At 37.4% G+C, this 72,089-nt stretch overlaps 2 protein-coding genes and 1 non-coding gene across 3 annotated transcripts; 2 read left to right on the forward strand and 1 right to left on the reverse strand.

Moving 5' to 3' along the window:
• Positions 1-13,344: 13,344 nt before the first annotated feature.
• On the reverse strand, positions 13,345-13,451 carry LOC141625155 (small nucleolar RNA R71). Its single transcript, XR_012534951.1, has one exon. It is a non-coding gene; the product is annotated as a small nucleolar RNA R71 (small nucleolar RNA).
• Positions 13,452-33,874: 20,423 nt separating this feature from the next.
• LOC141621292 (uncharacterized) lies at positions 33,875-34,480 on the forward strand. Its single transcript, XM_074437911.1, has one exon. It carries the CDS (start codon positions 34,078-34,080, stop codon positions 34,345-34,347), a length of 270 nt encoding a protein of 89 aa, XP_074294012.1. The 5' UTR covers positions 33,875-34,077; the 3' UTR covers positions 34,348-34,480.
• Positions 34,481-45,243: 10,763 nt separating this feature from the next.
• Positions 45,244-46,874, forward strand: LOC141623139 (uncharacterized). The gene has a single exon (XM_074439206.1). The coding sequence runs from the start codon at positions 45,482-45,484 to the stop codon at positions 46,589-46,591; it is 1,110 nt and encodes a 369-aa protein (XP_074295307.1). The 5' UTR covers positions 45,244-45,481; the 3' UTR covers positions 46,592-46,874.
• The last annotated feature ends 25,215 nt before the right edge of the window (positions 46,875-72,089 follow it).

The raw sequence follows: 72,089 nt of genomic DNA on the forward strand, positions 1-72,089 counted from the left end.
GGAATATTAAGGCGATTAGACTATTGATAAGAAGAGCTATGGTCGTCACCTTTCGGTCCTTAAACCGCCCTAGAGCGTAAACAGCTTAACTTTCGCCCTCACTGCAATACCCTATCGTAATTAAGCAAGTCTTCCCTTCCAATCTTTCGATCTAGGTCGGGGTTAACTAAATTTATGGTCTCCTGCATGCATTCATTCGACCGGATAACAATTAAATTGCCTAATACAATTCCTATCGCAAGGCTAATCTATTTAATACAATTAAAACATTGCTACCACGGCTTCCCTAATCCTAACATACTAGGGGGAATTTAGCTAGACATAGGATTAATAAGAACAATAAATAAAAAGGGAGAGGGAATAATAACCATTAAATAAAAAGAGAGAAAGGAAGAGAGAATTACTGAATTAAAGAGATCCGGAAATGAACAGGAATAAAAGTAACAGTGTATAGAGAAAAGGAGAAGTGCAACGTGATCCTTGGATGATTACAAATGACATCCTAACTCCTATTTATAAGAAAACAGGAGTATAATTAAACCTAATGACGGAAAATAACTAAAAAGCCCAGCCCGTCAGCAAAATCCACTCGATCGAGTAACTAAATCACTCGATCGAGCAAAGGCATAAAAGGAACTGGTCGATCGAAAGGAAAAATAGTCGATCGAGTACTTATTCATCCTAAAACCACTCGATCGAGAAGAAGTGGCTCTCGATCGAGCAAATGGGCTCTCGATCGAACAGAAATAGTTCTCGATCGAGCACTTCTCAGCGCGTAATTCCTCGCCGCGCACTGAACTTCAAACGGCTGCCATTTCTTCGTTACTTGGACAAATAGGGCGTGGTTGGTGGCGTTGGAAAGCTAAGAGGATAAGCTTTCACCTTCAACTGGAATCACCTTAATAGCTGTTGTAGAACTCGAGATATGGCTCTTACAAGCAGGAACTAGCAAATTGAAGCACTCTCTTGGCTCGCCTAACTTCCTTACTCCAATGCGCATCTCAAAATAGCTTCATTCCCGCTCCAAATTCACTCTTCCTCCAAATGCATGCTAAAAGGATGGTAAAAGGCTTGATTTCACTACTTTTGGGTTCATTCCTGCAAATAAGACAAAACAAACCAAAGTAGCATATTCGGGGCATTTCGTAGCATAAAACCACGATAAAAGCATAGAAATACGTGCATAAAGTAGGCTAATAAGACTATATAAAATGCACGTATCAAATCTCCCCAAACCAAACCTTTACTCGTCCCCGAGTAAACTAAAATGCAACTAAAGGAACGGAAAAAGATAACTCAGAGCTAGCTATAAATGCCCACTTAAGCCAATTTAATGCAAGCAAACTAACACCTATAGCAAATAGTCAAATGCAAACGAGTTGTAAGATGTCTATAATAAAGCTGAACCGTCGACCTTGCAAGACCTTTAAAATCGGACTCTCACGGGTCACTCTTCTCTCATGAAGCAAAGGGTAAGCATATATATGTAAGAGAGAAAGAAAAATAGTCGCTCACCTAAACTACGACTCACATAAACATGCATGCAACTAATATGATAAACAATTCTAGCTACCGTACATACATTCCAACCAAACAAGGTCCTGTCACAGCCGAGGGCTTACAAAAATATGGTAAAGTGAGGCAATGGGTAGGAAAAGGCAAAACATTTATGGGAATGTGGAGGTATAGGTGATCAAGCTAGTACCTAAACAGAACCATATGACAACATTCATTTCCAACTCAATTATAGAATAAAGCACATGCCCTTCAATTGGCACAAAATCTCACCAAACCAAACTGAACATACTCCTCAAATAATGTAAGATAGAACATAGGAGCAGAAACCGTCAACAACCAAACAAAATCTTTTTTTCTTTCTTTCTTTTGTTTTCATTCTTTTTTTCCGGTTTCTTCATTTTTTCACATCATTTTTTTTTTGATTTTTTTTCTTTTCTTCAACCTCCGTCTTTTCATAAATTACCAACTCCAATTCAACAGAATACAGGCCAAACTTGATACAATAGACAAAATACCGCAGAAACAATCTAAACTAGCTTGACAAGGCAGGCTAAATTTGGATGTAGCTAAGGGTCAACTGGCAAATTTGGCTAATGTGGAGTTTATGGGTAAAAATGAAAGAAAGGGAATTTGTAAGCACCTCCCTGCATGTGACACCAACCACTAACCCGAATGTATGACGGCAAAAAGCAATTGAATTTCATATATGTGCAAATTGATGATACATGTTATGCAAGGAGTAACTACTCACAATTCTACATGAAACTGGTCATAAATGACACCAGTTTATACGGCTCTAAATCTTAGAAATTATAAGTAGGTTGCCAAAATTTCAGGTCAAGTCTATTCGTTCAGCTAAATTTTAACATTAACTCGTAGATTATGCAAAAGACAAAGCTAAAAGATAACAGTTTAATGCAAGGCTTAAGCAAAAAGACAATCGCAGTGCAATTTCATCATGGAAATCCACCGTTCCGACTCAACCTATATGCAAAAATAAACGTGAAATTTTTTGAATTTTTAACAATTTTCTGATTTTTATTGAATTTTTAATAAGAATAAACAACAATGCAAACTGAAAATTAAACGTGAAACAGAAATGCAATAAACAATATGCAGACACAGATATGGATGCATAACCTCCCCAAACCAAACCGTACAATGCCCCCATTGTACCAAAACATGGAAAGGAAATGCAAACTGAAGGAGAAAGAGAGTAAAAGCGAAAAAACTCACAAAAATGCGCGAATAAGGGGACGTCCCCAAACCGACCATGAAATGGGAGGTTGCTAAGGGCCCGGGAAACCGTCTCAGGAAGCTAATCCAAGTCAATTACACTCGATATCCGTCCAACAGTGGTCGATCGAGTGAGTGGCCATCCAAGAACTTCTCGATCGAATGGTGATGTGGCCGATCGAGTGAGTTTCTTCCTGCAGGTGGTCGATCGAGTGGAGTATCCGCTCGATCGAGAGGATTTGGCAGCACAAGTACTCGATCGAGTACTTCTCATCGTATTTCCTGCAAAAACGCAATGTAAACAGCCCGTAAACTAACTAGACAAGTAAACTGAGATAGTCTATGGTATAAAACCATTTATTACAACTGAAAGTAAATAAAAATGTAAAATTAAAATCGCCGGGTTGCCTCCCGGGTAGCGCTAGCTTCATCAGTCCCAGCTCGACCTTCTTTTTTTCGAGCCTCTCTAATGATCACAATCAAAAACAGCTCAAAGCGCGCGAGCAACTTTGTCAAATAGCTGCGCATGTGCTACACAACAGCATAAGTAGCACCAAAGTGGAATGCAGAAATAGGAAAAGAAACTAAACAACCGTTTGAGTCTAACAAATTTCCTATGTGAGCTCCTAAATTTATCCACATAATAAAGGAGCGCGGGAGCAACTGTCAATATATAGGGGTCCCGATTCAGATTAGCAATTTTGAGATGACATGTACGGTGAGAATTTGCTAAATTATGCGTCCACATATGAGGGGGTACAGCTTTGAAAAAGGAAGCATGAATAAGACGAGGCAATTTACAAATAATAATGAAATTACCGTTTACTACCTCAGGTTGATCACTCTTAATGACGGAATCATAGATAAAAGAATTCATTACCTCTTCCGTGCTAGGAGTAATTGTTGGGGTTGGTGTCCTTAACAGTTAGTGCAAGGACTTATAAATCTCTAAAAGGATCAAAGGGTATACTTTGTATCATAATCAGTTGATCCACGTTTATCAATAACGGTTGGCTTGCTAGATAAGTTTGACGTTATTGTCATACAGATGGCGGTGATCAACTGGTCCCTAAAAGTCACACCTATAGGATACGTCTTGAGTGATGTGACGGTATGAAAATACAATCATATAGATGCCAAATCTGACTAACCAGTTAGTCTGAGTTATTTGACTAATAATTAGTCTAAATGTGATGTTGAGATATTATATTTAATACGGATTAAATATCATGAGCTAAAGGCGAATTAACCAGTTAATTCGTAAAATTAAATATAAGCGTTTTATATTTAAATTAAATGTATATTGAATATAATTATACAATATTGTTTTGTCGGACATGTATTAATAATTCAACTAACCCGTATTATTAGTTGATGCCTTAATTTCCGATAACCGATAACAGTTTATAATTAAACCGCGTCGTATACACTTAGCAAGTTTTGGACCGGACCACGAGTTTAAGTGAAGAGGAAATGGAAGCCCATTTCTCTCTTACTCACTCGGTTTGGCCGAATGATACAAAGAGGGAGTCCCTCCTCTTTGTAACCGAATATTCATTTGACAAAAAGAATTAGGGTTTTTGGGAATTGTGCCTCCTGAATTCCGGATCTCACATCCAACATAACTCACAAAAACCATCCTCTCAATATTGCAAAGGCAATTAGAGGAATTGATCTAGCACAAGGGCATTACTCGGACTATCTTGGGTGCATCGTTTAGGAGGAGATTTGCTTTAATCTCTCATTGCCTTTTGCACTAGGACCGAAGGTTATTTCTACATCTTTATCGTCTTCATCATGTTTTTGTTTTATGACTATAAACTACATATAAATTTTACGTTATAATCCTATAAAGAAAGGGTTTTATACGGATCTAACCCTACAGTAATTACCGTCTCAGCTGCTTCTTCATCAACCTCCTTAGTGGAATCCATCCCGTAGATCGCAGCTTCGAGTGTATCCGACTCGGCTGTGAATAAGGGAGGTTCACCGTAACCTTCATCATCGTCAAACTCGTCATCCAATATGAACCCAAGTGACGAAGTTAAGCTCCCAATGGCCAACTCAGTCGATCGAGCAAAATACTCACTCGATCGACCAACTTCCTCCCGCAACTCACTCGATCGAGTAGCAAAATCACTCGATCGAGAACTATCCTCCTGCATTCCACTCGATCGAGTAAGAATACTACTCGATCGAGGGCTTCCTTCTGAAATTTCACTCGATCGACTAGTTTTAGTCACTCGATCGAGTGATTCTTCCTGCATAGGGGTGAAATCTTCGCGTGGGGTAGTGAAATATGATAGGAACTCGTCGTCTGAGTCATAGAGATCATCCTCAACATTGGGTAACACGGTTTTCTCATGGGAGAAACCGCTCTCAGCAAGGTATACCTCTTCTTCTTGCATCTCAGCTGCTAACTGAGCAATTTGTGACTCAAGCTCAAGGATTCGAGCGTCCATATGTTTATCACTCTCTTGCATTTTGAATACAAGCGTTCCCATTAAATATGTCAGCTCCGCGATCTCTTCTTCTTCCATCTCAGCTGCTAGCTGAGCAACTACAGCCTCGAGCTTATCAACTCGCGAGACGTATTCTTGTGCTTGGAATGCAAGTGTCTCCATCAAGGATTTCAGCTCCGCAATGTCTTCTTCTCGTATATCAGGGGGATCTTGTTGCGGCGGCCATTGATAGGGTGGATGTGGCGGCACAACTACAGCTGCATTGTGCTCAGCAGAACCACATCTCCGTAGTGAGATCACCCTTTGTTCCATATAATGGGACATCGGTGATGGGTCAAAGGTACTCAAGCCTTCCCTTTGACTGTCTTTCACCTAGAACTGTCTAGGTAGTACCTGTAAGGCCTATCAAAACAGCACTCAAGGAAAAAGATTAAAACGGCCTCAAGGGAAAAATCCCTTGAGGCTAAAAACAGATAAAATTAAACAAATAAATAAATAGATTGCCTCCCCGGCAACGGCGCCAAAATTTGATGCGGTCGTTTCTACACCAAAAATAAAATACCTAAGTACAACTAACAGAAGTCAGCGGTAAGTAGGGTCGATCTCCACAGGGAGGCGGTGTACTATCTATTTGTCTATTTATCTGTCTAATGTCACGATGGGGGTTGAATTGATTGTGAACTAAACTAATAGGCGAGAGAGAGAAATAAGAGAAATTAACAGCAAGAGAGAAGGGAGTATGCTAGGAGTCGGTCCACCGTGGCAGCTATCAGATCTTATACTATCGGGAATATTAAGGCGATTAGACTATTGATAAGAAGAGCTATGGTCGTCACCTTTCGGTCCTTAAACCGCCCTAGAGCGTAAACAGCTTAACTTTCGCCCTCACTGCAATACCCTATCGTAATTAAGCAAGTCTTCCCTTCCAATCTTTCGATCTAGGTCGGGGTTAACTAAATTTATGGTCTCCTGCATGCATTCATTCGACCGGATAACAATTAAATTGCCTAATACAATTCCTATCGCAAGGCTAATCTATTTAATACAATTAAAACATTGCTACCACGGCTTCCCTAATCCTAACATACTAGGGGGAATTTAGCTAGACATAGGATTAATAAGAACAATAAATAAAAAGGGAGAGGGAATAATAACCATTAAATAAAAAGAGAGAAAGGAAGAGAGAATTACTGAATTAAAGAGATCCGGAAATGAACAGGAATAAAAGTAACAGTGTATAGAGAAAAGGAGAAGTGCAACGTGATCCTTGGATGATTACAAATGACATCCTAACTCCTATTTATAAGAAAACAGGAGTATAATTAAACCTAATGACGGAAAATAACTAAAAAGCCCAGCCCGTCAGCAAAATCCACTCGATCGAGTAACTAAATCACTCGATCGAGCAAAGGCATAAAAGGAACTGGTTGATCGAAAGGAAAAATAGTCGATCGAGTACTTATTCATCCTAAAACCACTCGATCGAGAAGAAGTGGCTCTCGATCGAGCAAATGGGCTCTCGATCGAACAGAAATAGTTCTCGATCGAGCACTTCTCAGCGCGTAATTCCTGCTTCGCGCACTGAACTTCAAACGGCTGCCATTTCTTCGTTACTTGGACAAATAGGGCGTGGTTGGTGGCGTTGGAAAGCTAAGAGGATAAGCTTTCACCTTCAACTGGAATCACCTTAATAGCTGTTGTAGAACTCGAGATATGGCTCTTACAAGCAGGAACTAGCAAATTGAAGCACTCTCTTGGCTCGCCTAACTTCCTTACTCCAATGCGCATCTCAAAATAGCTTCATTCCCGCTCCAAATTCACTCTTCCTCCAAATGCATGCTAAAAGGATGGTAAAAGGCTTGATTTCACTACTTTTGGGTTCATTCCTGCAAATAAGACAAAACAAACTAAAGTAGCATATTCGGGGCATTTCGTAGCATAAAACCACGATAAAAGCATAGAAATACGTGCATAAAGTAGGCTAATAAGACTATATAAAATGCACGTATCACAATCGAACCACGTGCTTCCTATAAGCCAAAGCTAATTGTATCTTGGTCCAATTATCTTTCATCAGCACAAAGTAAGCTGACTTGGTCAAACGATCAACTATAACCCATATCATGTTATTACCCTGTTGACGCTTCGGCAAACCCAAGATAAAATCCATAGAAATGGACTCCCACTTCCACTTAGGTACCTCAAGAGACTGAATCTTACCTTGTGGTCGTCGCTGCTCCCGTTTAACTCTCTGACATGTCAAACAACGAGCCACAAACTCTGCTGTTTCTTTCTTCATCCCAGGCCACCAGAAAGTCTTCTTCAAATCCTTATATAGCTTGTCACCACCTGGATGTACCGAATATGAAGTACAATGAGCCTCTGTCATGATTATCTTCTTCAACTCCTCATCACTAAGAACACACCATCTCCCATCAAATCTCACACTGCCATCTGTATGAATAGAGAATCTAGACACTGTCCCTTTCTTTACTCCAGCTCTCCACTTCTGAATCTTAGGATCCAACACCTGTTTCCTACGAATATCATCATAAAGATCTGGCTCCACTGTCAAATCTCCCCTAGCATCCCCTCTCTGTATCATATGTATCCCCATCTTCCCCACCTCATCTCTCAACCTCATCAAAGACATAGTTGTGCAAAGAGAATGCACACTCTTCCTGCTTAAGGCATCTGGAACCACATTAGCTTTCCCTTCATGGTATATAATATCCATGTCATAATCCCCAATCAGCTTCATCCACCTCCTCTGTCTCATGTTCAACTCCTTTTGAGTGAAGATGTACTTGAGACTCTTGTGATCTGTAAACACCTTAAAGGTCACCTCATATAGGTAGTGCCTCCAAATCTTGAGAGCAAACACAACCGCACCCAACTCTAGATCTTGCGTCGGGTAGTTCTCCTCATAAAGCTTCAGCTGCCTAGAAGCATAGGCAATCAATTTCCCATTCTACATCAACACACAACCCAACCCATTCTTTGAAGCATATGTGTACACCTCAAAGTTCTCACTCCCTTCAGGTAATGCCAATATTGGAGATGTGGTCAAACGCTCCGTTAATGTTTGGAACGCCGTCTCAAAATTTCATCCCAGCGAAACCTATTCTCTTTCCTGATCAAAGCTGTCATCGGTCTAGCTATCTTAGAAAAATCCTTGACGAACCGTCGATAGTACCCAGCTAAACCCAAGAAACTCCCGATCTCAGCCACATTCCTCGGTGCTTCCCACTTAGTAACTGCCTCAATCTTTGTGGGATCTACAGCAACACCCTTATTTGAAATCACATGCCCCAAAAAAGCAACTTCCTCTAACCAAAACTCACACTTGGACAACTTTCCATACAGCTGATTGTCTCGCAAAGTCTGCAACACTAGCCTCAAATGCTCCTCCTGCTCCTCCTTAGTCTTAGAAAAGACTAAGATATCATCTATAAAGACCACCACATACCAATCCAAGAACTGACTGAAGACCCGGTTCATCAAATCCATAAACACTGCTGGTGCATTAGACAGCCCAAACGGCATCACAACATACTCATAATGACCGTACCTCGATGTAAAAGTTGTATTTGGTATGTCCTCCTCCCGGATCTTCATCTGATGGTAGCCCGACCTCAAATCGATCTTAGAGAAAACCGTTGCACCGTTCAATTGATCAGACAAATCATCTATCCTCGACAAAGGATACTTATTCTTCACTGTAACTTTGTTCAGCTCTCTATAATCGACGCACAACCTCAAGCTCCCATCTTTCTTTTTCACAAACAACACTGGTGCTCCCCACGGTGATACACTAGGTCTAATGTATCCCTTCTCGATCAGATTATCCAGCTGTTTCTTCAGCTCCTCTAACTCCTTAGGACCCATACGGTATGGTGCCTTAGAGATTGGCCCCGTCCCCGGTTTCAACTCAACACTGAAATCTATCTCCCTCTTCGGCGGCAATCCCGGTATGTCCTCTAGAAAGACATCTGGAAACTCTCCCACCACTGGTATCTGCTCAACTGTCGGACTCTCCATACGATGATCCCTCACATGAAATAAGATCAACGGACACCCCTTCCTCAGATAAGACTGCAAGGTCACTCCTGCAATCAACTTAACTTTGGGTTTGACAACAAACTCACGATAAGACACACTAATCCCCTTAGGACCTCTCAGAGAAACACTCTTTTGATGACAATCTATCTTAGCCTTGTACTTTCCCAACCAATCCATCCCAACTATCATCTCAAAACCATCTAAAGGAAACTCTAACAAGTCTGCAGGTAGGTCAACTTGCCCAACTATCATAGAAACACCTCTATACAACAGACCACAAGATACAGACTCACCCGACGGTATAAAAACTTCTTCTTTTACAGACTCATACTCACTGAAACCCAACCGCTTAGCATGACTCGAAGATACAAACGACTGTGACGCCCCCGAATCAAACAAAACAAAGGTAAAGACTCCATTAACAAGAAAAGTACCGGTGATAACGTGAGCATCATCCTCAGCTGATTTCTTCTCCATCATAAACAGCTTACCACTGGTCTTCTGCCCACCTCCCTGGACAGTGCTAGCTGAAGTAGTCGGCTTAACTGCCGACCCCTGGTTGTTGTTCGTCATTGGCTTCTGATATGAATTACCGCCATTGCGGTTAGCCCCACCATTGTTGTTACTGTGACCACCCCGGTTATTCCACGATCCAGCCGGCCTGTTACTAGCGTAACTCTGCGAAGGACCCTGAGAAAAACTCCCCTGTGACGGTCTCTGGAAACTCCCACCCACAACACTGGTGCACTCATGCCTCTTGTGGCCCATACCGCCACAATTATAACAAGCTATCCCTCAACTACTGTTACTACCACCACGGCCACACCCGTAAGAAGCTCCATTACTAAACCCTGAACCTGAAGAGTACACTCTCACCTGGTTATGACCACCCCTCTTGTACTGGAGTGACAACCACCCTCACTCTCAGCCTTTCTCTTTTCAGAAACTCTCTCCTTGGTCATCTCTACCATCCTCTCAGCCGTCCCAGCTCGCTCATATACCTCATTAACATCTGTAAGGACCCCCACCGGTAACTTCTCCATAATCTTGGGTGTCAACCCCTTCTCAAACCTCAATGCCAAGTTCTCTTGGTTCAGCCCCATGTCCTCAGCATACCTCGATTTCTCATTAAACTTATGGTAATACTCAACAACGGTCATGTCAGACGTCATTTTAAAATCATCAAACTCCTCCCTCAGCTTGCTACGCACATGTTCAGGTACAAACTCTCTCCTCATAGCTTTCTTAAACTCATCCCACGGTATAGCAGGTAACCCCTGTTTCACATACAACTCCAAACCACTCCCCATAACCTTATCCCACCACTCACCGGCAGCTTCCCTCGGGTAGAACGCAGCTTGTTCCACCTTCAACTCCTCCGGGCAATGAACTAGATTGAGAATATTCTCCATCTCTCTATGCCAATTATCCAGCAGAATTGGCGCCCTTGTACCCAAGTACTCTTTAGGATTAAACCACGCAATATGCACACTGATCTTAGAGTGATCAGGTTTCTCTTCCTTATCCTTCCCAACCCTCTTCAAAGCCTGAGTGAGAGTATCTTGGTGCTCCAACATCTTCACTATCTCATAAATGCTCATGTTTTCAGCCCTAGCATACAAAGCGGTTCTTTTCGGCGGCATCTTGTAACTATATAACAAAAGATAAACATAAACACACAGCCCATATCACAAAATACTAATCTGGCCTGTACAGCACCTGCTCGATCGAGTGTCACCACCCACTCGATTGAATTGAGGTCACTCGATCGAGTTCCCTGCCTTACTCAATCGAGTGCCACAAAAATAGAATCTGACCAAAAAGCTCCCTAAGACGTACTCGATCGAGCCAATCACCCACTCGATCGAGTTGACCCCACTCGATCGAGTTGTCTATCCTGCTCGATCGAGTGCCCCAGAAACAGACTACTGTCCAAAGATCACAAAACCAACTACTCGATCGAGTTGGCCCCACTCGATCGAGTGCCCCCCCCCCCCTCCTTGATCGAGTCATGCAGACTCGTACACTACCCGCATGCTCTTACTCAAACTTTCAGCTATTATACTTTCATACAAATGACAACCAACAACACACACACACACACACACACATATATATATATATATATATATATATATATATATATATATATATATATATATATATATATATATATATATATATATATATATATATATATATATATATATATATATACATATATACATAGGTCATTTTATACTCAAACAAGGACAACTTCCTTTCGTATTTCTAATATGCCACATTATAAATCAATTATCATGCTTTCAACCAACAACATATAAAATCACATCATCATCATCTTTCTCTACACATTCCCCATTCTCCTGATACATACATCCACCCCGATTCATACCACACGTTTCTATGTAGTTACACAATTCACAAGATAAACACATAGCGATCCCGACTCATATCCCATGGTGACCGGTTCAAAATTGTAGGGCGAGTTCGCGACTTTAGGACGTCTCCCAAGTCTTTTCATTAGCTCCTACAACTCCTACCCCGGGTTCATTTTAGTTTGACTCCTTATATTCATTAGGTTCATTGGTTACAGGTTTCAAGATCGTCGCTCTGATACCACTTTGTAACACCCCCATACTCCAAGTGCCTTACTAGGACCACTTAAGGCATGAAAGTGCTACCATCTCGGTTTCCCGAGGCAATGATAATCAAAAGACAATAAGGAAACATACTTAAAAGTAAATAACGTTTAAAGTTATTACATGCCAACTCCAAAACTGTTAAAACGAAATACAAGGTTCTCAAAACTGTCTACTATCAAAACTATAACATGTTTGACAGAGCGGAAGACTTCTAAACTGCAACGTGGTGACTCATCCCAGCTATCCCATACGCATCATCTCATACCTACTCAATAACTGCTCACCACCCCCGAATGGATCACCACAGTTTTTAAAACATTTAAACGGGGTCAGTACTAATTACACTAAATTAATAGCTGCAATAAAACGATTATACAAACAACTCAATTCCAACATCTCAGTCACCACAACTCCACCCTATCTCCACATATTTGACTACACACTGAAGTGTGTAGTCCTACCAGAGTACCCGTCGCAACAAGTACTCCACACCGCCAGTGGGGGACCGCAGTCGTTCCCACCTAAGCCCCGCTCATCTTATCCGAGCGATAACCCAAGTCCATTAATTTGCACATCCCCTCCTGTGGCGAGTTCGACACAAGGCGAAACTAGGTCGTGAAGCCACTCCCGCAAGTGACTCCACTCAGCCAGGGATGCACCCCGAAGATCACAGACAGTTATACGATAATCACAATACTTATACCAACAATCACCAAATCAGAATCCAATACGATAATTACTCAATCAATAACAACATCAATACCAACAAAGCTATGTAACTAATACTGAGTAGGGAAACCCTACCTGAAATGCAACACCACAGACGGTCTTAGCAGCTAATCAGAATCTTTCCTCTACGAAACCTCCTCCTATAACAAATATACATACAATTACCACCACATGCATACTAATCACCCAAAACCCCCAAAATCACCCAATTAGGGTTTTAAACAAACTCAAAGAAACTCAACATAAATGGTACAAGGAACTTACCCTCGACACGACGATCGCAACGATATAAAGAATAAGGTGACCCGACGAACGTAGCCTTGGGGATTTGCTAATGATGTGATGAAAGCAACTTACATAACTCTTCTTCTTCTCAATTAGGTTTTTAGAATGTTAAAAAAGATTTAAGAAAAGTGACGGTCATCTTTATATATTAATCTCGCATCATTAACAAAACCCGTCAAAACTCAGCCCGTAAACTCACTTACTCGTACTCGATCGAGTAAGGCACTTACTCGATCGAGTGCCCCTTACTCGATCGAGTACCCAACTAATTACTCGATCGAGTACCCTACAGGCAGTCTACTGTTTTGCATCAAAAACTACTTACTCGATAGAGTAAGCCCCACTCGATAGAGTACCCAAAGACCCATAAAACCATAGTATTACACTTTCTTCCGCAGAGAACTAATAAATTGAGAGGAAAGATTACAGGTTTCAAGCAAACGCCAGATGAGAACTTTTATGAAGCATGGAACCGGTTCAAGAAACTGGTGCGGTCCCTTCCTCATCACGGTTTCGATCAATGGTTTTTATGCAACCAGTTCTATAATGGGTTGTATGACGATCACCGTGCTATTTTGGATGCTGCATCCAATGGTCGATTCCAAAAGAATAACGATGATGACAAAGTTTGGGGAATCATAGAGGATATGGCTACCTATTGTGCTGAATATGGGAACCCAAGAGGAGGAATTAGAACAGTTTCTTCTGTTGATAGTGCAGTTGTGGCTCAGCTGGAAGCCATGAATGCCAGGTTTGACAATTTGGAGTTACAGAATGCGGGAGATCAACAGACGGTTCACTTGTTGACTATACAAGAAACTGTCTCACGTGAGAGATGTGGAGGAGATGACGGTCACTCTGCTATAGCATGTCTAGCTGACAAGGAGCAGGTTTATGCTTTTCAACAATATAGGCAAGGGGGCTCCTATTATAACAATCAAGCTAGAGTTCATCCTAACTTGGGATGGACTAGTCAGAATGTCTTGAATCCTACACCTCCACCGCAGAAACAACAAGTCTATATACCACCTCACAAAGCTCAACAACAAGGCTTTCAAAAGCCTCCATCTTTTCCACCGCCGCAACAAGGTGCTTCTTCTAGTGGCGTAAGTGATATGGCCGAGTTGAAGTCGATGATTCAATCATTGACAATTCAACTGCAGAAAAGTGACCAACAGAAAGATGAATCTATCAAGTCACTTGAGTTACAAATAGCTCAACTCGCCACCAATCAAGCTTCAAGGCAACCGGGTCATTTACCGTCCCAACCTGACAAAAAACATCATGAGACGGTAAATTTAATTAATCTGACTTGTGGTCTTTCCTATGAGGGACCTAAAATGCCGTCTACAAGTGATAAATCAGAACCGGAAGTGGAAATTACTGCTCATGAACAGTCGTCCTTTGATGAAAACTTGCTGAATCCGAAGAAAGTCCTCGATCGACTGATATCAGGTGGTCGATCGAGAGGAAAAGCTGAGGAAATTACTCGATCGAATGGTTCTGATGTTCGATCGAGTACTGTTGAAATAAGAACTTTCGATCGAGTGGGTAATAGTACTCGATTGAGTGGAATTGATGAAGAAGTTACTCGATCGAAGGAAAAGCATGCTCGATCGAGTAGAAATGAAGCTGATCGTGTTGATTCTTTGGCAAAAAGAAATGAGGGTTTAGAAATTCCCATCACGGTCCCTTTCCCGAGGCGATTGCAGAACAGGAAGGCTGAACAACAGTTTGGTAAGTTCGCTGAAATTTTAAAAAGCCTTCACGTTAGCGTTCCTTTCGTCGAATTGCTAACCCAGGTACCCTCTTATATGAAATTCATGAAAGAAATATTAACGCGTAAGAGGCATATAAATGATCATGAAACGGTAGCTTTGACTGAAGTGGGCTCTGCCCTAATTCAAAATAAGACACCACCCAAACTGTCTGACCCGGGTAGTTTTTCTATTCCATGCCATATAGGGACCCATTTGATTGATAATGCGTTATGTGATCTGGGAGCTAGTGTGAGTGTCCTACCATTGTCTCTCGCAAAGAGACTGGGTTTGACCAAATTTCACTGTACCAACATGACTATGCAGATGGTCGACCGTACTTTATCACGGCCCCTAGGTGTCTTAGAGGACATACCTGTAAAGATTGGAAAATTCTTTATTCCCGTTGACTTTGTAGTCATAGACATCCCCGAAGATTCTTACACTCCTATCATATTAGGACGACCATTCTTATATACTGCTCGCGCAGTGATAGATGTCGGGGGGAAGACTCTTACTTTTCAGGTAGGTGATGAGGAGCTGATTTTTTATCAGTCTAATGTTCATAAGGCCCCTATGCAGGTTCAACCTTGCAATGCTCTACCCTCTATAGACCCTGACACAGACCTTCCAATGGATAATATTGAGTCGTGTGCTGCGATTTTAATACCTCCGCCTCGGACTGAGAGAGATATGGAGGACCATTCTGTCATTTCTGTTATTGCAAGTTTATACGGAATGGATATTGGAGATTCCGGTGATGAAGGTACAAGGACATTACAGCTCGCCGCCAAGGAAGATGCCAAGGAAAAAGATCATGAACGAGAAAAGAAAGACAAAGGAAAGAAGAAAGTGAAGGCGTATGTGGACGCGAACTATTCTTCTTCAACCAGTTCAAGTTCATGGAGATCTAAGAGGACGGTCCGCGATGCTGAAGAGACCTCCTCCAGTCAGAAGCCCTCTTTTGGGCTGCTGAAGTGTTTCAAAAGATAAACGGGAAATGTCCAGTTGTAAAAACAATATGTAATTTCAAGTTTTGTTAGACATTTTTAATTGCTTTTTAGACATTAGCGTAGTTAGTTTTAAATAGCGTAAGACCGAATATAGACTGCGTATTGTGAATTTGGTATTTTCGGGAAGTATTTTTCTATGTTGTTATGCAGGTTTGGGGAAGATATATTACATTGGGATGTGTGCCAAAGGAAAAGACCTCGATCGAGTACTTTTTGTACTCGATCGAGCAAAATGCCCAGGTAAAGCCTTCGATCGAGTAAACAAGAGTACTCAATCGAAATGTCCTTTTTTATGGTTCCTCGATCGAGTTGTCATGTACTCGATGGAGAAGAAAAGAGGAGCTAAAGTCCTCGATCAAACAATCTGCTGTTTTCGATCGAGTAGAATTCAAGGAGGAGAAGGAAGCCTTCGATCGAATAACTTCAAAGGCCTCGATCGAACACTATGGTGAGAAATGTTCTCGGTCGAGTGGTTGATAATCACTCGATCGAGTGACAGTGTTGATAATACGCAAGGGAGTAATCTTTTCCCTTACTTTATTTCATTTCTTCAACCTTTCCTTCATCCTTATTTTTGCGATAAAACCCTTATTTCACCCCAAATCTCCATTTTTCTTCCCTTTTTACCAAATTAATTACCCACAAATTGTTTCTTGCAATAATTTTGACCATTGCCCCTTATTTCCCTCCTTAATTTTCGTGTTTTTAGTGGGATTTTCAGCGAATTAGGGTTTGCGAAAATCGGGTTTTCATCCGATTATTTTGTGCTTATTTGTCGATTTTAATTGCAATTTCTCTTGGGTATTTCATCAAGTACGTTCCTTCTCTTAATCCTTAGTGTTTCATTGCGTTCTTATGCTTGATTATTGACATTAGGGTTTCGAATTTTCGATTTTGGGGGAAAATTCGTGTTTGATTTCTTGTTTTTAATTGAGGAACTTACTTTGATTAATAGGATGGATAGTAGCTCTATTTCCGCCTCTAGTTCTACTACTGCTCTATCTGTTACTGAGACGGTGGTCCCTGCTGCCACCACCGTCACTACCCCCGCTGTTACTCCTGCTGTCACTGTTACAGCCGCTGCTAGTGCCTCTGTACCGTCCTTGGTGCCGACCGCTACTGTGTCGACACTCTCCGTCACAGTTATGTCCTTTGCCCTTGTCCAGAGATCGGTTTCTGGTCGCGCTCCTGGACTAGCTGCTTCCGCCCTTGTTACTGCTGCTGCATCAGCTTCACAAGGGGGAAAGGGTGAGGGTTCTAAAGCTACTTCCCGTTCCGCCGCTAGGTTCGTGGCCGATGACTCTTTAGATTCTCTTACTGAGTATCCACAGGTACAATTTATTAACTCGCTTCATCGTACTCGTTTCATGCATCTTATGGACTGTGACATTACCTTTACACATTTTTTGTGTCGTTCTTCATTGGACAAATTGGGGATTTTAGAACCCGTGGCTGAATTATTAAACGGGACTGGGATGACGGGTTTGACCACGATGAGAGCGCTCACATATGAGCAAGTGACCCTAGAATTCTTTAGCTCTTTTACTTTCTCATCCGCTGCTTATGACACTGGCCCGGGGAGCTCTTGTATTTCATTTCGACTATTTAACCAAACCTTCACTTGGACCTTAGCTGCGTTTGGGAGGAGGTTAGGTTTGACTTGTCATGACCCTTAGGAAGATCCTGTCTTTACTTTGGCCCACTCTTGCACAGACTCCCTTTGACCAGAGGAAGGTGGCTCACGTCCATCTTCCCCCAGCCCGTTACTTTCTTCGTCTCCTCGAGGAGACGATCTTTGGTCGCCACGAGCCTAACAACGTTGAGTTGTCTATTTTAGCGAGCTATTTAAACATTGATAGTGCTGGCCTCTTCGTTCTTAACATTGCTTATCTGACAGCTTAACATTTTAACGTTGTTGGGCAGAAGAGGAAGGGCACGATTTCCTGTGGTGGGTTGGCATCCCACATTGCCCGTAGCCTCTTCACTGACTTCCTCCATGGCCTGACACATGTAGATAAGAATGTGTACATTGACATTAACGCCATGTTGGCGATGTTTTGGTTAGCAAAGGACCAACGGACTTGGAATATCTGTGGTTCCGAGTCAGTGACCTTACCTTTTCCCGACCTATCCCGTCTTTCACCTTTGACCACTGTGTCGGGTAGGTTGCCTCCACCTCCACCTTCTTACCTCCTTACACTTGCTCCTACCGCTTCTAAGAAGTGGAAGAGACCTGAGACCGGAGAGGGGTCCATACTGACTCAGGCTAGGCAGACGTCCACGTCCACGCCTACGCCTACCCCGACCCCTATTCCTACCCCTTCAGTCCCTCAGCCGGTCCTACCGGTTAACTTTATTTCTCCTCCACCCTTTGAGGCGCCCGAGGTCATGGACCAAGGGCGTCGTGATGGTTTGTTTCTTGATATGTGCAGGAGAGTGGCTCGTATAGAGCGGGATCAGGCACTTGCCTTGTTTCCTTTATATAATATCATATGATGAGGAGACGTCCTATTCCTGAGGGCTGGCCACACCCTTCTTTCTACCGGTACCCGGCGGAGAGGTACCCGCAAACTGAGAGTGAGGAGGACACTGTTGAGAGGGAGGAGAGGGTCAGAGCTGACCTTACTGCTGGAGGTCGACAGAGGAGAAGAAAGGACGAGAGAGACCCCGACTTTTATTTATTTTTCTCCTCCTTTTATTTATTTATTTCATTCATTTATTGGTTGTACTTATCCCGTTCCCTATATATTCTGCTGGTGTATGCTGGTCCGTCTTGGTTTGGGGGAGGGTATTGCATCCTTTGAGTCTGCATTTGCATTTGTTTTTGTATTCACGTTTATTTTCTGCTTGCATTGGTTTTTTAATTTCATAAATAATAAAAAATCACAAAAAAAAATAGAAAAATTAAAAAATATTTCACATTTATTTTTGCATATAGGTCAAGTCGGAATGGTAGATTTCTGTGATGATTTTGCACTATAATTTGTCATTTCGCTTAAGCCTTGCAATAGACTGTCATTTTATTAGCTTTGTCATGCGTATAGTCTACGAGTTAATGTTAAAAATACAGCTGAACATATAAACTTGACCTGAAAAAAATTGGCAACCTACTTAAAATATCTAAGTTTTTAGAGCCGTATAACTGGTGTCATTTATGACCAGTTCATGTAGGAATTAAGAGTAGTATACTCCTTGCATAACATGTTCACTAATTTGCACTTTTATGAAATTCGATTGCTTTTTGTTTGCATACATTCAGGTTTGTGGTCGGTGTCACATGCAGGGAGGCGCTTGTAAATTTTCTCTTTCTTTCATTTTCACCCATTTAGCTCCACATTAGCCAAACTTAGCCTTTTTGACCCATTAACTGCACCCAAATTAAGCCTGCCTGTCAAGCTAGTTTAGTGTGTTTATGTGGTATATTTTTCGTCGATGCGAGTTGGTTTGTTTTATATTGTTTGGATTTGGTGGAAAAGAAAAGGAAGAAGGATGTGAAATTAAAAAAAAATTGAAAAATGGAAAGAAAAAAGAAAGAAAAACGTGAGCAGCAAAGAAAAGAAAAAAAAAAAAGAAAAAGAAAAAACAACAGACCGTGTGAAAAAATTAGAAAAGTTTGTGTTTGTGACGGTCTTACTCCTATGCTTTACTTATATCTTTTGAGGAGTTGTGTTTGGTTGAGTGAGTTTATGTGCCAAATGAAGGGTACATGTGCTTAATTCTATAATTGGTTAAGAATCGGATATGGTTTTATAAGGTATCGTTAGGTAGCTAGCTTGACTATTGCCTCACAATCCCATAATTGTTCTGCCTTTTCTTATCCATCGCCTCACTAAATCATAACTTTTGTAAGCCCTCGGCTGTGACAGACATTGTTTGGTTGGAATGTATGTATGGTGATTAGAACTGTCTATCATTTTAGCTGCAAGCGTGTTATTGTTGGAGTAGTGTCCCCACAATGAGTGCGTTTACATATTAAATCTCGTAAAAGGAATATCAGGGATTTATCTTTTTATTTGTCAGCTGGTCATCGTTAATCGGTAATGATTGGCTGACTAGAGTTTGACATTACTGTCGTGTGACGGCGGTGATCAACTAATCCCTTTAGGTCACACCTATAAGATGATACCCAAATAGAATAAATTAATTGTTTGTATGAGATACGAGATAATTAATTCCTTGTATTATTTGACTTTTAATTAGTCACATAAATGTATTATTTGATGACGGGTTACGAACTCGGGACAAGGAGATTTATTATTCAATTATGTGATATTTAAATAATAAATGATTAGAATTTATTAATTAATTGTTAATTAATTAATTTTATACGATATGTGTATATGTTCTGAGGTGGAATTAATTAGCTATTAAATTTTACAAGAGGTTGTAAAATTAGCTAAATGGGTTAATATTGACACATTGTATGTTGTTAAAATGGTCTTATGATTACTTAATAGTTAAGTAGTCATTGGTAGTTAATTTATATTATTTAAGTGTTAAATAAATTAAATTAATATTTAATTATGTAAGATAATTAAATATAAGACTTATAAGTATTTGTGGGGCAAATATCGAAAACCAAAATGGACCAAAAGTAGTCCACATATACTGGTTTTTTGAGAACATCACAAGTGTCCTTTAGGTGGATTTTTCCATTTATAATTGTCCCCTCAAATTGCCTATAAATACCATTGAAACTCCACCATTTCTCTAGTTGGAAAAATTTGAAGAAAAATTTGTCTAGGTTCATATACACTACCTAAAGACCAAATTTTTCTTCATATTTTGTTCATCTTTTATATCAAAAACATATATAAATATTAACTAATAATATTATCAAAGTAATAATATTTATTAGTACATCAAATATACAAATAAACAAGGTTTACTACTACATATATCTAGTTAGTTTTTTTTTTTTTTTTTTTTGTTCAAACATATATCTAGTTAGTATTATAGTAGTATTTTGGGTTGATTCTTGGGTGCATCCTTAGGAGACCATCTTTTTGGTGGTTTGTTGTCTTGGAGGATCATCCATTTTCATAGCTCAAGAACAACATAAAGGAAGGAGTCCTTGAGTTGTGCCCAAAACTTACCTTATACAATGTAAGGATTTTCTTGTCTTAAGATGGTTTAATACCATCTTTTATACTTTTATTTGCATGCATATAGATTTAGACCATCTTAGATTAATTTATAATTTTAATATCATAAGATGAGTATTAATATGGTCTAAATAACTAACAAGTGGTATCAGAGCATTGTTAAATACATGCATGTTGTCTTAAGACGATTTTAGTAATTTATGAGATAAATTAATAAAACTGATATTATGTTACTAAAATTAGTTTTATCACATAATATGGTATTGCATGTAAATAATCTGGTCTTAGGATGATATGGGACGAAAATTTGATTTTTGTTAATTTTTTTCACTTTTTATAACTTAAAATGGCATAAAATTGAATAAAAATGCATTAAAATTAATTAAGAGTTAATTAAATTTGGTTGCATGTTAATTTTATGCATATTTATTTAGAAATAATCACATGCATGTTCTATTTATTAGATAAGTAGATACTTTAGATTAATGTGATTAATTTAGGTAGTTTATTGATTTTTATTTGATAAAAATTGGTAAATAATGGTTATTTTGTAAGTAAATATTGATTTAATTTTTGGGCTCGAAATTTTTGAATTTTTAGCTCCTGGAAATTGTTCCAAAATGTACAAAATTTTATTTTAAGTCATTTTAATTTTTATGGTTTGATTTAGAATTAAATCGTAAAAATTGTCGCTTTACCGATTAAATTGTGAAATCGTTTTAAATAAATTTTAAAAACAAAAATTTTCACTTTCATGGCATTTTTGGTGTAATACCAGAATGTTCATGGCTTTGAAATTTATTTTTCCATAAATTTTTAAATTAAATGGAATTTTTGTATGATAGTTGTGAATTATTATATCATTTTTGTCATAATTGTGTTTTAATTCCCATATAAATTCAAGATAATTGTTGAGAATAATTATTTTGATATTAGACCAGATTAGTATGATAAGTAAGCCATAAAATTGTTTTAAGAATTGGTTATGAATTTTTATTGGTAAAAATTCCGTCAAAGCAAGCTCAAATGATCGTTGTTGGTAAGTTAGACGATTTGGCATGTCATTTTCCATAATGCATTTTATTATTCATTTGGATGAATGTTTTTTTTTTTTTGCATTATAATTATGTAATTTTTCCTAATATGGCCATAGGTAGAAGTTGGTATTTCACGTAATGTAAGGGAATATCGACTTGTTTTGTAATTAATTGCGATTTCGTATCGCCTAATTTGTAATTAATTAATAGTTTTTATTTTAATTTTATTACAAATTGTATAATAGGATATTATTATGTAATTTAATTATTAGTAATTAGATGAAGCATCTAAAGAGGGAGTTTTCATGAAGACGGTGTTTTCGGAAAGGCGTTCCGAAATCCTAAAGAAGGAGGCCAATTTATGAAGACTCAAGGGACCAAGGAGTTGGTTTCCGAAGTTTAATAATTTTAGTTAATTAGATTAACTAGGTGACCATATTAGGACTTGTTTGTTTTAATTCTTATATGCATTCATGCCAAACCGTCACTACATGTTTTATTTTTATTGTTATCGATTTAATTGTCTAGCATTCACCAATTTAGTTCACTTAAAAGTGATAGACAATTAAATTGATAAGATCTCTCACATTTGTTTAAAATTGAGATTAAGCCTTACCAAATAATAGCACCTATGAATCCCTTCTTCATTAGAGGTAGGTTCGGATCACCGAGGTACACTCTTTTTACGTTGAGTAAGTAGGGTAATAAAAGTTATTACGCGTGAAAATTGGTTGGACTCAACGGGATAAATATGGGTTGAATCGGTCCACCGTGCCCATATTTATTCTGGGCTAAAAGATAGATTTTAAGAAAATCCGTCGACCAAGAGTTCTAGTAGTATAATCAGTCAAAGTTGTTGACTCACCAAATTTATATAAATGTGGGTTGAATCGGTCCACCGTGCCCGTGTTTATAAAAAATTGGATCTTGGAATCATTTATATAATTCAGCGGGAGATCATTATATAAATGGGAACTTGTTAAAATAGTTTCACAAGTTAAAAAAAAATTTTGACGATAAATGTTAATCTTTCCTTTATTTCCTTTGTAGTAATCACGATGACTTCTACTAGTGAAACCATCACCATAGCTAGAGATTCATGGCAACGTTCTTTTATGGACAAATATGTATTAAAAGCCGACGGTAGTAATTTTAAAGATTGGGAGGAACAACTTCGATTAGCTGTCGCAGGTGATGGCAAATTACGCTACCTTGTCGATCCCTCTCCCCCTTCGCCTAGTACTAGGGCCACTGCCGATGTAAGGGAGGCTTTTTCAAATTATCAAAATAAATCCACTGCAATTAAAAATGTTTTGATTCTTTTAATGGATCCTGCTTTACAAAGGCAATGTGTCAAGTTTCGCGATGCACATGAAGTATTCTCGAGGCTTTCAACTATGTTTTCTCAAGCCCCGAGAATAATTCAGTATGACACGGCAGTTCGTTTCTTTGAGGCTAATCTCAAAGATGGTCAACCTGTAAGTTCACACGTACTTAAAATGATTGAGTACATGGAAACTTTAGAGGGGTTGGTATGTAAGATCCCTGACGAACTAGTGGTGGACCGAGTGCTCCACACTCTCTCTCTCTCTCTCTCTCTCTCTCTCTCTCACGTCAAAGGTTTTACCCAATTTAGGGTAAATTATAATATGACAAACATGAGAAAGAGTTTACATGAGCTCTATTCTCTGCTTGTGCATGCAGAGAAGGACATGGGATTGAGTGGGAGCACGAGGAAAGATGTTCTTGCGATAAACGTGAAGGGGAAGAAGCAGTTTAAGAGGAATGCAGGTAAGAAGCCCGTTCAGGTAGAGGGCAAAGGTAAAGCAATTGCGAATTGCTCTACCAAGCCTAAACCTATAAAGGGTAATCCTCTTAAAGATACTTGTAATTACTGTAATAACAAGGGACATTGGAGGCGTAATTGTACTAAGTACCTGGATGACATAAAAGCTGGCATTGTGAAGCCAACATGTAATTTCTCAACCGAATCTTTTATGATAGACATAAATTATGCTTCAAATACAACTTGGGTATTAGATACTGGTTGTGGTTCTCACTTGTGTAATCATTTGCAAGGCCTAAAAAGCATAAGAAAGCTAAACAAGGGTGATGTCGATCTCCGAATGGGAAACGGGTCTAAAGTAGCTGCCGTCTCAGTAGGAACTTATGTACTTAGTTTAGCTCCGGGATTGGAGTTTCATCTTAATAATTGTTATTTTGTACCAACGCTATCTAGAAATATAATATCCGTATCTGTGTTAGACACAGAAGGGTTTTCCTTTGTAATTAAAGACAAGTGTTGTACTTTTTCCCTTAATGGTATTGTATATAGTCAAGCTATTTCAATCAATGGTATTTATATTCTAGATACTTGCAACGATGTTTATCATTTAGATAATAAAAACTCAAAACAGGTGATCCCGATCAATCTTATTAATGGCATTGTCGATTAGGACACATCAACGAGAAGCGCATTAAAAGACTAGTGTCGACTGGTGTAATTAAACCTTTTGATTTCGAATCATTTTGTACATGCGAATCTTGTCTTTTTGGCAAGATGACTCGTTCACCTTTTCTAGGAAAAGGATCTCAAGCTAGTGAGTTATTGGGTTTAATACATACCGATGTATGTGGTCCAATGACAGTCATTGCTAGAGGTAATTATGACTATTTCGTTACTTTTACTGATGACATGAGTAGATATGGGTATATCTACTTAATGAGGTATAAAAAAGAAGCTTTTTATATGTTCAAAGAGTTTTAAAATGAAGTAGAAAACCAATTAAATAAGAAGATTAAAGCATTATGATCAGATCGTGGTGGGGAATATTTAAGCAATGACTTTAAAGATCACCTTAAAAACTGCGGTATTGTATCTCAGTTAACTCCTCCTGGCACACCACAATTAAATGGTGTGGCTGAAAGGAGGAATCGAACTTTATTAGATATGGTTCGATCGATGATGAGTCAAACAAAGTTACCTAAGTCATTCTGGGGTTTTGCCATTTATCTGCTGTACAATCACTTAATAAAAGTCCCACTAAAGCAACTGACAAAACTCCATATGAGATATGGAAAGGGAAAGTCCCGAATCTGCGATACATGAAAGTATGGGGTTGTGATGCTTATGTCAAGAGCAAGTGTGACGATAAGCTTGCACCTCGTTCTGAAAAATTTATTTTTGTAGGCTACCCTAAGGGAACTTGTGGATATTACTTCTACAATAGTAACGAGAATAAAGTGTTTGTTTCTCGTGAAGCTGTCTTTCTAGAAAAGGAGTTTATTTCTAGAAGACAGAGTGGGAGAAAATTTGAAATTGATGAAGTTCAAGAGCCACAAGCTGATGTGACAGTGTAGGAAGATGTTCCTTCTACGTCAGAATCGGTTATTGTTCCTATTGAACCTAGGAGGTCAGAAAGGGTTAGTCGCCAGCCTGATAGATACCTTGGTATTATCGAGGAAGATGGTGACTATGATGTTTTACTTTTAGAAAGTGATGAACCCAAGACCTATAAAGCAGCTATTACGAGTTCTGACTCTAAGCTATGGCTCGAGGCCATGCAATCCGAAATGGATTCCATGTACGATAATCAGGTATGGCACCTGGTTGACTTACCTAAAGATGTTCGACCTCTTCAGTGTAAGTGGATATTCAAGATTAAAATCGGCATGGATGGACATAAAGATGTATACAAAGCTAGATTGGTTGCAAAAGGTTTCACTCAGGTTCATGGTTTACACTATGATGAAAATTTTGCACCAGTTGCTATGCTTAGATCTGTTCGGATAATGTTAGCGATTGCTGCATTTCATGATTATGAGATATGGCAAATGGATGTCAAAACTGCTTTCCTGAACGGGTTTCTGGAAGAGGAAGTGTTCATGACACAACCTGAGGGTTTTGTGGATCCTAAAAATCCTAACAAAGTATGCAAACTTAAGAGATCCATTTATGGTCTTAAGCAAGCGTCAAGGAGTTAGAATCATCGTTTTAATCATGTTATTAAACAGAATGGTTTTTCTCGAAGTGTTGAGGAACCATGTTTATACATGAAGTTTAATGGGAGTAGAGTTGTTTTCTTACTTCTTTATGTGGACGACATATTACTCATTGGGAATGATGTTGATATGCTTGCTTCTGTTAAGAAGTGGTTGGGAAATCACTTCCAAATGAAAGATTTGGGAGAAGCTCAGCGCATCATGGGTATCCGGATCTATAGGGATAGATCCAAAAGGATATTAGCATTGAGTCAAGAAGCCTATATCGATAAGATTCTTGACCGATTCAATATGAAATACTCCAATAGAGGTTTTCTACCTATGGGCAGTGGCATCACTTTGAGTAAGTCACAGTGTCCGATTGAGCCTAAAGATATTGAACGCATGAAATCGATTCCCTATGCTTCCGCTGTTGGATCGATCATGTATGCTATGATGTGTTCTCGGCCTGACGTCTCATATTCTTTGAGTATGCCGAGTCGTTTTTTAGAAAACTCCAGGTGAGAGTCACTGGATAGCCATCAAGAATATTCTAAAGTACTTGAGAAGGACTAAAGATTCATTCTTAGTGTTCGGAGGAGAATCTGAATTACGTATAAGAGGTTATAAGGATGCCAGTTTCCAAACCGATAGGGATGATTTGAAATCCCAGGCTGGTTTTGTCTTTTTGTTGAACGAAGGGGCGGTTTGCTAGAGAAGTTTCAAGGAGTATGTGACTGCTGATTCTACAATGGAAGTCGAGTACATTGCAGCCTCTGAAGCTGCAAAGGAAGCTGTTTGGATTTGGCAATTTTTAGAGGGACTAAAGGTAGTTCCTACCGCCGAGGATCCTATCACTTTGTATTGTGATAACAGTGGGGCAATTTTTCAAGCAAAAGAGCCCAAGTCTAGTAAAAAATCTAGACATATACTTAGGAAATTTCATGTAATTAGAGATTTAATCGAAAGGAAAGAAATTACAGTTTGTAAGGTTGAGACAGCTGATAACATCGCTGATCCTTTAACCAAACCTTTGTCTCAAGCTAAACATGATAGTCATGTAGTTTCGATGGGGTTGAGACGAATGCCAGAGCTGTTGTAAATTATATGATATGTAATAATCAAAATATTGTATTTATTATTTCATACATGATAAGTTGCATTTGTCGTTATATTCAGTTTTATGTCTGAATTTATATACTTTGTTTTCTCCAAATAGGTTGTAAAGACAATGTCGCCCTATTAAGTGAACTGAATTAACATTGTATTTTGTCCCTAGTTATTTAATGAGGTGACGTCTCGTAGTGACTAGATTGTAAGGCGATAGATGACAGGTTCGACTGTCATATGGTCATAGTGATGACTGGTCGATTACATAGGCATATTGTGAGATAATTTGTCGGACAGTGACCGTTTATAGAGTCCTTTTGTTGCTAGGTCGTGGCAAGGATTTCTATTTATTCCTTTGAGTCAATTCTTTAGACTGGTGACTATTTGTCTGAGTTGGTACGGTTTTCCGGCGGCTTTGGTTTTTGTTCTAGGTCGCACCGTAAAAGGAGGTCGATGAGCATTTTCTTGGGTCTTGTGATCAGATCGAATGAAGAAAATAGGTCAACGAGATTGTCCTTTTAAGTCATATTTTATCTCAAGGCCACTCGAGGAGAGATGACTGTGAATGCGTGGCCGCGCTCGGATGCGATCTATAGTAGATTATCCGGTCAAACAGTCATTCTCCTGATCGAGGAAACCACTTTATGATATGATCACGTGCAAAAACGACCTGAAAGACATCTTGCATTGAGTGGGAGATATTATTGGACAAGAGAATTGGTAACACACACTTGTGTCAGACAAGTGGGAGATTGTTGGAGTAGTGTCCTCCACAATGACTGCGTTTACATATTAAATCTCGTAAAAGGAATATCAAGGATTTATCTTTTTATTTGCCAGTTGGTCATCGTTAATCGGTAATGATTAGCTGACTAGAGTTTGACATTACTGTCGTGTGACGGCGGTGATCAGCTGATCCCTTTAGGTCACACCTATAGGATGATACCCAAGTAGAATAAATTAATTGTTTGTATGAGATACGAGATAATTAATTCCTTGTATTATTTGACTTTTAATTAGTCACGTAAATGTATTATTTGATGACGGGTTACGAACTCGGGACAAGGAGATTTATTATTTAATTATGTGATATTTAAATAATAAATGATTAGAATTTATTAATTAATTGTTAATTAATTAATTTTATACGATATGTGTATATGTTTTGAGGTGGAATTAATTAGCTATTAAATTTTACAAGAGATTGTAAAATTAGCTAAATGGGTTAATATTGACACATTGTATGTTGATAAAATGGTCTTATGATTACTTAATAGTTAAGTAGTCATTGGTAGTTAATTTATATTATTTAAGTGTTAAATAAATTAAATTAATATTTAATTATGTAAGATAATTAAATATAAGACTTATAAGTATTTGTAGGGCAAATATCGAAAACCAAAATGGACCAAAAGTAGTCCACATATACTGGTTTTTTGAGGACATCACAAGTGTTCTTTAGGTGGATTTTTCCACTTATAATTGTCCCCTCAAATTGCCTATAAATACCATTGACACTCCACCATTTCTCTAGTTGGAAAAATTTGAAGAAAAATTGGTCTAGGTTCATATACACTACCTAAAGACCAAATTTTTCTTCATATTTTGTTCATCTTTTATATCAAAAACATATATAAATATTAACTAATAATATTATCAAAGTAATAATATTTATTAGTACATCAAATATACAAATAAACAAGGTTTACTACTACATATATCTAGTTAGTATTATAGTAGTATTTTGGGTTGATTCTTGGGTGCATCCTTAGGAGACCATCTTTTTGGTGGTTTGTTGTCTTGGAGAATAATCCATTTTCATAGCTCAAGAACAACATCAAGGAAGGAGTCCTTGAGTTGTGCCCAAAACTTACCTTATACAATGTAAGGATTTTCTTGTCTTAAGATGGTTTAATACCATCTTTTATACTTTTATTTGCATGCATGTAGATTTAGACCATTTTAGATTAATTTATAATTTTAATATCATAAGATGAGTATTAATATGGTCTAAATAACTAACAGTTATGTGGGTCGTAGTCTAGGTGAGCGTCTACTTTTCTTCTCTCTTACACTCAAATTCTTACCCTTTGCTTCATGAGAGAAGAGTGACCCGTGAGAGTCTGATTTTTAAAGGTCTTGCAAGGTCGACAGTTCAGGTTATTTATAGACATCATACAACTCGTTTGTGCTTGACTATTGTAGCTATAAAGGTCATTTTTGTTTGCATTAAACGATTTAAGTGGACAAGTTATAGCTAGCTCCGAGTTTTCTTATCCGTTCCATTAGTTTGCATTTAGTTTACTCGAGGACGAGTAAAGGTTCGGTTTGGGGAGATTTGATACGTGTAATTTATATAGTCCTTTTGGCCTCTTATTTCACGTATTTCTATATCATTGTCATAGTTTTGTATTGAAAAATGCCCCGAATAGGCTACTTTGGTTTGTTTCGTCTCATTTGCAAGAACGGACCTGAAAGTAGTGAAACCGTGCCTTATTCAGTCTCCTTAGCATGCATTTATGGAGATGGAAGGTTTTGAGCAGAAATGTCGTGCCTCGGGAAGCGTGAAGGAAGTATTGGGAAGCTAACCAAACAAAGTATCAAGCTGGTACAATGGCTATTCCTCGATCGAACCCTTTTCTGTTCGATCGAGAGGTTCTGGTGATCAAGGAAGCTCGATCGAGTCCCTGCTGAGCTTGATCGAAATGAAGCTTTTTGGGTTTACTCGATCGAAAGCCATACTTGTTTGATCGAGAGGAATTGCTGGGAAAGTACTCGATCGAGGAGTCTCAAATCCCTCGATCGAGTGAACTGCTACTTCATACGGGATTTTATTCCGTGATTATCTTTATTAGTATTTTAGTTTAGTTAATAAATATCTTCCCTATATAAGGGAGGACGTAATTAGGTTAGGGTTATCTCTTAATTACTCTTTGAATCTCAGAAACTTTAAGCAGACACTTTGCTCTTCCCTTTCTCCTTTGCTACGTTGAACTTGTTCTTATTTCCGGACTCACTTCTTTGTAATCTCTCTCTACTCTATATACTTAATCTAATCTCCTTTGCTCTTAATTGTTTGTTTCTTAATTTCTGTTTAATTATTATTATTAATTTATGCAGTATCGTTCCTTTAATCATTCTATTATGTCTCTTGCTAGTTTATTCATTGTTATTATTGTTTGTTTCATTAATAGCATGAGTAGCTAAACTCTTTTATGTTGGGATTAGGGGAGCCATGGTAGTGAGTTGACGGTGTTGTGAATAGGTTAGATGACTGAATTATGAGAACTGTTTTATTACAATATAATTGTAATCGTTTAGTTGAGTGCACGCTTCTAAACTAGTTAAATTGGTTAAATTCAGACCTAGATCGGAAGATTGGAATGAACATACCTGTTATGAACAGTAGACTACACTAATGATGATGAAAGTTAAGTTAGTTGTATTCTAGGGCGGATAGCGGACCGGAATGACATTTCTCTTACCCTTCTCACATTAGATCGTCTGAGCTATTTATGACTGAGTTAATTAATTTCCATGGTGAACCGACTTCTTAGCATACTTCTCTTTATTTGATCACATCTATAATTCTCTCTATTTTCATTGCTCTTTTCTTTTGCCTTTATCTCTGTTAGTTTATTAGAAATCAATTTAAAACCCCCAGATTGTTACCCGACAGACTTAGATTAGCAGATAGATATAATAGTCTCCCTGTGGAGGTCAACCCTACTTCCACTAGCTTCTGTTAGTTGGTTTAGGTATTTATTTTTGGTACTAAACGACAGGTATCACTCAATCTCTAGGGTTTTCTTATGCTTGTATAAATGTAATGCTCTTATGAATAATGAAATCATCCAATTCATAACCTAAATCTCAAATCATCCTCTTAAACGCAAGTCTGACACTGCTCATACACTTACACGATTTCAAGCGTTGGTTGAACGAATTTTTAATAAACCTATTCTCCGCCTTTACTCTGACAATGATAGTGAATATATCAAACTAACTCCTACCCTACTAAATCAAGGTATTATTCACTTAACTTCTCCTCACCATACACCTGAATATAATGGTTTCGCGGAACGCCGATACCGTCATATTGTAGAAAAAGTTCTTGCCCTCCTTCATCATGCTAAGCTTCCCACGTCCTTATGGTCTTTTGCCTTTACTACTGCTACCTATCTCATTAATCGGTTACCGACACCCACCTTAAAGAATGCTTCTCCCTTTCTTGCCCTCTTTAATCAAAATCCGAATTACAATAAGTTACCCAGCTTTGGTTGTCGTTGTTACCCTTGGTTGCGTCCTTACTCGTCTCACAAACTCGACACTCGCTCTTCCCCGTATATCTTCATTGGCTACTCTTCTACACAGATGTGCCTATCACTTCCATGATCCTACATCAAAGAAAATTGACACATCTCGACATGTCAAATTTTTTGAAACTACTTTCCCGTCCTATAAAGACTCGTCCTTTGCCCTCCCCTCACCCTCTCTCTGGTGTACCTTTTCTCTTCCCATCCTTCCAGACCCGCCATCACCACCCACTGCCACCCCCTGATAACACTGACCGTGCCTCACCCACCACTTCCCCACCCCTGTTTCATCAACTACCACCTCCCCTGCCTTGACACCTAATGCTCTTGCCTCGTCCCCTCCTCCTCCTCCCCCTCCTCCTCCTCCTCCTCCTCCTCCTCGCCCAGCTAGACAACCCCGTCCCCATACACCTCGCACTGTAATTACCCGTCTCACTAATGACATTGTGAAACCTAATCCTAAATATGCTCTATCACTCACCCTAAATACATCATCCTTTTCCCTGCCTACTACTACTAAACAAGCGCTCTTTGACACCCGATGGCGCGCCGCTATATAAGATGACACATGGTCATTGGTTCCTCGATCAGATTCTTAGAATATTGTTGGTTTCAAATGGGTCTATCGCATCAAATACTTACCCGATAACATCATTGACAAATTTAAAGCTAGACTCGTCGCCAAAGGATTTCGTCAACGTGCAGGTATTGATTTCTCTGAAACCTTTAGTCCCGTTGTTAAATCTACTACTATTGTTGTCTTGCTCTCTCTTGCGGTAACTAATGGCTGGCATCTTCGTCAGCTCAACGTGAACAACGCCTTTCTTCAAGGTCGTCTTCACGAGTCTGTCTACATGGAACAACCACCTGGTTTTATTGATCCTTCTCGCCCTTCCCATGTTTGTCACCTTTCTAAAGCTATTTACGGTCTCAAACAAGCGACAAGAGCGTGGTATAGTGAACTTAAAAATTACTTAATTTCTTACGGTTTTCATGGGTCCCTTAATGATCCTTCTTTATTCATTCTCAAACAATATAGTCCTATTTATTTGTTAGTGTATGTTTATGACATTATTGTCTTGGGTCCGTGTTTAAAGTCAGTAAATCATTTTATCTCCCATATTGCTGCTCGTTTTTCGCTAAAGGACTTGGGTCCCCTCTCCTACTTTCTCGGTGTCGAAGTCCGTCCCACCCCCTCTGGTCTGTTTTTATCACAAATGAAATACATTTATGATCTCCTTGATCGCCATAAAATTCTTGACTCTAAGCCCTCTTCAACTCCCCTTGCGTCTGATTCCTCCCTTCAAAAGGATGAAGGTGTGCCAATCGACAATCCTACGGATAACGTGTTGTGGTTGGTGGCTTGAAATATTTGTCGCTAACCCGTCCTGATATTTCCTTTGCTGTCAATAAATTGGCGCAATATATGCAACTTCCTCGTCTTCCTCATTGGCTTGCTTTAAAGCGTGTTCTTCGTTACTTAAAAGGCACTCTCTCTTATGGTCTGATGTTGTTTAGTTCGAGTCCATCGCCTCTTCATGTTTTCTCTGACGCTGATTTAGCAGGTGATAAAGATGATTATGTTTCTACGACTGGTTATCTTGTCTACCTTGGTAAAAATCTCGTCTCTTGGTCCTCCAAAAAGCAACGAGCTCTTGCCTGTTCTTCTACGGAAGTTGAGTTTCGGGTTGTGGCTGACACCATTGTTGAAATTTCGTGGGTTCGGTCTTTGCTGATTGAACTTGGAATGGCTCCGTCCTCTACTCCGGTTATCTTCTGTGACAATCTTTCCGCAACACATTACTCGGCTAATCCGGTTTTTCATTCACGGATGAAACACCTTGCTTTGGCTTTCACTTCGTGCGAGAACGAGTTCAACAGGGTACTCTTCGCGTCCAACACATCTCTGGAGATGATCAATTTGCTGCTGCTCTCACTAAGCCTCTCTCGAGTGCTCGGTTTTATTCGTTGATTTCCAAGATTGGCCTGGCACAAGGACAGTCCATCTTGCGGGAGCATGTTAAAGATATTTCTTGACATATTATTTTTGATATCTTTTGTACATATTTCCTTGTATCTTTTTATTTATTATCTTTGTATATCTTTGATATTTTGTATATTGTATTTCCATAGTTTTTACGATAGTTTGCTTGCTACTCAAGCACTAGGGTTTTCTTATACTTGTATAAATGTAATGCTCTTGTGAATAATGAAATCATCCAATTCATAACCTAAATCTCACATAAACAATGTTTAGTTTTATTAATTGTAGTGTTAAGTGAAAACAATTAAGATGAATGTCAATTTGATCTTATTTACATCATTATTAAACTAGTTCATTATCGGGTTGAGTCAATATGGGTCGCGGGTCGGGCCGGGCTGGTTTAGGTCAGGTTCGGATTGGAAAAAATAATGCTACTATCGGTTATCAGTGCAGGTCGGGTTGGTTTCTGTTCATCTCAATTTCGGGTTCTTTCAGGCCAAGTTTTGGATGGATCGGATTGGGTTGGGTCAGCTTTAGCCAGCTCTAGTACTCACAATTTATTACAGGTTAAAACTAAAGAAAAAAAAAATTAAGCGAAGACAGCGAATCAGCAACAGAACAGATCAATCTACACGGCAGCAAAACAGCAGAGAGGCATAGCAGAAAACTAGACACGTAAAACAAGTGGTGGCAGCAAAAGCGCAAAAAAATGTAGAAACCTTCATATAACAACAATAACACAATATAATATATAATTCTTCTAATAATAATTGTAACAAAAACGCTATATAAAACTAACAGGAATAATAGTAGGAGGAGCAATAACAGAAGTGAAGTATGGAGAAAAACGAGCAGCAAAGTGGTAAGCAACAAAGCGAGGAATCAAAGAAACTCGAGGAGTTACCAACCGAGACGAGTCCGTATGTTCAATACAAAGACTTGGAAGATTACAAGCGTCAAGGTTATGGGACCGAGGGTCATTTGGAGCCTAAACCCGGGCGTGGGGCTGGTGGCACGGACGCCCCAACCGAGTCAGGTGGGGAACCTGTTCCCCCAACGACTCATGGGTCCGCTACTGATGTTATCAATCGTCAAGGAGTTCCATAAGTTGGTTAAAATAAAGCAATTAGTTCGAGTAATAGTTTGTCACGATTTACTTGAATTAGAGTTTGTTGATCCTTGAATCTTAAGCTTATTAATCCGTTTTTGTTTCTCTTTAATTAAAATAACTTACCAATTTATGACCTATTGTTTGCAAAATCTAGCTTAATATAGGCCGAGATTTTTTTTTTTTTTTGACAAACGTGTACTATCATATTATAGACAATAAAAGTATTACACGAAACCACTAACATACCAGTTAATATTACAACTAAGATAAAATAAAATGCGACTAAGACTATTAGAAACCGAAATAGGAACTTTATGCACACTATCTTTGCCGAGCAACCTGAGAAGTTGATTGTTCTCAACTTTGAAAAGAACATTTTGTAGACCACCAGTAGAGGCTATAACCATAGCCTTAAGTAGAGCAGTAATAGAACTTTGAAGACGAGAGCAAATGAGAAGGTCTTGCTAACCTCATGATCAATACGGTTGTTGTATCGGATATGAAAAGTACCTGTCAAAATCTTCTTGTTGAAAGCTACATTAATCTTAAAGCAGTGATGAAAGATCTCTGGTGAAGAAATTGAAGGCCTGGTAATATTAGACTTGGCTGAGGCGAACACATCACTCTTATTGTTGGACGCGAAATCATGCTGTTGCGAGTATAGGAAATCAGCCTCTTGTAAAATAGCCATAGGGTTAACAGGGCAGCCACGAAAGATAACATTATTCCTATACTTCCAGATAGCAAAAAGAGTGAGAGAAAAGCGCATTGCTTGCCAAATACCTTGATTATCAGATTTGAACAAGTAGATAAAAAACTTTTGGACCCAAGTAAGAAAGGGAATGTTATTTGAGGATGACTCAATCCTTATTCCAAGGATGCTAGCAAGCCAAAGTCTCGTAACTATAACACAATCTCTGAACAAGTGAGACGGAGATTCGGAATCAAGGTGGCAGAAACAGCAAGTAGGACTCACATTCATACCTCTGCGAATTAGGACATCTGCAGTAGGTAAAATTTGATTGACAATTTTCCACAAAAAAAGCTTGATGTGGGGTTGACATGGAAGTTTCCAGATCAAAACAAAAAGAGAAGAGTTATGAGATCTTGAAGCAGATGAGTGCTGATCTAATTTAAGAAGGTACGAGTAACCTGATTTAGCTGAATAGCTTCCATCTTCCGTGAATTTCCAATAAATATAGGCCGAGATTTAATGAAAAACTTTTTAAGAAAAGATAATTGTCGACAAATTAAATTTAACACGCCAACAAAATGTTAAATGTGTCGTACACTATTGGAGATTAATATGAGCTGATCAGAAAGAGCACGATGAGCTACTTGATACTGATTATCAACCTCACTCTCTAAGTTAAACATGGCTCGACTTGCTAGGAGTAGAGTCAAGCTAACACATCAAGTGAACAAAACTTTTACATGTCGATTGTATAAGAGGGTTAATTTAGCTTGAAAGCTTGATTATCATTAAGAAAGAACAACCGTATTTATACAAGGTGAGATTCAGAGCTTATGAACAATAACCTAGCTAGGTAGCCTAATTTACAAGTTAATGAGATTAGGAAATTATAACTAACTAGAGATATACAGGGGAGTGTAAGACGCTAAAAGCTTGAGAGAATTATTATTAACAAAATGAGTATTTATACAAGAGATGAGAGCTATAGCTAACCCTAGATATGCTAAGATCATAAAAGATTACAAATAAAGATTACAAGAAAGCTATAATATATATAAAAGATTACATAATCTTAACATCCCCGCAAGACGGACGACGGTTGCGTAAGGCCGATCTTGGAGAGTAACATGTGCAGACGAGGACTAGATAGAGGCTTGGTGAGAGCGTCTGCTAATTGATCATCATTCGAAACAGTGGTAACCCATAAGGAACTGGACTGCACCTTTTCTCGTATAAAGTGGAAATCAAGTGCGAGGTGCTTCATATGGGAGTGAAATACGGGGTTAGCACTTAACTGAGTAGCACCCACATTGTCACAGAAAATCGTTGGATGTGAGGGTAAGACAATGTGGAGTTCACAGAACAAATTTTGGAGCCATGATAGCTCGGCAACAGTGTTAGCAATAGACCTATACTCGGCCTCTATAGAAGAACGAGCAATGGTTTGTTGCCTTTTTGAGCTCCACGAAATCGGGTTGCGACCGAGATACACGATATAGGCACCCGTGGAGAGAAAATTGTCTTGCTCACCGCCCCAAGCCGCATCTGAGTAAGCATGTAAAGCAAGCGGCGAGTTTTTGTGAAGCCGTAGACCCATAGTGGCAGTACTAGAGAGATAGCGAAGAAGTCGCTTCAGGGCAGCCCAATGTACTGATGTAGGAGCATGCACAAATTGCGATAGGCGACTGACGGCAAATGCTAAGTCCGGGCGAGTGAGGGAAAGATACTGGAGACCACCCACAAGTGTTCGATAAGGCGTGGGGTCGGCTAGCAGTTCTCCTTCATGGAGAAACAGTTTCGTGCTGGGATCAAGCGGTGTAGAAACGGGTTTTGAATTTGTCATGTTGGTGCGTTCAAGTAGATCGGCTATGTATTTATGCTGACTGAGGAATAACCCATTTGGAAGAGAGTGAACTTCAACACCGAGAAAGTAAGACAAAGCACCAAGATCTTTGAGGGAGAAGCGCGAGGCAAGTTTACCAATGAAGGCATCAATGACGGAGGCAGCCGGACCTGTGACAATGATATCATCCACATAAACCAAAACATAGATAGGATTAGTAGCATGATGAATAAATAAGGATGTGTCCGAGACGGAATTAGTGAAGCCAAGCGCGAGCAGAAAAGAGCGTAGCTCATTATACCAAGCCCTCGGGGCTTGCTTAAGGCCATAAATGGCTTTTCTGAGACGACACACATGCGTGGGATGCAACGGGTCAACGAATCCCGGGGGTTGTGCCATAAAAACAGTGTCGGAGAGAGTGCCTTTTAGAAAGGCATCATTGACGTCCAGTTGACGAAGGGACCAGTTATTCATAACGGCAAGACTAAGCAAAGTTCGGACCGTGGCCGGTTTAACGACAGGACTAAAGGTTTCGGTGTAGTCAAGACCAGGGCGTTGATGAAACCCCTTGGCAACTAAGCGAGCCTTGTGTTTGTCAAGGGTACCGTCGGGATTGTACTTGGTTCGGAAAACCCATTTACAACCAACAAGGTTTTGGGTAGGGGAAGGAGGGACAAGATCCCAGGTGTGGTTGGCGAGAAGGGCATCAAACTGAGTTTTCATGACAGCCTGCCAAGTAGGAGAGGCGAGAGCAGCTTTAACCGAGGTGGGAGTAGAGTGTTGAAGGGAAGCATGAAGGTTCATGAGGTTTCGAGGTTTGTAGATGTTGTTGGAAGCACGAGTACGATGGGTATGGGTGGGAGGAGGAGGAGGGGGGAGGAGGTGGTGGAGTGGAGGTGGGTTGAGTGTGCGGTGTGGAAGTTGGTGAAGTGTGAGGAGGGGGGGTCAGGGGTAGCAGGGGACGCAGGAGGGGTAGTGGAAGCAGACAGGGGAGTAGAAGGGGGGACGGGAAAGGTAGCAGCAGGGGGTGGGACTAAGGTTAGAAGTGGGAGAGACATGGTGACCGACTGGTCGGTGGTAGGCAGCGGTGGAGTGGAAGGAGTACGGAATGGATAGACCACATCCACAAAGCGGACATGACGGGAGGAGTAGACACGATTTGTGGATGGGTCTAGGCATAAGTAGGAATGTTGGGTTGGGGAATAACCGATAAAAACACATGGGATAGACCGGGGATCAAGTTTATGGGTAGTATAGAGACGCAACCAAGGGTAGCAGAGACACCCAAAATTGCGTAAATTGTGGTACTTGGGAGTGTGGCCAAAGAGAGCAGCTTAGGGGGACGAATTGGAAAGAGTCGGAGTGGGTAGTCTATTGATGAGATATGCGGCTGTAGTGAGAGCATATGTCCAGTATTTTAAGGGCATAGAGGAGTGTTGGAGGAGGGCAAGACCCGTGTCAACAAGATTTTTGTGACGATGCTCAGCATACCCGTTATGCTCGGGTGTGTGAGGCGGAGATGTGGGGTGGGCAATGCCGTGACTGGCGAGGTATGGTGCGAGTTTTGCAAATTCTCCACCATTGTCAGAGTATAAAGTTTTAATTTGCTTGGAGAATTGTTTTTCAACAAGAGGGTAGAATTTAGTGAATATTGATTGTGAGTCGGATTTGTTTTTCATCGGATATAACCATATAAGGACTTGTTTGGTTGACATAAGGGAACTAAAGTTCCCTGGAACTTCAAGTTCACATGAATTTCCAATTCATGTGAATTTCCAAAAAGTGTTTGGTTTGCATGTGGGAAGTTAATTCATGTGGGAAGTTCCAATGACCAAGGGGGGGCTTGGTGAGTGACTTCCCACATAATGGAGGAAGTAGATTCATGTGGGAAGTTCTACTTCCCATGATTTTGGCAACCAAACAACATCATGGTTTTACACTTCCTAGGAAGTTTAAGATCCCATGATTTTAATGGGCAACCAAACAAGCCCTAAATTTAGTGAGTGATCAATAAAAACAATATAGTATTTGAAATTATCAAAAAAGTACAGTGGAGATGTCCACACATCACTAAAGATAACTTCGAGTGGTGAAGAAGTAGTAAGAGACGATATGGAAAACGGAAGTTTAATGCTTTTATTAGAAAGACATGAATTACAGTAGAAATCCTTGCTAATAGAGGTATTAAAATAGGTAGCTAATTGACGTAGGATAGCTAGAGATGGATTTCCAACTCGATGATGAATGTCGATGGACTGAGAGGAGGCAGAGAGAGCGATTGGGGAGGAGGGCAGGGACCAGTAATATACTCCGTCTTTAGCAGGGCCCTGGTGGAGAAGGACCCCCGTCTGAGCATCCTTCACATGAAAACAAGAAGGTGAGAAAACAATGGTGGCATTATTTTGTGTGCAAAATTGGGAAACAGAGATTATATTTTTATGCATTGAGGGGACACAAAAAACATTAGAAATAGATAAAGAGCGAGATTTAGAGGGAAGAGGAGTGGAACCAGTGTGCGTAATCGGAAGAGACGAGCCATCTCCAATCACAATCTCATCGGTTCCATCGTAGGGAGAGTGCAAGGAGAAATATGAGAGGTCACTAGCCACGTGGTGAGATGCACCACTATCCATGAGCCAGGGACGAGGAGCAATTGGTGGTATAGGAAGGATGGCAGTTTGGACTTGAGGAGAGGGAGGGGGCCTGCTGTGTCGTGGGACAGAGATGGAGGGGTAAAGGCTTTTGAACACAGGACAACAAGCAAGTGTGTGTCCCTGTGTGTTGCACCAGTGGCAGCGGCCACGATAAGGATTGGTCGGGTTTTGATTTGGTTGGGAGTCAGCGGAAGGCAGGGGAGTGGCAGGAGGGTGAGGGGATGGTTGGGATGGAGTATACTTAGGTTTGTAGTAAGGGCGAGAGGAGGAGGACGCTGCATTGACGGTGGCAGGAAAGGTTGTGGGAGAGGCTTGTTTTAGGATGCGAAGGGAGAGTTCTTTGTTAATCAATTTTTCATGAAATTCGGCAAAGGTAATGGCAGTGTCGCGAGCATCGACAGCGTCAATCACGGGTTGATAGCGAGGATCATCAAGACCGTCAATAATCCGGTCAGTGATGTCCTCACAGGAGACGGGATGACCGAGTAAGGCGAGTTCATCAGTGGTGGATTTGATAGCATTCATGTAGACGGAGATGGAGGAGGAGCCTTTGGTTGTGTGTTTGAGTTTGTATTTGAGTTGTTTGATGTGGCCTCGGGACGGAAGGCCGTATGTGGAGGCAAGGGTGTCCCAAAGTTGTTTGGATGTGGTGGTGCGGGTGAGAAGAGAGGAGATGGATTTGTCGAGAGTACCGGCCAGGGCACCAAACAAAAGCTTGTCTTGCCTATACCAAGTCGCATAGGCAGGGTTAGGAGAAGGGGTGGTGGAGTATTTGGTAGTTAGAGTTTGCGCGGGACATGGGAACGACCCATCGACATAACAATAGAGATCGTAACCAAATAAAAGAGAGGTGAGTTGAAGTTTCCAGGATTGATAATTCGAGCCGTCGAATTTGTCACGGAGTGGGTATTGATGGTGATGAAGGGTTTGAGAGGTTCATCTTTGTTGGGGATGGTTTGAGGAATCGACATGGTGATGTCGAATTTAGGATCGTTAGAGGTCTCGTGATACCATGTAAGACAAGTATAAGCTAAAAGCTTGAGAGAATTATTATTAACAATATGTGTATTTATACAAGAGATGAGAGCTATAGCTAAACCTAGATATGCTAAGATCATAAAAGATTACAAATAAAGATTACAAGAAAGCTATAATATATATATATAAAAGATTACATAATCTTAACAGGGAGAAATATCTAAAAGATTAACGAGATATCAATCAATCAATACTATATATATTAATTAATTCCAGAAACCAAGGGACTTCAATGTAATTAAATAAATTTATACAAATTAACTATATTTTATAGTTTTAAATTAATAGCACTGTGCGATGGACCTAAACAAGGGACTTCAATGTAAATATTATATAGTTTTGGTTGAAGTATAAATTTAGAGAACACGAAATATGGTAAATTTCCTTAAAATAAATATGCCCCGCTTATGGTATTAATTAATATAAAGATGTTAATTATTTTAACATAAACAAATATAATATAAGTATATTATATTTTGGAAACTATTAAAAAGTAAATAAATCAAGCTAGATTTCCAAAAATTATAATATTACATAATTATTTCGACTTAATTAATTTATTGCATATATGTAATATATTTATTTCGAGTAGTGAGAGTAATAAAAGTAACCTTAATTGGATATAGTAATCACTCATTGGATACTTAAAAAGTAAAAGTAATTCCGTTAGTAGTGAAAAGAATTGTAATAACATTGGATATAGTAATATGATAGTAATCACTCATTTGAATAGTCAAAGTAACAACATTAGCAGCGATCGGGAGTAGTGAAAAGAACAAAAGTAACAACGAGAGTAGTGAAATTTTATCAATATTAATGTACAAGTAGTGAAAGTAACAATAATTAAGTAACAATAATTACGGCGGGAGTAGTGAAAGTAAAAGTAATAATAATGAATGTAATAAAAGTAACAATTCTAAGAACAAAATAAAGTATATATGAAAAATTAGCTAAGCAATCGATTTAAGTAAAATATTAATAGTGGGGGTAGTGAATTTGTCTCATAGTTTATTTCACTTAATTTTAAGATATACTGCATAGAAAAATATATTGATGATATTTATGAGTTATGCAACTTTAAAATAATTTTAGTTAATTGAAAATATATTTTAATGCTAGGTAGCCCGGACGAAGCCGGGCACCCATACTAGTTAACAATATTACGTAATCTTATCAGATTGGAACAATGAAAAATATGTAAAACATTTGTATTTCGATTGGAAAATTGAAAAGGGAGAGTGAATAATAAAAGGTTCACATGTCGATTGGAAAAATAAAATGTATGAATAAGACATTCATATTTCGATTGTAAACCTAAAAGTAAAAATAAAAAATGTGAGCATTGTTCTACTTTTTTTTTTGTCCCAATCACTTATTTGTCTTTTTTATTTTTTGTGAGGGTTATTTTAATCAAAGACAATCATTGAGACGGACATAGTGGCGGTGTACATTAAAAGCATTTTAATGTAAAGAACAACAAAATATAATTTTTCAACCTTTTCACTAAAAGGATTTTCTTTAAAACGAGGACATGTACAAGCTGCAAGCAAGAGCTAAAGGGTGGTGGTGGTGTACGTTAAAACGAGTATGGATCATCTCCGCTTCACATTCTCTCCATTTTTTTCCATTTTCTCTAATAATAAAACAATATCTAATCATTATCCACTCTTAGCCTCTTCATTCAACCGTTAGATCGTTTCAGAACGAAAACTAGACCATTGATAGAAAATAAAGGAAAATGAAGAGAGAAATAAATGAACAGGGTCCAAATTGCATTAAAACGATGGAAGTCAATGACAAATGTAGCCTAGCTAGTAGGGACGATTTCCCTTCCGATATAGAAAAAACTTAGGATTTTTATTATATTTGAATTTACTTTTATTACATACGGAGTATTTGACCTTTCAAAATTGTCCTCTAAAAATTTTTGTCAGCACAATTACATGCAAGTCGAGTCACATTATTCGAGTCAAACATTATCCGTAGCTAACTTGATCAGTCAAACATTATCCCTAGCTAAGTTAAACATATGAATACTCAGGGCTTTTACTAACGCCCATATATAGTACTTTATTATTCAGTTTAAACCGTTTTTAACAACATTTTTTTCTTATTCGAATAAATGATAACAAAATTCAGAACTAAAAAACAAAAAACAAAAAATGTAACGTGCATGCGGCCGGGCAATTGATTGAAAAATATCCCTCATGTCTTCAAAAAAAAAAAAAAAAACCAAAACTAAAATAAAAATAAAAAACACACACACAAAAAAGAGAGGCTTCTTGAATGCAAAAGCTAGAGGGATCATAAGGAAAAACTCAAGGAAAGAAAGGGATAGATGCATAGTTCGTGTCGCATTATTGGTACAAAATGTAACGTGCATGCCGGGCAATTGATTGAAAAAGGCACTTCATCTTCATGGCATCACTCACAAGTTGCCCATGTATGTTCCCAATCATATTAACCACACCTTATACACTATTTTCCTTCCTAAGATATCACATTGCACATCTACATAGGAGGCTTTGGACCATTTTATTTCCCCATCTCTTTTATTATGCATTTATACCATTTCAATGCAACTCTATCATCATATGGCCTTGCTTGCCTTTATTTATGACTCTTCAATACTTGGTGAATAATTTTAAAATATTGGTGATTTATCCCTCTTTGCCTACTATGGTTTAAAACTATAGAGTAGTATTAAATCCTCTTGGTCCCTATAGTTTGTATATTTCGATTTAGTATGTTTCAGCCAATTGGTTACGTTTCTCCTTTAAGATATACTTTGTGTAGTGTAGATTGGGTGGGGATCGTTTTTACCTCATTTGCAAATATGCTTACATAAAAGTTGGTTTAAACATATAAACGTAAATTATTTGCCGGTAAAGTTAAAGAGTAAATTGTGGGTTTAATGTTATTTAGCAAATAATTTGGGCAAAATACAGAATAAATAATAAGCCTTAACTGTTTCAAGTCGTTTTGTTTGAACATAAACCTGACAATCATGAAACCTTACATTCGTAGATCATGAGAGTGTGACATATAACTGGATTTATCTCGAATATTTCTTAAAACAATTTATTTTTGTAGGACTTAGTTTTTTGGTTGGATTAACATTGACACATAACTTAATGGGTTATTATAACCTTAAATGTAAATATTTTTGCTAAACTTCTAATTGACATTTTGAAATGTCATCATTATTGTGATTTTGACAATAAACTATGAATTATATGTAATTATGATTATTTACTTTTTTTTTGTAATCACCTTATCACATTGATTCTCATTTGAGACTTGAAAACTTTGCCATTATTACCAAGATTACAACCAATAAATTTATGATTACGGCTGTCTGTTACTCTCATCTATTAGAATTTAGTTTTGAATTTTAACTATAACTTGTATTCATCACTTTATTTCAAAATATTTTTTACTTTATTTTCAGAATTACTCTCGTATTAAAATATGAGAAATGATAAACAACCCAATGAGTTGTATTTAAGGAACTAAAAAAGGAACTAAATACTAAATACTTAATACATGCATTAATTGCATTAATAATTTATTCCTTAATTTCTAAATTAATATCAAATTTGAAAGGGTATTAAATGCTTAAGTACAACTCATTAGGTAATATTTATTATTTTCCTTAAAATATAGTGTTGTAATAAGTTTTACGAGTATAGCATTTCCTCCCCATTTATTGACCTCCAAATACTGTTTTGAGCCTATTATTTGAACCTAATTTCTCTTTTAGTACATCGACAATATTCCACTGATCTATTTTATATTACAAACAATTTTCGTTTTTCCAAGCCATCTATCTATTTCCGATTCTTTAAAAGATATTGCAAAAACAATTATACAACTTGGACCATAACAATTTCATAAATAGCACGAGTAACTTGCAACATTATCTTACGTTCTTATCAAAAATATCAAAGGAAAAATTACGTACGTGTGCTAAAGTTTGAGATCGAGTAACCATATGAGGTGGGAGAAGTATAACAACATAAACAATTTGATCTCGTACCACTCAATACACACCGAAATTAACCTCACTTTATTCCACGTGTCAAGTTATCTTTAGCCCCACATAAATTTGAAATAGTTGGTTGGTCTTTTTAAGACGTGTATATCCGTCTTAGACTAAAACGGTCAAATAACATTTTACATGACTAGATAGAATAATTGTTTTGCTAGTGTCTAAAAACTTTGTTTTTGTCCTATCCCTTCCAGTTAGCCCGTTTTAAAGTTAAGATAGATATTACCGTCTTAAACAAGAACCTGGAGAAAAAGGATTGTACATCAGATGTACTACCTCACACTTAATGAGTTTTTGTTGTGTATTTTTTTGTAGTTCTATAGAGTTTATAAATTACATTCTAGTTTTACGACGTCAAAAATCAAATTTTTCTGAGCTTATATGATTTTCTTTTTGAGTTATAATATAACTTTTTGAGATTAATGTTTAATTAAATGAACTCAACTTTATAATAAAACTCAAAATTTTTAAATAAAAAATTTTATCTTAATACTTAAAAACTAATTATACCATCTGATGTATTACACCAAATGTATAATGTACGAAGTAGTGAATTTGAAATTAATAGATCCTATTCCTATCACAATCACAATTCACCAATATATAATTGGTAGCATGCTTAGTGGCCGGCATATTACCCTCCTCTTACTTCTTCATTCTTGACCAAGAGAATGTCACTCACACAACTATAGTCTACACACTTATTCTATTTATATATAATAATTTGCTTCTTTAATCTCTTCCAACATTTATTCTCTTCTTCTCCCTATAAACCTTAACCCTCTTTTGTACTCTTTTCTCATACAAGTCGTACAAATCTTTACATTTCTTGGAAACAATTAACACAAAAATGTTTCCAAAACTAGAAAATGAAAAATTGCTTGACCAACATTTTATAGATGAGCAAGAAGAAGAAGAGGCATTATCTTTTTCCGACCTTCCGATAACAAAATTTATTATATCGAATGCGGGTGACGATGATGAGGAGGAGGAGGAAAAAAATGGGACTAACGAGGATGAACCTGAATTTGATTTCGGGTCACTGGTCGATTCAGGTAACGGAATAAAAATTGAAATGTGTTCGGCTGATGAAGTATTCTCGGGTGGGCAAATATTGCCCTTCCGCCACTCGGTTAGTTCAGATACTACCCGAACTGCCAATTGGCGGAGCGCATCAAGATCCGAATCAATTGAGTCGTGTTCCCGAAGCAGTAGTATCCGAAGCAGTAGCATTAGAAGTCAATTCTCTACTAGTAGTAGTAGTACTAGTACCACCTCGTCTAACAATACGTCCTTTAGTATTAAAACCGTACCCCAAGCCAAAATCCGTGTCCGAAACACATTTAACTCCCACCCGAGCCCAAAACCTCAGGTTTGGGCTCCGGGACCACGCGGCTCGGCCCCAAACCCGAGAAAAACGACAATGTGGGACGTGTTAAGGCTCGGTCTAGTCCGAACTCCGGAGATCGAGCTACAAGATCTCAAACAACGACACCGGTCTAGTACTTCCGGTAAAACCCCATTTATTATCCCGCGGAATAACAGCTCTGGGAGTAATAACAGTAGGAATAGTGAAAGTAAAACCACCGACGTCAGTAATAAAATCAATGATTTGTTCACAGAATTGAACAAAAAGAAGAAGAATGATAATGATGGCGGGTTTTTTAAGAGTTGTAAGTGTTCAGTCATGGCAATTGAGCCGATACCGACTAGAGAATATGGTGTTCGACATAAAATATCAGACGGTCCAAAAAAGGGTAAACCGTCGATGAATTATTATCGTATTTTGAAAGAAGACAAAGAAATGGAACAAAAGAAGGTAATAGTACAAGAACAAGAACAGAAAGGGAAGAAGCAGCAGATCCGACATGGGAAGAAGAAGGTTATGTCACATCAACATCATCATAGAACATTTGAATGGTTGAAGGATCTTTCTCATGCAACTGTTCTTAATTCTTAAGATTTTTACTGTATGTACGTAATTATAATATCAGTTGGTTGGTGGAAATTAAATTTTCTTTTTAAAAAAAATTTAAAAAATCTACTTATGTTTCAATTGTTAGGATTTGTAATTTACGTATGTGATTTCTTGCAATTATATTTCCACTTGACACTTGTCCAGATCATATTTTGATTGAATCGATTCCATTTTCATGTAATTTCTTTTTTGTTGAAAAAGAAGTCGGATTATCATGTGATTTTAAGTTATCGAGCTCATTCTTATAAGCTCACGTATATGTATACTGAAATTTCACTTTGAAGTTTTGAAAGTTTTCCGTCTTTCATGTGAGAAGACTATCTCAAGAAAAACTTAAACTGTTAAATGTAGCCTAATAATATGTCTTATGGAGTATCTTATTAGTCGAAAATACTATGACTACTTTTATATAACGTGATCCTAAATTAATTTCCAGTGTCATAACTCATCAAATAATATGGTTGAAAGGTAGATAAGTTCACGTATATATTCACGAATCCACGATATTTTTAGGCCGGTATTAATCGTATGATGCCATTGTTGTCAAAGATTTATTGATAAAGATATGCAAATTATGTATTCTTGGATTTAATTGGTTACGTACATTTCATGACCTTGATTTGAAATATTTGAATCATGATTGGATTCTCAAGGTGATAATTTGTAATCATGGTTAGGAGCTCATGCTAGCTAGTGTACGTTCAGGTGAGAATAATGACATCGATATAAATAGTAGTTTCTTTAGCTAGGCAGGTACCTATATTTAGATATTCTATTTTGAAACTTAAGATTGTTGAGAAAGGGGATTTGGATTTCATTATATTTCTGAAAGCACATTTCAAACTTTTAAGTCGATGTTATTAGCTCAACCGATAAAATCGTGATGATACCTAAAATTATATCTCAAGACTCGTTATGAATGGCTTTGGAGATAAAGAAATCTAGCTTAGGAATACGTAACTAAAGCAGTTAACTAGTGAAGATCTTCTAATTATCTCAAGATACTCATTTTCATGACTTTGTTTGACTTTAATTTTTTTTTCTTAAATCAAAATATAAGAACGAAATACGTGAAAAATAAATGAGTTGTTAAATTGGAATCTATAATCTATAAATAGTACTATATATACCGTATATGCATTACAAAGAGCATAATCTAACTTTGATTAAGATATCAACTACTAAACTCTAAGTATAAATTCTTACTAAATTTCCGCTATCATCTTATAATTTTGTGCACCTTTTTCTTCGTTGGTTAGTTCGTTGGTGTCCATATATATCACACAATATCTAACTACATCTACATGCATAGTAATTTTCTATATTAATACTCCATATATCTTAAGTGGATGATATCTTTTATATATATATATATATATATATATATATATATATAGATTAAGGATCATGTAAGTCCACCTATTTTGGTTGAGTCCATAAGTCCTCATCTAAGCCTTTGGATGAGAAAGATAAAGGGCTGAGATTAGATCTAAGAAAGTGAATGAATGGCTGAGATTATAACAAAACATGTGGACTAAAATAAACCTATAAAATGAAAAAACCCTAGCTTTCTTTCTCATTTTCTGCCTTCCTCTTTCTCACTCATCATCATCTCTCTCTAAACTCTCCCCTCTCTACAAACCCTAAATCTCACCTCTCCCCCAACAACCACCACCCCACCGCCTTACTTCCTCCTCTCCTTTTCTGTCGCACCACCACCACATCAGTGGCACGACCCCGCCGCATCACCACGCCGCACTGCCGCATCACCACGCCGCACCACCACGCCGCACCACCACTGCCGCATCACCACGCCGCACCACCACTGCCGCATCACGACGACCGCACCACCACGACTATCACCTCCTCCGTCGCGCCTCCTTTTTCTATTTCCCTTTCTCTTTTTTTTTTCGAAATTTTCAGATCTAGCAATAAAAATCTGAGATTTTTCATTTTTGTTTCAAAAATTTAATTTAAAATCTGATCTTTATCTTTCTTTCTCATTTTTAATTTAAAATCTGAGATTTTTCGAAATGGCTATTGTTATTTTCGTGATTGTCGGATCTAATCTTTTCAGATCTGTTTTTTGGTGGTGGTTGGTTCCGTGGAGATGGAGGAACGGGGTGGTTGTTGGTGCGTTGGCTGGTGCTTTTTTTTTTTTTTTTTTTTTATTAAATCTGAGATTAAATTGGTTGGTGGTGTTGTTGGTTTGGTGGTGGGACTGGGGTGGTGGTGCTGTGGTGATTGGGGTAGGAGTTACATATTCAACGACTAGAATTACACTCGTAATACAATAAAATTACATTTTTATTTACTAAAGTTACCACCTCCAGACTAAAGTTACACTCTTGAAGGACAAAAGTTACACTTACAAGTACTAAAGTTACAATATTAAAGTATATTAATTTAAATTTTTACATACAAATCACTATACAACTAAAGTTACGAGTCCAACGACTAAAGTTACACTTGAAAAGGGTAAAGTTACACTCGTAAAAATATATAAATTAAAATTTTTACATATAAACCATCATACGCCTAAAGTTACACTTAAAACGGCTAAAGTTACACTTATAGGGCAGTAAAGTTACACTCCTAAAATTACATAAATTCAAATTTATTTATTTAAAATCACATTTTTATAACATAAATTAAATTTTTTGTGAAAAAAATGGCTTGAAAATGTTGAAATTACACTCTAAAAGTTAAAGTTACACTCAAAAGTCATTAAATGAATAAAGTTACACTTATAATGCAGTGGAGTTACACTCCAAAAATGTGTGGCTGAGAATAGGACTTAGGGACTCAACCAAAATCAAGGACTTACCTGAACCTATCTCTCTCTATATATATATATATATATATATATATAAAATTGGGTTGAAACGCTGTGGATGCGCCACGTGTCCTATACAACCTTAATGACAAGCATTAATTACAGCTAATCATTTAATATGAGCATAATAAATGTTGTATAAATCTCAACAAAATATTAATTATAGTTTAATAAATTTATTATAAAATTATATAAATAAATTACGGTAAATTGATTCTAAATTTAGCAAAAAATTATTTTGATAAAAATTCTAAAATGTAAATAATTACGTTCATTGCAAAAAATGCTTTCAATTGAGTATAATTTTGATTATATTTATTGAAATATTTTGATATGTAGAGATGATTAAAGTGAGTGTCTCAGAGTATTTTACATTTACGTAAAAAAATATTTTGAGAAAGTTATAAAACTTAGACTATTAAATCTGGTAAGAAAAATATATTCAGGAGAATCATTGTATTTATTAAAAATAGAACTTAAAGAAAACTACTAAGAGACAAGTTTTTATAGTGTGAGAATGAAAAAAATTATATTGCAAGAAATTGAATACATATGAGATTTTGATAAATTTAAATAGTGTGATAAGGAGTATGTATGTATGTACACAGTAACACATTGATCGCGAGTACATTTAAGTAATCAAAACAAAAGTAATGATTATTATGTAATATAGTATTATAAACGATATGAAAAAGTAGAAAACACGTTACATTTTTCTTTAATATTTTCAATTAAATATGTATACATCAACTATAAAATATTGATTATGACTAACTAAATATTACTTTTAGTTAAATATTTTATATGTTACAGTATCTTTTAAATACTTTGAAGTTAAACCTCAAAAAATAATATTTGAGGAAGTTCAACATATTTTATTTACAGGTAATTTATTAAACATCATTGTAGAAAAATAATATAATTGATAGTTGTTTAAAAAAACAAAATGTGCAAATTTCTTATAGATATGTTTAACACATAACACTTGCAACACACAATCAAAACAATTGAATAAATTGAGTTTGGACGCTATATGTTTGATACATAAATATCACAAGTTATACATAAAAAAAGAATATAAATTACATAAAATTTTATTCACATCATTTGAACAAATATTAACTGATTCGGGACATAATGTATCGTTAAATAATATAATTTTAGAACTCAATGTTGATCGTTGCGTTATTCGAATAAATTTTATTTTAATTAATATGATATTAGATAAGTAACAAATCTATTTATAAAATTTTGATCATGCATAATTAATTATCACTTATTAGTTTTAATAATTAAAATTGTATGTATTTTATTTTAAAACATTGTAGTTAAACCTAAAAAAATTAAATTTGAGAAAAATTAATTTATTTTTGTTTATAAGTAAAAATATTAAAGATCATATATAAATTATATTATTTTTCTTCAATTATAATAATAAAATTTTAAAACAGACCGCGCGAAGCGCGGAATACTATCTAGTATAATTATATAAACCATTAGATTTACAAAGGCGTGACGAATAGGATAATATAACACAGTACCCGACCCTAAGGTGGTGGTAGTCATGATTAAAGTGTGAAGGATTATAAACTTTTAACAAGGCAATTGAAAATGGCTTCTCGTGACATAGTAGAGATAGTGCTCATGTAAAAAAAATAAAGTAGGTCACAAAAAGGAATATAGCAAAGGCGTGGATTTAAAAGAAGGCATGCAATAGAAGAAATGAGTAACGTTACTTTTGTAAATTAGAAGGGATTTAGAACACCATAGAATGTAGTTGACTTTATGGTGAAGTAAGAAAGATCTAAGCCCCGAATCAATCAATCATTTGGTTATACCTTAATTGAGTATAAAGTTTGAGGTGTGACTTCACCACTTATGATCACATTGGATGTCCGTACTTCATATAACAACTTTAACAACGGTCGATCACACTGAGTCCTGGTTGCAATGTTGTTAGGATCAGGATCCTACTTTAAATCGATGAGTTAATTAGGATTGAATCGGTAGGACGGAATCATAAAGTCGTAAAATCTTACAAATTAACTAAAATACATAATTGTGTTATCAAAATATGATAAAAATGTCGTGTTTAAATCTAAAAATACTATTTTCTTATCATGTGTCCACATATTGTTCCAGTTTATAGTAATTTTCTATCATAAAGTCATATATAAACGTTTATTAACCGAAAAAATTGACATGTTAATAATGTAGGATCGGATCGTATAATCGTAGGTTCGACCGGGTTATGATTCTACTTTAAAATTCGAGACAGGTTGAATCGTAAGATCTTACAAAATTAAGATCTTACTAGAATCGAGATTGGTCACCACTTTTTGGATCGTAGAATCGTACGATTCTACAATCCAGATCGGGAGTTTAACAAAACTTGTGTTGTTTGGTTGGCAGACACTTGAAAAATACAGAAATCAGAAAATCTCGTGAATTTGAAGAAGTAGATCGTTTGGTTGCTAATTTTGGAAAACGAATTGTAATTTATCAAGAATTTTGAATGCCTGTATAATAAAAGAAATGACTTACCAACTTCCCACGTCATTGAATATTCGTAGAATTTAATTTTTAATAAGGAATCAAACATTTTTATTTGTCAAGTTCATTAAGGAAACTTAATTCCTATAATTTAGAAGTTCCTTGATCAACCAACAGAGGCGGTTCTGAAGGGGGTGTAGGGGGTTTACCTGTGATAGGTCTATTTTATATATAGTTTAACCCCTATTTTAGCTCGGTTTATTTGATTATTGCCTTCTATTTGTGTGTTTGTGAGCTAATTCCGTATTCTAGATGATTTTGCTTGTATTCATTGCATTTTGTAGGAAGTAAAGCACTCGGTAGCTTTTTCCCGTCAAAATTAGCTTTCACCCAAGTTCACGAGGCTAATAAGAGCAAGTCTTGACCATGCAAAGGTGTTTCGGGAAGCATAGGGGCATTTCGGGAAAAAATTGGAAAATCCCGAGCACGAAACTGTTTTGGGCTGATGCGCAGGTAAAGAAATAAAATAGAAGCCTAAAGTAAAGTCCAAGTCAAGCAAGTGGAGAGGCAAGCTTAGGATGCTCATTGTGCAATTAACCGAAGGATTAACGATGGGTTAATAGCTCACATTGGATTCCTCACGCAATTAAAGACGGATTTAAGAAAAAAAGCATAGAATACCACGACCCCGATTGGGGCGGATGTTTGCAATTTCTTGAATTTCATGGCTTCCGAATGTCGGGAGGTAGCTTGCCAACAGACTTTGTCGCCGGGTTTTGAAGAGGAAGTTTATGCAATTTTGGCTCATGACCAACAAATGCTCAAAGAAATGCGTGAAGCAAGTGAGCAATTGACCAATACTTATGCTCTTCCACCCTCCCAATGTGAGTCTCTTGCACTTAATGAATTTCAATTATTGGATGACGATGATGATGGTCCTACTTTCTCTTTTGAAAGTCCCCCTAGTATTATTCCAATTGACCATTTAGAGACTCATGTTCAAGAAAATAACCTTGTAGTAGATGACACACTCACCGTGGATGGGGTTTTGCCCAAAACATTTGAAACCTTTGAAAATCCTTCCACGGAGAATGTAGCTGACCCATTTAAGGTTGATGGAGGACTTAGTGATGCTAATTTAGAGGTTAAGGTTGATTAACCCCCCCCCCCCCCCCCCCCCAATTTTTGATGGGTCCTACCACTTACTTAGAGTTTTCATACCACCAATTTGAGACCATTCATGATTATAATTTGTGCAATAACGGTTATTTTTATGGTCTTAAGCATAATGCTCCATCTCTTGCTGACGAGTGGAGTAGTACGGTGGTTCTATTTGAAATTTCTCATAAGCATTTTCATAAGATTTATACTTTTTTTTCTTCGATCTTTCATGCTTATATCTTATCAATTGCTTACATATGCATGTGTATTACTCATGCACAGGAATATGCTCAACTTCTAAGGGCGTTGACATGCTTTTTAGAGGACAATGGATATTCATTTAGGGAAATTTGTTTTATTTGCTTTAATTTGTAATAGCTTGTCTTTTGCAGGTACTGTACTACTTGGATTGGACCTTACCCCGTTTTCAAGCTAACTTGGGGGAGGCTTCTACACTTTAGTATACTTTCTTCTCTTCCTTTATTTTCGCATGTGTCATCCCATCTCCCCTTGTTGGATGTCCTTCTTTGTTTTACACATTGAGGACAATGTGTTGTTCAAGCTTGAGGGGAAGGATTTAGTTAGTCTAGTTATAGGAAATCTAAAAAATTGAAAATTTTCAAAAAACAATTATGTTGTGTCCATCCATATGTCTCTTGCATAATATCATTTTTCCTTGCATTTTCCTTATTATAAGCTAATGAATCACGCTTTTGACGGGTTTTGCATACTTGCGGATGTCTTGACATAGTGGGTGTTGGATGGATTTTGGACAGAGCAGACTTGATTTTGACTCGGTAAGCTACATATATGGTAAGGTAGAGCCTCCAAAAAAGCCGATGCATCTTTACCCGGTTTCATTTAGGTGTGTGTAATTTCTCCTCTTGGTGTGCGTTACATCAAAACGCACACGTATGGCATTGGTTCCTTATTCTTAGATATGATACGATAGTTTGCACATGATGTAACACCCCTATACTCCAAGTGCCTTGCGAGGACCACTTAAGACATGGAAGTGCTACTATCTCGGTTACCCGAGGCAATGAATATCAAATAGACCATAAAGAAACATATTTTAATAAATAGTTTAGCGTGATACAAGTTCAACCAAAACTGATAATGTAAAATACAACCGTTCTCGAAATGTTAAACCAACTAATCAAAATAAAAGAATGATCGAAACAGCGGAAGACTTCTAAGACAGCTCATGATGACTCAACCTAGCTATCCCATGCGCATCAACTCATACCTGCTCAATAACTACTCACCATCCCCGAATGGATCACCACAGTTTTTAAAACAATTAAACGGGGTCAGTACTGATTACACAAAACAAACAGCTGCAATAAAACAACATTACAATCCAATCCAATCAACCAAACTCCGTCACATCACCACAAACCTAACTACATATTAAAGTGTGTAGTCCTGCCAGAATACTCATTGCAACAAGTATTCCACACCGCCAGTGGGGGACCGCAGCCGTTCCCACCTAAGCCCCACTCATCTCATCCGAGCGATAAACCCAAGTTCCTAAATGTGCACATCCCTTCTGTGGCGGGTTCCACAGAAGGCGACTCAAGGACATGAAGCCACTCCCGCAAGTGACTCCACTCAGCCGAGGACGCACCTCGCAAACCACAGACGATATACAATAATCACATTATACTATCACAGTCACCAAATCTAAATCCAATTCCAATATGATATACAACAACAACAACAACAAACAACCACCAACACGTTATGTAATCAATACTGAGTAGGGAAACCCTACCCAGAATAACAATCACACGAGACCGTCACAACAGCTAATCAGAACGTTTCCTCTACGAATCCTCCTCCTATAGCACATAATCATACAATTAGCAACTACACATCATAATACACCCAAATCCCCCAAATCTACCCAATTAAGGTTTAACCAAACTTAACAAAACATTATAAAAATTATACAAGAAGCTTACCCTTGACATGACGATCACAACGGTATAACGAACGAGATAATCCAACGACCCTAGCCTTGGGATATGCTAATAATGCGAGAGATGCAAAAAATGTAACTCTTGTTCTTGTTGAAAGATTTTTAGAATGATAAAAGTGTTTAAGAATAATGACGAAAGCCTTTTATATTAATCTCGCGTTATTAACAAAACCCGGCTAAACAATCCCGTAAGACACACTAACTCGATCGAGTAAGTCACTTACTCGATCGAGTGCCCCTTTCTCGATCGAGTGTCACACTTACTCGATCGAGTACCCATCAGGTCAGCTACTGTTTTGCGTAAAAAGATACTTACTCGACAGAGTAAGTCCCACTCGATAGAGTACCCATAGACATAGACAACCGTAGTATTACACATGAAGCCTTAATGTTATAATTTCTCACATATATCACCTATTTTTGAGTCTTTTCTCATTATAGGCTACCACGTATTTGTTTCTAGCTACATACCAAAATGCCTACTTTGTTGAGCTAGTAACCATCTTGGTGAGTTTAAGGTGATTTTGTGATGTTGATGATGTTGACGGGATCACTAATTCCCGTTGTGTTGTGAAAGAAAAGTGAGAAAGGAAGAAGAAAAAAATGAATTGGAAAAAATAAAACAAAGAAAGAAAGATGAAAAGAAAAAAAAGAAAAAAAAAAGGTTTTGATGAAAAGAGAAAGAAAAAGAGATGAGATTGATCTTCCATAGTTTATGAAGAAATTGAGTTGGGAAGTTCATTTTGTGTTGTAAAAGTTTTAATTTGGGCCATATACTACTTTGGTTCAATGGGTTATTGCTATAAGATAGGTATTGGGTTATTTAACCACTCTTTGCTCGTTTGGAAGGTTGATTAGCTCGACCTTTAACTCCACATATCCAAACTCATTCGTCCACTTTTTACCCATTACCCATAGCCCCTTTTATCTCTTCTCTTGTCTTCTATTTTGTGCATTCTTGTTAGCATTGTGTTGTTGATTTGGAATGTTTACCATACTAGATTGCGGGCGCATTCTCTTGAGTAGTAGATGAGAGTGTCATTCACATATATATTGCCATGTTCATAATATGAGTGTGAGTGTTTTCCCGTGAGGAGTCCGATGTCAATAAGATTATGTAAGAGTTGAATTTCCACGTGAACTCCTTTGTGCCACGCTGTCATGTAAATCTCATCCATGTTTTTGCATTTTCCCTATGCCCATGTTGTTTCGAGATTTGATTCATTATGCTTTAAAAGTTACTTGGCGGGAATTGCATTTGGATGAGATAATTGATGCTCGTACTCTTGTCCTTGTCATACATTATATTGTGTGTTTGGTTGAGGACAAGCAAGAGTTTAACTTGGGGGAGTTTGATAGGTCCATTTTATATATAGTTTAACCCCCTATTTTAGCTCGGTTTATTTGATCATTGCACTTCTATTTGTGTGTTTGTGAGCTAATTCCGTGTTCTAGGTGATTTTGCTTGTATTCATTGCATTTTGTAGGAAGTAAAGCACTCAATAGCTTTTTCCCGTCAAAATTAGCATTCACCCAAGTTCACGAGGCTAATAAGAGCAAGTCTTGACCATGCAAAGGTGTTTCGAGAAGCATATGGGCATTTTGGGAAGAAATTGGAAAATCCCGAGCGCGGAACTATTTTGGGTTGATGCACAAGTAAAGAAATAAAATAGAAGCCCAAAGTAAAGTCCAAGTCAAGCCAGTGGAGAGGCAAGCTTAGTATGATCTTAGGATGCTCATTGTACAATTAACCGGAGGATTAAAGATGGGTTAATAGATCACATTGGATTCCTCATGCAATTAAAGACGGATTTAAGAGAAAAAGCGTAGAGTACCACGACCCAGATCGAGGTTAGCCTCTTCAAGCCCATTTAAGTTACTCCCTTTATTCCTATATAAAGGGTGTTGATCGATACACTTCTTTCACCTCTTTCCATACACTTTTCTTTATGTTTTAGTCTTAGTTCTTAGAATAAAATGTAGATTAGATTTTCCTTAAGCATTTCCTTATTATTATTTACATTTCCCTTAGCATTTCAAAGTTATATTACAATTTTCATTCAAGTATTTGTTCTTCAATTCCAACTTTATTTCCTTTGTTGAGGTAATTCTAGTTCTTGTATTGTTTTGTTATTTCCTTTATTAGTTAGTTATCATGTTTACTTTATCATTTGTCATTAGTTTAGTTTACATTATGCAAGAGTAGTTTATTTAGTCTAGGGAATAAGGGAAGCCATGCATAAATAGTTTTTGAAATTGTTGAAATGGGATGTTATTATATCGATTAAAAGTTTATATCACATGTTTGCATTGTTTTGTTAATCTTTGATTATTGTTGGCTACTATCTTAGATTAAGTTTGTTAATTCACTTTTATAAGTAGAGAGGTACGAAGTTGAATTAGACTAAGGATGTTTTAGTAGACGACTTAGCAATAGCGAGAGCTCGTTAGGATCCGTTATATGGTTGATAATAAGGCCCAGAGGTGGTTGTCTTTAGCCTAAACGATTAACGATATTATCAACTCCTATGTTTAACTTGAGCATTTACATAATTTGCATGTGTGACCCGACCTCCCTAGACTCCGGAGAGACAGTCTCTTAATAGCGTTATTGAGAGACCTCTTACATGATGGGGTGAAGGCCCTACTGAATTTCTTTTTTTCCTATTATGTCTCCCACTAAATTAGTGAGAGACGGTCTCTCATGAGACCTACTGATTATATTATAAAACGTACACTTTAGTGTAATTTAGATACTCCCAAATTTTTACCGAGTATTTTATTTATACCCACTCGAATTATTTCGATCCAATTTTATTGTAATTTACTATTTTACTTTAACCTCACGAATTTTTTGTGTTTAAATTTTAGTTCCCATAGCCGAAATCATTATTAAACTTTTGCACCCCCTATGATCAAATCCTAGAATCGCCCCTGTCAACCAAACGACTCATTATTAGTTGGGTTATTGAGCTGCGTTAGGTACAAAGTATTTTAAATCTAAAATCGTTTTTTATATGTACATGTTAAAGTGGCTTGAAAGAAAATTGAGGAAAAAAATCAAGAACATTTAGATTATTAACTTACTTTTTCATTTATAATTGAGATATTTATTATCTAACACGTTAGAAAAATCACAATTAAAATTTCGTACAAAATTTTCATACACACATTACAATGCGCCAAAGTGGTTTTCATTTGTGAAATTAGGCCCCATAAGTTTCAATTGGAGCAATCAAGCCTCTTAAGCTTCACCAAAAGTAAAATTCACCTCCATTTTTAAAATTTTCACAAAAATTTTAATTAAAAATATTTTATATTAGTATTAAACAATTTATTATATACTAAAAATTACTAAATGTAAATTTACGAAATTGTTCACAATTTATTAATCATTGAAGAACACTTTTACATACATATTTAGTGAATTGTTAATAACTTGTACAGTATTCATACATATATAATAAATTGTCTATATACTATAAAATTCAAAAAAAAAATCTCAATATTTAATATAAATATAAATGTTTTACAATCATAAAACAAAATATTTTATAATTGATAAATTGTATTAAAACTGATTCCCTATTAGTACCTTGAAGATGAATACTGCATTTCATCCTGTAACAGATAGACAGACAGAGAGAACAATCAAGACCTTGGAGGACATGTTGAGGGCTTGTGTGATGGAGTTTGCTGGTAGCTGGGAAGATAGGTTGGATATGATAGAGTTTTCTTACAACAACAGCTACCATACGAGTATTGGGATGACTCAGTTTGAGGCTTTGTATCGGAGGAGATGCAGGAGTCCGATTTGTTGGGAGGATAGCGCTAAGGCAGTGGTTTTAGGTCCACATATGGTACAGGATATGGTTGAACATGTGTAGTTGATTCGACAAAAGATGAAAGCGGCACAAGATCGACAAAAAAGTTATGTGGACTTACACCGTTGGGACATTGAGTTCCAAGTTGGGGACAAGGTTCTTTTGAAAGTGTCACCTATGTGTGGGGTGATGCAATTTGGTAAGAAAGGCAAGCTAAGCAAAAATTCATTGGTCCTTATGAGATTTTGGATCGTGTGGGAGAGGTCGCTTATCGGTTAGCTTTGCCACCAGCTTTGGATCGTGTACATAATGTGTTCCGTGTGTCTCCATTACGGAAGTATGTGAGTGACCTTCTCATGTGCTAGAGTTTTAGAACATTGAGTTGTATGAATCCTTGTCTTACCTTGAAGTGCCAAAAGAGATCCTAGATCGCAAGGTTCGCAAGATTAGAACTGGAGAGACAATGTTGCTAAATATTTTATGGTCTAATCACAACGTTGGGGAAGCAACTTGGGAGGCGGAGGAAGCTATGAAGGAACGCTACCCGTCTCTTTTTTATCAGGTATGTGTGGTTACGGGGACGTAACCATGTTTCTTTTAAGGGGGTAGGAGATGATCGCATAAGGTTTTGATATGATTTTTGGTCAGTTTTGGTAAAGTTAGTGTTTGTTTTGAGTCATAACAAGTCGTGTTTGAGTTTTAATGGTGTCGTTGTGTTATAGTTGAGTTAGCAAGTTTTTTTTTCAGTATGGGTTTGAACTTCGGGGACGAAGTTCATTTCTAAGGAGAGAAGACTGTAATACCTCAGATTTATGAGCTGTTGGGTACTCTATCGAGTAGGGCTTACTCTGTCAAGTAAGTTAGTTTTGCGTTCTGGAGTATGTTCTGCCTGATGAGTACTCGATCGAGTAGGGGTAACTCGATCGAGTAGGTGGTACTCGATCGAGTACCTCAGCTACTAAATCGAGTAAGTCGGGTTTTACGGTTTTTCGGCCAGGTTTGATAGCAATGCGTGAAATGTTATATAAAGTATTTCCGTCAGTTCTTTTTACTTTTTACCTAAATTCTAAACCTTTTTACAAAGAAAGCAAACAACGTAAGTTCTCTTCTCGCATTGCTATCAAATCCAAGGGCTAGAGTCGTCGGATTTCGGTGTTCCTTATATCGTTGAGATCGCCGCATTGTGGGTAAGGTCCTTGTACCATGTTTATGTCAATTCGTTAGTGTTGTTTAAACCCTAATTTGGTGAATTGGAGGTTATTGGGATTGCTGTTGTTTATAGATTATGATTGTATGATTATTGGTTTATAGGAAGTTGTGGATGTGGAGATTTGATCGTAATCCACGGGTTTGAAAATCGTTTGGAGTCACCACCAAATTTAAGGAAATTTGGGAACCATTTTCAAAACGAGATTTGAGTTCGTTGTTGAAAGTATGTGATGGGAAGTTCGTTAATAAAACACCCACCCCCGCCCGTTGCAATAACGGCCTCTACTAAGGACTACGATGGCTAATTGGACAAGACTATGATTCATTGTAAGAGAATGCAAAACACCATTTTGATCCTAACATGTGAGCTTGATTTCTAATCGTTTAATACATCTAATCTACTTTGTCAAAGTGATTTAGCATGTGAGGTTGATTTGAACTATACTAACAAGCATTCACAAACATGGCTTAGATGGGAATGAGAAGCCATCGGGGAACTAACTATTACAACCCAGACGACTCTCGCCGACTCGATTTTCAAACAATTGAATTAAAGATAGAACTCGATCTAAATACAATTGCTAAAACACGACATACGACTCACATTTGACACGCCTATCTAGGTGTCTCGAAAAACGTGCCAATGAATAAGCCACGGCTCACATGGACTTCGTCCTTAGCCTTATCATCGTTTTGCGCACTCACTTTGATTTAATTGATTAAATACTTCAATTTAACCAACTAAAGCAAAGATTTTGTAAAACCATTTTGACTCAAAATAAAGGACTTACTAGACCCATATTTTAAGGTACAAATTACATTGCTTGGATTAGTTACAATAATTACAACGATTAAATAACAATAACAATTGAAATAAAACCGTAATAATTAAATAAAACAAAGCAAAACGGACTAAAATTGGCATGAAGGCCAAGACAAGCACGCGACCATACACACAGCCAAAGGGATGGTCAATGTTGACTGTTCTAGTCATTGAGTGCAATGAATCGGATGCTAAACATGCGCAATTTAACTAGCGAGAAATCGTCATAAGAAAAGATGAATAATTCATTTAAATTCTTTAAAGAAATTCATTTAAATCGTCCTATGTCAGGTTTTGTATGACCTATGAATGTCTAATTCATTTAACATGCATTCTACATATTAATTGGGCCAATTTGCAATTTAGCAATGATAAACGATACAAATAACATACATGCATCATAAATCAATTAAAACATATGATTTAATCTAATTATTTTATAATTAAAATTAAACCAAAACATTATACATGTGAGTTAACCTAATTACTTCATAATTAAAATTAAACAAATTATTCAAACATGTGAATCAATTTAATTATTTCATAATTAAATTTAAGCAAACATAAATCATGTGAATTATTCTAATTATTTCATAATTAAAATTAAACAAACATAAATTATGTGAGAACGAATTAAACCAACTAAAATTTGATTTTAATTATTTTAAGACATGTTATCGTCATACAATTGCAAACTATCTCATTAAACATGTTAATTATTATAACTAAGTATGTTATCGTCATAATTGAAAGACTAAGCATATGATTAACATACTATTTATTCTAAACAGTAATTAATCCATCATCAACATCATAATTACGAAACATTAACTAATGAAATGATAATTAAATGACAGTAAAAAAAAAACAAGACAAAAGGAGGCCTTAGGCCGTGACATACACAAGTAAAAAGAGAAGGAAGAGACGGGATTTTGTGCACCTTCAACTTATATGTAAACCTGGACACCACTCGGGATCCGTATGCAAGTGTTGCTTAGAAGGCGCGTCTTCGACGATTGTAAAACAAATTTCAAAACAATTTAACAAAATCAATTTCGAAAACAAAACAATTTTTCTCGCATAAAAGGCACTTCGTTCAGCGATTTTCAAATGAAGATTGTGACTTCGTTTCTAACTCAAATATAAATCCGAAAGATGTTGTGGAATTCTTAGACTCCAAATATTGAAACTTTAGCAAAAATATAGAAGCAAAATGTACTTTAAATTGATTAAAAACGAGTGAGAACAGGTGCAGTTCACACGAGTTCAAAAACACGATTTTGTTGTACTTTGTACAACGATTTTCAAAAGAAATTGTGACTTTGTTTCTTACTCAAATCTGAATACGAAAGATGTTTTGGAATCTTTAGACTCCAAATATTCAAACGTTAGCAAGAAATATAAGTAACCCGGTTTTAAGACAGAGAAATGGACGAGAACAGGTGTTGTCCAGAACGCGAGAAGACACGAACAAGAGAGCAAATTGATGCTCTAATGTTCGTCTAAACTCGTGTGTGAAACTTTTTCTTTGTTTATGGGTATGAGAGGAGTTTAATTTTGCTTTTTACGTGAGATTGATGGTGGTTTTCTAAGGTTTCGAGCTCTGTAAAAACCGTGTGTTTTTGCCTCACAATCGTCCCGTTTTTTGGAGTGTGGGAGTTGGTTTATATAGGAAACGGGGTAGGGGTGCTAGGGTTATGTCATATAACTTGTGTAGGGTAGGCTTGTGGAAGGGGAATAGATTTGGACAAGATAATGGAATATGCATGGAAGGTGATATAGTCGGTTATGGAAAGATAGGATTGGGAGAAGATTTTGATCGGTTTTGTGGAGATTCTGAGCTGTTTATGGTGAGGTAAATATCTCCTATGGTTGTAGAGCAAGCAAGAAAAGATAGGGGAGGATAGCGGGTTGGATAGGGCTTCGAAAAGGGCTCAGGGAGAGCCCCTGTTTTGTCGTGCAAAACAGGATACGGGTTGGGGTTGGGTGTTGGGTTTTGAGCTGGGTTTGGGAATAGGTATGGGTTAAGTTGGGTGTTGGATGTTAGGTTGATGGGTCAGGTGTTTGGGTGGTGTTGGCTGGGTTTGGTTGATGTTTGGGAGGTGTTTGGTGTCACGGGTTGGGCTCGAAAACAGGGGAGGGTGAGTTGGGTTTCGCGGGTTTGGGGTGGAAAAAGGGGAAGGGAAAAGGGGGTTGTTATGGGGTTCGAACCCGGGACCTAGGGGGAAAATATTGGGTCAAAGCAAACCTCGAAACTCGTACCAAAATCCGTCCAAAAATCAAGCTTAAAGCCGTCTTAAAATCGAGCTCAAAATCGCTTGAAAAACTCGTTTGAAAACCGCTTTAAAATTAACTTTTCAAATTAAAAATAAAGCGATAAAATGAAACCGTCACATATCTCATTTCAAATAAATTTAAATAAAAACTTTGAACGATAATTTATTTTTCAAATAAATTATAAAAGTTTAAATTTTAAATAAACTTCGAAAATATGAAAATCGATAAAATAAATTTCATTTATTTCAAAATAATTTAAATTTCATTTAAATTACAAAACCGTCAAATAACGCTCGTCCCGCATCACTAAACGGAATCCGCTAACGAGCGATGTAAGTAGACATGTGTCCTATCATCATCGGGTGTTTTGTCGGGATTTCTGTAAATTTCAATATCGACGAATACGGGTATCTACAGAGGTGATTTCGTAGAGGAAGGCTTTTGATCCGCTGCTTGTTTTGATAAATGATGATTGCATTCCAGGTAGAGTTTCCCTACTCAGTTATTGTGTAAATTGTATAAGATGGTTGTTGGTTGATTGGCATGTGATTAAATCGTAATTGGTTTTTTTGGCATTGTTTATATTGGTATTGTGATTGGATTGTGATTTGTCTGTGGTTCGGGAGGTGCGCCCTCGGCTGAGTGGAGTCACTTGTGGGAGTGGCTTCACGCCCTTGATTCGCCCCTTGTGGTTCCCGTCACAAGGGGGATGTGCACATTAAAGAAGATGGTTTATTCGCCCCTTGTGGTTCCCGTCTCAAAATATTTGTCTTTGAAAATATTGAAAAGAGACTCATGTTTATTTCAAGTCTATATTCTACCTGTAAAATTTCGTAAATTTTGTACGTGTCGTTTGTTCACAATAAAAGTTTATGAACAGCGCGCTAAAATACTCGCAAAACGGACAGTAGCTCAAAGATTATTTCGAAAACCTATTTTTATCCTTTGAAACTATTGTGGGTCCTTTTTGTAAATAAAATTTGAAGAGTCTATATGATGTTAGAATTTTACTTTACCCAAACTTGATTTGTTAAACCCATTTTATAAACCGATATATTTTGTGCGACGATTTCTGTCAGACTTGAAAGATTAGTTTATAAACCCCTGTTAAGGTCATCATTTGGAAAATGTTTATTTCACAAAAGTTGTAGCTAAGTATGTTAGGAATCCAACCCAATTGGCTTTGCATCATTTCGATTTTTCTAGAATTAGTTATGATTTTTATTGCAGGACTCTTCTGTTTTTGGAAAGCTGTAAATTTTGTTTGTTAAGCCTTTTTTTTTTTTTTTACTATTTCGGCCTTTGCCATTTATAAATGGATTTAATTTCTCTTTTTAGCGTCCTCTTAAAATGAATTCAACATTTTATACATTAATTTAGGATATATGTCTCAGGCCTATTATTAGCTATTTTGATATAATACCTAGTTTAATGGTTTACTATATCGAATAATTGCTATTTTTACTATATTACTACTTTTAGTAACCTTTTATATTTATCAAATTTCTATTTTTAGAATGTTACTATTTTTATTAAGCTTCTATTTTGAGGAAGTTACTATTTCAAGAATATTTATACTTTAAGAAAGTTTCCACTTTTGGAAAGTTACTATTTTTGGAAGTTGTCTTCTTGGAAGGTTTCCTTTTAACGGATGTGAATAATGAACACTTTTGAAGTGGTTTTGAATACTTATGGAACAGTTAGGTGTAAGGTTTAGAATAATAAACTCATGATATACTTAGTTTTGTCATTAGCTATAGAACTGATGATTGTCATCGGTGGTCGTCTGGGAGTCTTGCACCCCGGAAGTTATGTACATACACTTAGACTAGGGCCTCGTACTGCGGAGCAAGACGCCACCCTATTATAGTTGTGGAACCGCTTGTGGACATGGGCCACAGAGGCTCTTGGGACAAGCGTTGCATTTGTGGAGTCGCCACCAATGTTTATGGAAAATTGGAACCGTTCGAATACCTCGTGCCATGTCAAGACACAAAGTAGTGACATGAACACTAAGAACTCGTTACCCTTAGCATTCTTTGTCTAGAATGACTCTCGTGGATGCCAATGAACACGGATGTTCACAGAGATCTGGAGTAAGGGGTGAGGGTACGTATTAGGAAGTCCTTTTACTGAACACCTAATCCCACCCGCCTCGATAGCGGCCTCTACTAATGATTAGGGAAGTTGTTTGTATTTGATATGCTGTCGATTATATGCATGCAATGCAACATCAATCGCTTTATCCTAACATGTGAAATAAACTAAGTCGGTGAACAAGTAATTAGCACTTATTAATGTCGAATTAGGGTTTAGAGTTAATTACATGTGAAAAGTGAATAAACACAATAAATACATAAATAAATAGGGATAATTGAAATTACAATAAATTACAAAGGATTAATGATTTACGTCAAAAATATACTTAAGACGGACAATTTGAAGAAAAGAAAATAAAATAAATAAGGTTGGAAAATATGGACAGATTAGGGGTGATATTACGGCTAATAGTCAATTAATTACGTAATTAAAGGATTAAGTCAAAGCAAGAACGGAAGTTCAGAGACAGAATTCATCCCAGAACAGGCGCAACATTGCTGCGTCCCTTGGAAGAGGCGCAGCTTTCACTGCGTCTGTTCCTGAGGTGAGCTCTAGCTGTGAAGTCAGAAGTGCGGGTTTGTTTACGTTTGTTGGTGGTTTTAATGGTTGATTATCGATATTTGACTCGGGTGAAGGTGATTTAATATGTTAATTACATACGAAACCGTCATGAAAGCGATAAATACAAATTAAAACGGATCAAAACGGTTTAGAAACGAATTATAAACGAGTTAAAACTAATTAGGTTTACATACGAAGAAGGAAACGAACTTGAAAGAACTTGATAAACTGGAAATAAATGATAAAAATATGTACAAAGGACGAATTCCAGAAACTTGATATGAACGAATCGAGTCTCTAAAATCCGGGTTTGATTTAATGACGAAAACCCGCAAATATGGATTATAAGGGATTTAAGTCGGGATAAAACATGATAGTTATTAAGAATATATTAAAAAATTATTATGTATGAAGAAAGAAAAGAAAATAAGAAAGTGAAAAAAAAGGAACGAAAACAACAAAAAAGCCGAGGAAAAAGAAGAAGAGCAGAAACAGCGGCAGCCTCTGGAAGAGACGCAGCAGATGCTGCGACTCTTCGAAGAGGTCTGTTTGCTGCTGATCCGTAAAAACGGTTTGATGAAAGGGTTTTAGAAATCGGTTTTAAACATAGTTTTGACGTAAATCTTTCAATAATGAGTACAAAAATAAAATACAATAAAAAAGATGGGATTTACACCCTCAGACTTACATGTTAGCGTCGCGAGATTTATCTAAAATCGGTTTTTAGTGGTAACTCGACTCGATCTATGCAAATATGAAAGTGCCCTTGAAAAAGGAATTAAAAGATTGAATCCCCCTACTACTAAGAGAATAAAAATTCTCTTAGTTTTCCCTCCAAAAATCATCTAGCTAAATAAGGTAATAAATAAAATTTCTTTCATTACATTATTATCTTTTCGATGAATATATTCTTATAAACAAACTCTAATTTTTTAAATAAATTCAAGATTATGATTTTTTCATTAAAATAAAATAAAATTGATATTAAATTATAATGTATAAGTTGCTAAATTTTTCAGTAGTGCAATAATTATTACTGTTGAGAATAACTTGACACATGCTTATTATTATCTTCGTAACAAAAAACAATCACTAAAAAAAATTCACAACTTGAATAATTTTTTTTATTAGTTTTCCATTTCAATTTTTTTGTTTCATATCAAAATACAATGGAGTGAACTGATAAATATTAATGCGGTGCAAATTTTAAAAGTATAAATCCTCCTATATACTAAGAGAATACAACTTCTCTAAAGTTTTTCCTCCAAAGTGCTCAAACTTATATATGGAAATAAATTAGATTTTCATTTATTAAACTAATTTTCCATTTAAAATAATCTATACATAAAAACTGTATCACCTATTACTAACTTTGTGACGAAAAAAGATTTTTTTAAAAAAATTTGATGTAGTCAAAATATTTTCATAAAAAACACAATTCATGGAATTATTCAATTCTTTTGATTAATTTTAATATTAGTTATTTTTTATAAAATTTCGCGAGATATAAATATAAAATCTATAACTAATACACTAAAAATTAAAAGGTCTATATTTACCGCGCATTTGCGCGGGATCTACACTAGTTATTGATTAATTGTGTAGTGGTGAAATTGGTCGGTCATGCAAACGTGACTGGTACTCAGAATGATCAGAGCTTACGTGGTCAATTGATCAAGCACGTAGGCATCGAAAGCTTAGAGCAAGGACTTAGAATGCAAAGAGAGAAGAGAAGGGCGGACACTCGCGTGAAAAATATGGAGACCGAAGGTCTCTATTTATACTAATCACACGGAGGAATTATGGTAAGGGTAGAATTTGGAAAGGAATAGGAAAGAAAGATCCAGAAACAACCGACATAGATGAAACACGAAAACTTGGACAAAAAGAAAACCCTGAGAAAAGGCGCAGCAGGTGCTGCGTCCCTTAGAAGAGGCGCAGCAGTTGCTGCGTCCTTTCTCGTGTAGGTTCCTTCTCCGCGTAGAAAACGCGTTTGACAGCCTATCGTATTTTAGGCATAACTTTCTCTAGAAGACTCGGAATAAGGTGATTTTAGTGGCATTGGAAATCTAAGAGAAAGATATAGAACTTTATTTGAAATATGCCAGACCCAAAAAAGTCGTTATCACCTCGTAAAACGGGCCTAAATGTCGGGTTGTCATTTTAGCTAAATGAAATGCACATTTTGTAATGTAAACTTTAAGTTTAGCCCAAAGAAGTGATATGGGACTCAAAATGAGATATAATCATACATTTTATGACATCCTAACCTTAGGTAGACAAGCACATTGCTTTTTGACTCGGGATTTGACGGTTTTAGGAAATGAAGACGGTTTTTGACCCGGACTCCAAATGAACTCTAATTACTGCCAAAACGACCGTAATGACACCTAGATGACAACCAAGGGGTAGACACAAGTGTATGAGTTACCTTCTATTAACCGATTTATGAAACGTCATAAAATCGCGACATATGCTAAACATGCGGCCCAATCATCACTGGGTGTTTAGCGGAAGGTGCAGAAACGAGGTATCTACAGAGCCCCCACTTTGACTGAGGCTTGGACAAGGCGAAAGTCAAAATATAGCCATCAGGTCAATCGAAGATTACAACCTGACGACTATGGCGACGTGAGGCGGCTCAAGGGATGTGAGCCAAGGACCTGTCGTCGGGAACATTTTAGAGTCTGTCGACTTCCGGGGAAGGTCGTTTAAAGTCCATTAGACTACGTAAGGAAGCTCGCCAGCCATATGAAGAAACCATACCTGAGACACCCCTAGGTGAAACGAGACTGAAGGCGCTTCGGCAAAAACTCTTTGGTCTGAAGATAACTTTGTGTCTGAAGGCATTAGGGGTTACAGGGAATTCTGAAGAAACTTCTTAACACTTATGAAGGCTAACTCTAAAGGATATCTCACTCTAAAGGGAAGGGTGAAGGATAACTCTCTCTGAAGGACTGAACATGAGGGCTTAAGTGAAAAAGGGTTATCCGAAGGTTACTGAAAGGATTATCTGAAAGTTGTCTGAAGGAATAAAGGATTATCTGAAGGGAGGAAGGCTGAAAGATAGATTATCCTGAAAGGGTTATCTAAAGGTTATCTGAGGGGTCATCTGAAGGTTATTTGAATGTTATCTGAATGATTAAGGCAAGTTTCTGAAAGATCTGAAAAATTAAGGCAAGTTTCTGAAAGATTTGAAGGTTTATCCTGATAGGGTTATCTGAAAGATACAGAACTCTTCGGGAATTATTTCTCTCGAACTCCGTGGGGAAGAATCATATGTTGAAACAACGACGGCGCGCCCTTGGCACCGCTGAGGAGAAAACAAAGGATCAACAATGACGCGTCCTTAGCATCGCTGAAGAAAATAAAGGTGTTCAAATCAACAACGGCGCGTCCTTAGCTCCGTTGAAGAAAATAAATCGACAACGACGCGTCCTTAGCATCGCTGAAGAGAAAGAATTGATAATGACGCGTCCTTAGCATCGCTGAATAGACTATATGCTTGGGTCATTGCAAGCAAAATTCCGATAAAGAGAAGAAGCCAATGAACTGTATTTAGTGATCATGAAATCTCGCTGGGAACACATCGATGATTAGGAACATCTTGATCGCCATAGAAGAAACCTTGAGCATCACTGCGAATACTACTAAGGAATACCTTGACCGCTGTTGGGGAGAATGAAGACTTGAGCGAAGCCCCCAGTTGGAGCGAGCACTACTTCTGACACTCACCTGCATGGTTAGTAGCCACACAAGAATGGAATCTAATAGGAAAATAGCACATAGCATATAAGCACATAAACAATTAGCACATGGACCCCAAATGAGGAAGCACATGGGCTTTGCAAAACTTGTTTCTTTATAAAATTGTTTAAAACTTGCTTAAAGAAATTTTTCGTTTGCAATGCGTTATGCATATTCAATGGGCTCTAGTCACAGGACTTGACACGACATCGACTCACTAGGATGCAAGACGATAGACTGACGCAACACTGACTTAGATTTGATGTGACACAGGGGATGACCTTGACAGACTTTGCTTAAGTATGCGCAACCCCTAGCCAAGTGTGGGTGACAATGCGTATCAGTTCCAAAAGTTAGAGGAATTGCAAGAACGATGGGGACTTATAAAGGAAAGGCCCGAGTCATGGATCAGCTGTTTACTTGGATATCTTTTGCTGCCGCTTGCTGTAAAAGTGACCCCTCTTGAGGCACGATAACTTGAAGAATCGATCTAAGATCTTTGTCATTGTCCGGACCAAGCACTAGCTTGACTTAAAATAAGAGAGGAATAAAGGAAGGGTGACATCTCGGAAGAGAAACCCCGACGACTCTGACAAAAAGGAGCCCCCAGTAAAGAGGTATTGTGGTTGGAAGGTTGAAATTAAGGTTGAAAGTTAAAAGTGGGGATGGTTGTAAAATGGGTGTCGATAATTAAAGTTGAAGGTTCATGGTTAGGATGGTTGTGTCCATGAGGACTGCCTACGTATTCACGTGAAGTGAAATCAAACCAGATCATAGTTCAAGGTTTGGTTAATTTTATTTGGGTGTTGTGGTTGTATCCTCCTTGTGTAAGAAAGGACTGCCTACGTATCCACTTGAAGAGGTGAAATCAAACCATGCTCGTAGTTCCGGGTGTGTGCCTAAGCTTATGTTATCAGGACCTTAAAGTGCATGGGTCAGGAGAGTATTTTCCTTTGGTGACTCGAAGAATCGATTTGAGATAACTCCCTCTGATCATAGACCAAAGAGGTATAATTAATTTTGTAAAAATTTCCTTGTCGTGTGAGAACACTCAAAAGTGGACCCTAGGATGGATATGGGTTCGTCCCGTCCTAGGTAGCAAAGTATCTGAAGACTTCGTGTCTGGGTCAAGGTGAAGCTGGATTGGATATTTGGGAATGTGGAGCTCGGAAATAAGAGGCTTTGATGAACAAATCTCTGGAGCTTGATTTTGTGGAGTTGAGGCTCGATGGGATTATGGCTTGTAATATGGCTTGGAAATGGAGACTCTCAGCTTGATGTAGCCTGAGCACATAAATGTAGGTTAAATTGATATGGGTTCAAATTTCCATGTCTTGGCCCTAAAGGATGGGTATACTTGACGAGCTTGAGAGGATTCTCAAAATTCCTAACTATCTCCCTGTAACGGTCTCGAGAAGGACTTAGGGTGTGTGATGTGTGAAAGGCTAAGTGGGGGTGCTAGCTGACCATCTTCATCAATGTCTTGATTCTATATAGACTTCAACAGTATTCCGTTCAGCATTTGATTTCATACTCGTTCTTGATTCAGACTCAGATTCTTAGTCTAGAATATATCTCGACTTTTGTTCAGATTCTTGATTCAGGTTTTTGAAGATAACTTTGACTTCGGATATTGACAATGACTTGCTTGATCGAGCCTTTTTCTTTTGACTCTTTTATCTTGGATTACGGGCATAACTGCGACCTTGGATATTGACACCAGTTTCTCTTGATTGAACTTTTGTCTTTGATCATGGCTCGTATCGTCTTGGATCTGCTTGTTACCATGGATTTGGATCAGACTAGCACCTTTGGTGTGAAACGGGTTGGTCTTTAGTACCAAGGGTTGTTTTGTGACACCCCCATACTCCAAGTGCCTTACCAGGACCACTTAAGGTATGAGAACATCACCATCTCGGTTACCCGAGGCAATGATACTCAAATAGACAATAACGAAAAGTATTTAAATGATAATTAAGTTTAAGTGATACAAGCCAAACTCCAAAACTGTTAAAGGAAAAAAATTACAAGGTTCTCAAAAATGTCAACTACTAAACAACTACAAAAAGTTCGACACAGCGGAAGACTTCTAAACTGCTATGTGATGACTCATACCAGCTATCCCATGCGCATCGTCTCATACCTGCTCAATAACTGCTCACCACCCCTGAAGGGATCACCACAGTTTTTAAAACATTTAAACGGGGTCAGTACTAATTACATAAAACAAATACCATAAAGGAACAATATCACAAACAGCACAAACAACACAAACAGCTCAACAACGCCAGTCTCCATCTCAAATCTCCACACAATTGACTACACACTAAAGTGTATAGCCCTGCCAGAGTACCCATCGCAACAAGTACTCCACGCCGCCAGTGGGGGACCGCAGCCGCACCCACTAAATCCCCGCTCATCTCCATCGAGCGATAAACCCAAGTTTCCTTAATGTGCACATCCCT

The sequence above is a fragment of the Silene latifolia genome, chromosome X, assembly GCF_048544455.1.
Source record: "Silene latifolia isolate original U9 population chromosome X, ASM4854445v1, whole genome shotgun sequence".
Lineage (NCBI taxonomy): Eukaryota > Viridiplantae > Streptophyta > Magnoliopsida > Caryophyllales > Caryophyllaceae > Silene > Silene latifolia.

Excerpts from the sequence above, each read along its gene's own strand:
- LOC141623139 (XM_074439206.1), top strand. The coding sequence starts at position 45,482 with ATGTTTCCAAAACTAGAAAATGAAAAATTGCTTGACCAACATTTTATA.
- LOC141621292 (XM_074437911.1), top strand. The coding sequence starts at position 34,078 with ATGGAGAAAAACGAGCAGCAAAGTGGTAAGCAACAAAGCGAGGAATCA.